This window comes from Impatiens glandulifera, chromosome 4 (assembly GCF_907164915.1).
Source record: "Impatiens glandulifera chromosome 4, dImpGla2.1, whole genome shotgun sequence".
NCBI classification, from domain to species: Eukaryota; Viridiplantae; Streptophyta; class Magnoliopsida; order Ericales; family Balsaminaceae; genus Impatiens; species Impatiens glandulifera.
The window spans coordinates 5,674,023-5,729,885 of NC_061865.1; the positions used below are offsets into that span (position 1 = coordinate 5,674,023).

Consider the following 55,863-nt stretch of genomic DNA (forward strand, 5'->3'; position numbering starts at 1 on the left):
AAGGGACTTGACACAAGCGGCACTGTAGGCATGGTATCCTCAATTTGCCTCCTTCGCCTCATGTATACTCGCAGCTCCCCTTGAGCTTGAGTACCACCGTTATCGGGGTCATCCCCGCCTCGTTCTGGCACCTCCTCACCTGTCGGTGCACAAGGGACATCGCTCACGCCCACCATCCTCCTCTCACTACCACTGCTACTCTCCCCCTCTCGCCTCATACCTCCATTATCAAGCGAGTCTCCAAAGGGTGATGTATCCTGGGAAGAATAGTATGGCTCATGCTCTCGAAACGTGACATCTATACTAACAAAAAACCTCTTCTCCACTGGGCTCCAACATGTGTAGCCTTTTTGAGTAGCCGAGTATCCCACAAAGATACATTTAACCGCTCGCGGATCAAGTTTTCCCACATTTGGTCTGTTGTTCTGCACAAAGCACACACAACCAAATACCTTCAAGGGGAGACTATCACTAATCTCACCTTTCAATAACTCAAGCGGGGACTTCCACTCCAACACACGTGAGGGCATCCTATTGATCAGTCTCGCTGCTGTCAGGACTGCCTGTCCCCACAAGTACTTTGGTACATTCATTGAGATCATCATACTTCTTGCTACCTCAAGGAGATGCCTGTTCTTTCTTTCTGCCACCCCATTCTGTTCTGGTGTGTACGGACACGTGGTCTGATGCAGGATTCCCTGAGAGGATAAGTACTCTCTGAACTCATTGTTTGTGTACTCTGTCCCATTGTCAGACCTCAATACCTTCACTACTGCCCCGTATTGAGTCTGAACCCCTTTGTGAAAATTTTTAAAACAAGCAGACACATCATTCTTGTTTTTCATCAAATACAGCCAAGTAGTACGAGAAAAGCAATCAATGAAAGACACAAAATATCGAAAATCATTAACAGAAGTTGTGGAACAAGGCCCCCACACATCAGAATGTATCAAATCAAAACTACAGGTGCTCCTACTACATGTACTGACATACGAACTCCTAGTGTGCTTGCCAAACTCACAAGCATCACAAACCAGTCTCTCTTTATTAGCTTTTTCAACATAGCTGGATACAAACGACTTAACAGATTAAAAGAAGAATGACCCATTCGCCTATGGTAGAGCAACAACAAGTCTTCCACACTACTCCTCACTACTCCAGATCTCTCCACCACAGATGCGAGGGCTGAGTCCATCTCTTTTCTCTCAAGAAACCACAAGCCATTACGCCATGTGCCAGTCCCAAGCCTCCTGCCTGTTCCCATCTCCTGGAAGATCACCTTGGGAATATCAAAAGTGACAACACATTTCAGTTGGAGGATAATAGCACTAATGGATAAGAGATTTACTGGAAAAGATGGAGCATTCAAAACATTGGACAAAGTCAAGGAATCAGTACATCGCACAGTACCCTTACCCACTACGGGTTGGGCCGTACCATCGGCTGTTCGAATACTCTTAGGGATTTCCAGGTGAGTATAAGAAGAAAATTCTCCAACAGTACCCGTAACATGTCTGGAAGCACCAGAATCAATAATCCATGGTGAACCAACGGTAGATATAGAGGCAAGAGCATGGGTGTCACTAGTACCTGCAACTGAATGAGCATAAGTGGCAATGTTACCCGAGGTAGATGCATTCTCTGCTGCACCTCTTCCCTTTCTCCTAAGAAGTTGGGAGTAGGATCTCAAGAGCTCCTGATCCTCCGCAGAGAGCTCCTCCTCCTGCACACCATCTCCATTATCTTCACCTGCTACCATCAGGTTTGCCCGGTAGCCCCCTCTTCCACCTCCTCTGCGGCCACGGCCACGACCAGGACCGCGCTCACCAGACTGACCACGTCCACCGGAGTTCCTCGCCTTTGGTGACTTGGTGCAAGCCGATATCAAGTGGCCTACCTCTCCACAATTGTAGCACTCCCGGGTCTCACCTCTAAACCTGGAACCACCTGAGTTGGAGACAGCTAGGGCTGACTTCACCCCTGGAAGTCCCCCTGCCCCGGCCTAGAGCTCAATCCGGGTCTCCTCCTATATCATCGCGAGACTGCCTCCTCAAGCGAGGGAATCTTCGGCTGAGCCAATAACATTGCAGTCCTCTGCTCAAAGGTTGGGGCCAGACCTCTGAGAAACCCCATGGTCCTATCCTGCATGCAAGCCTCAGTCTTCCTGCACGTAGGATCAGTGCAACACAATGTCCTCGTGCAGTAGTCATGATCCAGCCACAAGCGCTCTAGCTCTATGGCATACTCCTGAACAGTCCTTTCCCCCTGTACACAAGCAGCGATCTCCCCTTGGACCTGGTAAACCCTCAAGTTGTTCCCCACTCCATCATAAGTCTTCTTCAGCTTCTCCTAGACACACCGCACATCCTCCATACCATCAACATTGGCCGCAATCGGTGTAGTCATCGAGTTTAAGAGCCAGACATACACCAGCATGTGAATGGACCTCCAATCATCCCATGCTGGAGTACCCTCAACCGGCTTAGTAACCGCTCCAGTCAAGTACCCCTCTAATTTCCTCCCTACTAGTGTGTATCGCACTCGACGTGACCAGCGCAGATACGAAGCTGGACCATCGAGTTTCACATCAATCGGGGGAAGCTCCACCCTAGGTGCTGGTGTGGGTGCTGGTGTAGGTGCTGGGGTTGGTTTCGGTGTCGTGTCACTAGAGGCAAAGCTGAATGCTCGTATCAACATTGCGATCTCATCACCACTCAGTTTTTCCAAGGCCTCTTTCATCGCAAGACCCATGTTCGAACCATCACTTGTCATCGATCCGACTCTGATCTACACAAGATTGAGTCAAATCTTCCTTCTTCCCCAAAACCACGATCACACGATCTTTAACCCGTAAGATCTAAAACTCATTATCTCGAACTTCTTCCTCTTCCTTTTAACCCGTTCTTGATCTCAAAACATCAAGGAGACCAGATCCAAACCCTCACTGGCGGGTCAGTTCTCCCCCTAGCAAGGCGGCGGCGCCCCTGGTGGGCGGAGGTCCTGATAGGGGCGGCGGAGGTCTGGTGAGGTCGGCGGCTGTTGCACAGTTTTTAGATACAAAACCCTAGATCTAAACCTAGCTCTGATACCAAGTAGTTTTATATAAAAAGGAAAAAGCTCTCCTTATTAAATGAAAGACTAGAGTTATATAGATGCATAAAAGCACTCTTACAAATAACCCCCAAACTATCCCAAAACTAACATTCCAACAACATCCTTTGACCTTCAAGGAAGATGTTAGAAATGGATCTAAAGATCCATTGTATTGCGATGGTTGTGGCATTGAAATGGGAAGAAGTGGGTTCAGTTGTTGTATAGAAAAATGCAAAGGTTATAATCTTCACGAATTTTGTGCATCTTTACCCGAAGAGATGAAGGACCATCCACAACACCCACAACATCCTTTAATCCTCTTCACAAGTAGAGGTTTCCGTTGTAATGTTTGCAAAGCTGACCACTCGTCATCCGTGTCGACGTCATTCCGCTATCGCTGTGTTGTTTGCAATTTTTATGTTGATCTAAGATGCACATTCATGTCCTTTCTTGTTTGTCCTCGCACTCTGCACAACCACGAATTGACCCCTCGGCTATATCCCGCTTCATTTTTATGTAGTTTTTGTGGTGAGAAACATGTTGGAGAATTAAGTATTTCTTATCAATGCAAAATCTGTTGGTTCTGGATCCACGAGCAATGCTACTCACTGCCTCAAAGTATTGAACATCAAAGTCATGTGCATCCGCTTAAGTTATGTTATGGTCTGTCTACAAGGAGAGGATTTTATCAGCTATCTATGCGGCGTGTGTGAGGAAAATATAAACAGACAAGTGGCTTTCTATGTTTGTAAGAGATGTAAATACATCTCATACAACTGGCTAGCTATTTTCTTACAACAATCTTGTTAGTTTTTACATTTTTATAATCTTCTTCTTATTCTTATATAGGGGGATCCACCAATAATTGAGACATTCGAAGAAGAAGAAGATCAAATAAATGACAAATTGGTTCAATTTCCCTTCGTTTGAAGTAGTACATAACACGCTAGCCCAATTTATTAAAAATATATCTCAATGGAAGGACGAGGAAGAGGAAGATAATATCCTAATTCACGGCAGCCACGATCATCCACTTACCCTTGAGTTTGATTTAAGCAATATTACAAACTTTAGTGACTATCATGAAGTGATCTGCAATGGGTGCATTCTTCCTCTATTTATGAATGATGCACCCTTTTATAGTTGCAACCGGTGCGATTTCTTTTTACACAAATGGTGTGCTAAATTGCCGTGTGAGTTAAAGCCGCACCCGGATACGGATCACACAGACACAGAACACACACTAACCCTACAAGTAAGGATGAAAGAATGCTTTGGCTTCTTTTCATGCAAAGGTTGTCAGAGGGTCGGGAATGGGTTTGCCTACAAATGCAAAGAATGCAAAGGATACTACTTGGACGTTATATGCGCTGCACTTCCTAGACGAGTCAATCACGAGACTCACAAACACCCTCTTCATCTCAAGTATGGGAGAACCATCGGAGGTTGCTTCTCATGTGGTGAAACCAATTTCTTTGATGATAGGATTTATAACCATAGCTCTACCATCTCATCGTGTCCAACCTCCTTCACATTTGGTTGTGATAGATGTCATTTTAGCATTCATCCCAGTTGTTTGCTATTGCCACAAGAAATTGTTCATTGGTATGACGAACATGGATTCAAATTGATAGATCCAGATATTTTCATCAGTAATGATAATCAAGGTGCATCAGAGTATCATTGTGAATTTTGTGAGGAGAAAATAGATCCAAAAAGATTGATGTACCACTGTTTTGAATGTGACCAATGTGTTGATGCTTATTGTGTGAATGGGTTGTTGAGTCAATTTGCAAAACCTGTCAAGTTTGACGGACTCTATGATTCTCAGCTTCATAAAAAACATCCTCTAACCTGCATTTTACCTGGCGAGGAATTTAATTGTAATGGTTGCAAAGAAGAATGGCCAATCATGTGTAGGATGTTTGGAATTGGCTTTGAATTTACAGAATGCCAAATTAGGTTTGGTCTGATATGTTTTATTTCAAAGGGATCTTTGGATCACGAAAAAGAATCGTATGATCAAGATCGGGATTTATTAGTAAAATCTATATGATTATGTTAATTGTACCCATTCCAAAACTTTATGTATTATTTCCAAACTCTCAATCCTTTTAGTATAATTCCTTAGTTAATTTCATTTTTTTCATTTTATAGGTACATAATCAAATAGAAAATTTGTGATCTTCCCAAAAGAGAATGCTTTATATTTATTTATTTATAATATATATATATATATATATATAAATTAATAATAAAGTAGTACTCGTAGTAGATTTATTTTTTTAACTAGTAATCCATAAATCCCCAAAGAACAAATTATTTAAATTTCAATTAAATTGTTGCTCCTTTCTCTAAATAGAAAGATCACATAAATTTATGGATTTAATTTTGTTTTAAATAATTCGAGTTATTTAAAAAATAATTATTTGTGATAATTTCCGGATATGAGATTTATTTTTTTTTTTAAAATATAAATGTTATTATTATATAATGGTAAAATAAAATATAATAATTTTAAATTTAATGAATTTTAATATTTTAATTAATAAATTAAATGAAATGAATGGATGAGAGAAGAACAAAATGATGTTAATTTAATTGTATTATTTAAATAAACTTGAAAGGAGAATAAAATAATGTTGAATTATGATTATTCCAATTAATTATTTAGTTGGTAGTTACTTTACGTTTTTTCGATTTTAGATGTACAATTAATTAACGATTGACGTCTATTTCAAATTCTCAAATTGTCGATTTCGATTTATTTGTTTTTAAAATCAATTTTATTTGTTTTTAAAAATCTCTGTATAATAATAAAAATATACATAAATTTTGTTTTAAACAAATAATTAACATTAATAATAATAATAATAAATTGTATATAAATGGAGATTTATTGTAAAATTTTTAATTTTAAAAATATATATTTCTATATTTAGTTAATATTAGTTTGGTTACAAATATAACTATAATAAACCTAATTTCGTTCTCAATTCAATTTTAATTGTTTGATTGATTCTTGCAAACTTAATTCTACTTATATATTATTTAATTAAAATAGGTCATTCTAACCAATTAAATAATTAACTATTAAATTTAACAGTAACAAGACATTCTTATAAAATTATTTAAATTTAAACAAATTTAAATTTTAAATATCGTAATAAATTATTTAAATAATATCTTTAAAAAACATTATTTATATATATATATATATATATATATATATATATATATATATATATATATATATATATATATATATATATATATATATATATATATATATATATATATATATATATATATATATTTGGCTGATATATACAATTTTCTATATAATATTTAATATAAATTTATTTTAATAAAAATAAATAAATGAGGGAATAGCATTTTTTTTTTTTATAGAAAAACTGCTTATTTTTCATTTTTCATTTTTATTAAAATTCTAAAGGATAGAAAAATCAACCTGAGTTCGTTTCTATCATTTTAGACCAACTCTAAATTTATACTTATGAAAAATAATTAATCCATAAATACACATTAGTAAATGAAAACAACTAAACTTTATGCAAATTTAATTTTGTGATTTTCATGGAACTTAATTTCTCATTCCCAAAAGACATAGCTCCCAATACCTTGGGAGTGGGAGTTAATAAGTTAGACATTGTCAAAATTTCATCCACAACGTAACAGAGCCATTTCATTTATTTTTTATTTCTTAAAATATTTTATCACAACAATATCATTTTAATAATCAATCTTGTAATGGATTAATTAAAACAAAATTATTTTTAAATTTTAAATACACATTTTTTTAATATTATATATATAATATTTGGGATAAATGACAAATTTAGAATTTTGGTTTAGAGTTTTGTCAAATTTAGAATTCTTCAAATTCTTTGTCATTTAAAGAACTCTAGTTACAATAATTTGTTATATTTAAGATTACTCAATAAACACCCCCTTAATTTGTTTAACATTGGTTGCCATGTCATTTTATTTTATTTTTAATTTTTTATTATAAGTTTTTACACGTCATTTAATATCTCTATAAATTAACGGTGTTAGTCGTCTTAAATATAACAAAATTCTATAACCTAGGTTCTTCAAATGATAAAAGTTTAGGAGACTCCTAAATTTGACAAAACTCTTCAACTAAAGTCTTAAATTTGTCATTTATCCCTATAATATTTCATATAATTCAACATAGTTATCTATCCTATATTTTTTATATGAATTTATTTTAAAATATATTAATTATTTCAAATTAAAATATCTTATTCCTCCTTACAATCATGAAATAAAGATTAACTAGAATGCTTTGAATTATGCGTACACAATCGACAGGAAGGACCTTTCCCATGTTAAAATTGGACTCAAATAGTTTTGAAGGTGACATATCTTCCCACACTATATGTGCTCAATGATTGTTCAGTCTATTTCAGTGTCCTATAAAAAAGTGAAGGAAGCTATAAAAAATGTGATTTATTTGATAAGTTACTAACAATTTTCGATAAAATTATTTTACCAAACATGTTTTTATCTAATAATTAAAGTCTCATAGAAACAACATATTTTTGAATTTTGTAGCATGTTTGTTTCTAGCTAGAACTTATTTATGGAGTAATGTATCCTTTTAACAAAAGTTGCAATGTATTTAACATATCTTAAGTTTCATTGGAGCAAAACTTAAATTCTCATATGGTGAATTTTTAGTTCTACCCACAAATTGCAATTCTGGCCAATTTCTTATATGATCTACTTTTTAATTATATTGATTTTTACACATTCTTCCATTACAAACTTGAGTCCATATATTGACAATATGGTAATTGTCTCTAGAGTTTACATGATTTTCAGGTTAAAATGACTATTTTTTTTATATAAAAAATGTTAGTATGAACTCCATCTAAAATTTGTTTTATCTCGTAAGATTTTTTCAGCTTGAACTATTTTAATGTGTTAAGCTAAAATGACTGTCGGTTTAAAAATATTCAAATTATGGCTGATTTGTAAGGAATGGGGCTTAAATGTGATAATCTCTTGGGATTAAATGAAATGTAGACATGAAAGCTGATTTTGTGTAGAATTTTTTCTATTTGCTTGTCTTTTTGTTTTTGACTTATTTAATTGGTTGGATTGAGGTAAGGCGGTTTGGTTGGTTATATTAATTAAAGACATTGTATTAAAAAAATTGACTTAATTCACTAAAAAAAATGTTCTTAATGAAAAACTATTTCAACACATACTTTTAATTTATAAAATAAAATCTAATTGTATAATGCAAATTTTATATTAGTATAATGAAGATTGGATCAATACAAAGTACAAATGGGCATTCAAAGTTGAGTTAAATTTATTTGTCAACGAGTAATCAATATTTTCTACTTCTTTGTTAGTTTGATGATATGATCTACAATTTCGAATTCACCCTAATCACTGACTAAAATAAAAAGTATGAACTATATTATAAAATATATAATATCTGGTTTTTTTTTAAAATAATTATATGTACATGTATATTAAAAATGATAAAAATTGTTTGAGCACAACGACAAAAGCATGACATGAAGAGATAAAAATAAATAATAAAAAAACAAAAAACAAAAAAACAAAAAACGTTATTCTATAGGTTATCGAGCTCGTAAGTACTCGAGAAGAACAATTAACTCACTGACGGACTTTATCGACTTACCCTAATGAATCTCAGAAAATATCGTAATAATAGCATTATAAATGATACGAATCGGACGAATACGATTAATGAACTAATAACTAATAACTGATTTTATTATCGAGTCAAAACTGTTTGAGAATTAAACCGATTTTTTATCACGACTTTTGGTCATAAACCAACACCGGTATTATTCTCATATATTTCATTAGAAGATTCAAAATTATGGAATGTAGACCCATTGATAGATCAGAAATCACATCAAACCTAATATTGTGTTAGAACCATTTAATTTAGGCCCCATAAATTGACCGAATCTATTCACTTGACCGACATACAATTTTCAATTGAATTTATGTTATAAAGAGATAAATAACTCATTTACAAAACATAATACTTTTATAAAAAATAAGAATGATTTTTTCTTTGTCTAAGAGATAAAATTGTTTATATTCAAATTCACACTAAAACAATGAGTTAGAGAAGTGAATCACGTAGATATGGTGCATGCACTAATAATTGAACCAATATATTCAACCAAATTTAAAACGAAAAACATTTAATATATCAAATATGGTAGAATAAAATCAATATTAGTTCCTAAAAGAGTAAAAATCACAGGTTTGATTGGAAGTCATTACTTTGGTTATAATTCTAACAAAAATAAAAATGGCCGAAAATAGTTGATATAATAAAAACAAATAGATTATAAAGTTTGTAAATAATTTTTTATTTTTTATTATTATTATTAATTTTTTAGATATATAACTTAAAATATTAAAGTTTATAAATTCTCTTTTTAATTAATATTTATAAAGTTTAATTGGTTAAATAATAACTTTTTATTATTATATAAAAGGAAGTATGGTATATAATAAAGATTAATTGTTTTAATTATACTTTTTTTTAGTTATTGTATTCTCACGTTTATTTTGTCACAAATAATATTTTAAATAATAATAATTATTATTTATAAATTATATATTTATTCTTTGTTTAAAAAATAATTAAAATTGTTATTATGTTGATTTTTTTACTTAATTTTATTTAATTAATTATTTTGAAATTAATTTACAAATATGTTCTGATTCAATATAATTTCTCCAACAAAAGGTAAAATGTATGGTCAAATTGATTAGTGTCATGAATAAATTCTGAATTTTCAAATAATAATAACAATTATATAGAAGTTAAATTTTAATGTAAAAAAATATATAAAAAAGAAAAAGTTAAATAAACTAAAATAAAAAAATGTCAATGGTTATTTGAGACTCCAATTTCAGTTGTTTTCATCAAACATGTTCAAACTTTCAATTGAGTCATTTAAAATTTTTATTAAATGAACAAAACTACTAGTAAAAATAGGGATTTTACTGAATGAATTTTCCGACAGATATATAAATCTTTCGATATAAATACCAATAGGAAGTAATCCATTGTCAATAAGAACATATACCGACATGTCAACCACATCTGTCGGTATTGTCATGAAATGTCAAAAGATACAGCTTTGGATCATTCCAAAAAATGGACTTTTTCTGAAGGGAAAATGCCGAAAGATTTATACTACATTTGTCAGATTTGGAATCTCCCAAAAATAAAAATAAAAAATCAAGTGTTGAGGTTTTTCTGTTGGGGATATGCCGAAAGACTTATAATAAATCTATAGATTTTGGCCCATTCCAAAAAACAGGAAAAAAAAAATTGAAGTGTTGGTTTTTTTTTAGAGTAGATATACCAAAAGATTTAGACTAAATATGTCGGATTTGACCTTATTTCTTTCCCTTTCTTAAGTGGTTGATTTTACAAGTATAAGTTTGTGTTTAATTATAATTAAGGCCAAAGCCGAAACAAATGAGTAAATCTGTCGGTTTTGGCACCAAATACCGAAAGATTATCTTCAATTCTCTCGGTAATGGTCTTCTTCACTAATTTCTTTTCCCTTTTCTAAGTGCTATTTTATTTTTTAAGTATATTAATCTTGTTTAATTATTTAAGTATATGAATTGTGTGTCAATTTCCAAATATATGGATTATGATTAAATTTACAAATATAGGTTTGTGTTTGATTATAATAGGATGTAAAAAGGTTTATGTTTGATTATAATTAGAATGTGTGTGTATGGTTTGTGTTTGGATGTGTAGATGTTGTGTTTAATTTCTAAGTATATGATAATCAAGCTTAAATCTGAATAATTATATATTAAATTTGAAGGAATTAAATACCGAAAGATTTAATTTAACTTTTTCGTTATTTAAGGTAAAGCCAAAAGAATTACCCAATTCTTTCGGTATTGGCATATTCCCAACATTTTGAGAATTTCTGGGTAATTAAGGGCAAAGTCGAAAGAAATTGGTAAATCTTTCGATTTTGACACCAAATTCCGAAAGATTATCTCCAATTCTCTCGGTAATGGTCTTCTTCACTAATTTCTTTCATAGAGTGAGTAGATACCAGAATCATGCATATCTGATAACTTTAACTTGATTCTACAATTTACGAATAATTTTTGAAATATATATAGGTCGCCCAATTAATAGACGATAGCGATATATCAAGTGACCTTAAGATCTTAGATTTTGGTCCAACTATATACTCATGTAGTTTTGTTTGGTGTAAAATAAACGAATACAAATTCTATATAGAAAAACACGACGAAGGTCCGACCACTCAAAAGAGTTGGATTGTTGTTGTAGGCAACAATGGATCAAATACTCTGTCATACTACGGATTTTTAACGAACATAATCCAAGTACAATACTTTTCTTATAGACGGGTTGTCCACATCAAGTGTAAATGGTTCGATGCATATTTTGGGGAACGTGGAGTGAAAGTTGATAAATATGACTTCGAAAGTATAAATGCCAACCGAATTTTAAAAACTCAAAACTAGGAACCTTATATTTTGGCGAGTCAAGCAAAACAAGTATTTTACGCCGGCATCACGACCCGGTTGGAAGATTGTGACAAAAATAAATTCACGTTTTATAAATATCTAGTTAAGATTTGATTAATATTTTAGCTTAAACTTCATCTCCTATTTCTTATATATTAATAAATATGCTCGTACTATCTTTGTTAATAGGTATCATACCGCCAAGAAAACTCATCAAGACATTCAGGGGGCTGATTGCACAGGTAGGCAACCTTACGACCCGAGGGGGTCTTCAGGGAATCGGGGGAGCCTTCAGGGGACCGAGTGTTCAATTCGATCCCAATATCTTCTACCCTACCAAACCACTATCCACGGGAGGATGAGGCTAAAGATTTCATTGAGAGTATAATACATATCTGGGGCTGAGCAAGAGTAGGAGGATCAGGAGACTAAGCATTAACAGGAACATCATGAGGATCGGGATGACTAGTCCACTCTGGACACTGTTGATATCGGTAAAGTTTTTACTAATATTTATTGTTTATATTGATTTTGACCTAATAATATTAATTTGCTACTTTTGCAGGTTCTTCTTCACGCGGAGACGAGGTCGTAACAAGAAAATATCGAGCTTGCGAGAAGGCCCTAGGGATCGAGGGTGCCACTAAGTTTTGGAGATGTGGATGGGAGGCTAGATGGTGATTCTAGGTGTATGTGGTCTAGGCATGTGGGGTCGATGGTGCGAGACTCCACACTCATCTCGCATCGCTAGCTAAAGTGGAGGGCTTTTGAGTATCAATCAACTACATTCACTATGGCGTGCTATGACGGTGAAAAATTGAACTTGCATTTAATTATATTCAAATGAAGTTTTATAACATTTGCTAGTTTTTATTTTTCAAGATCCATTCGAGAGTATAGATATCCCTATAGATACATTCAGAGAGACTAAGATGGCACACACCAAACAAATATGGGATAGGTGGTGCTCCGATTTGAGTCGGGATTATGTCTGGATTCATAACAGAGATGAGGTGACTATACTTGCGCGTCCCCCATATGTTATGATCCGGTAGATTGAAAGTTCCTCTACAAACACCACTACTTCACCGAGAACTTCAAGGTACATACAATTTCAGAATAGAAATATGTACCGACGACACTAGTTCTAATTTCATTTTTATTTTAAATACAGAAAAAAAAACTCTATTAATATTGGAAACAGAAAGCAAGTGAGGTTTTCGCACCATACGGGCAGTAAACTATTTTCATGAGTAAAAGAAAAATTGGTATGTACATTATTTAATTAAATTTACTATAAATAATGTAACTAATTTACTGATGAACAATTTATTTGAACAGGAGACTGAACTCGGACGTCCACCGACTATTATAGAGAGGTTCAGAAGGACTCAAATCCTGAGAGCCACCAGAGGCAACCCGACCCCAACGTCGGACCAAATATCACAAGAGAATATTGTAAGTTAATAAATAAGTTTAATTAAAAATTTACTAGAACTATATATATAGCTTATACAATGAAATTTTAAAATCTGCAGGTGAAGGTGGAGATAGAGCAAGTGATTAATGAAACATTCGATATCTCCGACTTCAATGTGACTGAGAGAGTGTCGATATCTCCGACTTCAATGTGACTAAGAGAGTGTTCGGGCCCCAACGACATATGACGGTGATGGGTATGGGGTCAGACGTGCGGCCAACGCGTTTTCACGGGAATCGACGGAGGGGAAACAATTCACATCAAGGCAAACAGTCACTATGGGAGGTGAACGAAAAACTTCAGGAGCAGATCGATGAACTCACCAATAATCAAGTGATAATGCTAGTAGAATTAGCGACATATTGCATTTATATTACCACAGTTTCAGAATCAACCATCACCCCAAGTTAGTACGTTTTAGTAGATGTTTTTTTCATGCATTAAATACATTTTGGATTAGTTTATCGTGTTTGGAGTAAGTACATTTTGGATTAGTTCATCATGTTTGTAATAAGTATTGATTGAGAATTTTGGAAATGTAATGAATTTTTTGTTTATGAATCGTATTGTATTTCTTTTGGTTTGCTGATAAAATGTTAAGGTTATGTAAAAAACAGATAGACTATTAAATTTTTATTCAGAGGAAATACCAAAATATTTGATGAAATCTATCGGCATTCCCCTATTTACACTTTGCCGACAAATTTAAACAAATCTTTCGGTAAATCCTGTACCGAAAGATTTCAACAAATCTTTCGATATTTCCCATAGTTATACTTTGCCGAAAGATTTGTTGAAATTTTTCGACAAAGCCAAAATTTTCGGTAAATGATTTGTCGAAAGATTTCAATATATCTTTCAGTACATCAACAAATCTTTATGCTAAACAGGCTATTCGGTTTTTAACTGTTATCATCCAATTCAAAGTTCGATGCCCATTTAGTATAAATTATCCAAATTCAACTCTAAATAAGAATTGAAAAAAAAAAAAAGCAATTCCGTCATCTTTAAATGGCCTAAAATAAATATACAGAGATAGTTGTCGTGTACATGATGATCAAGTCATTAATGGCAGGCCTCCGGCCAATTGGTATTCATTTCCTCAAATATAGAGACAGTTGTATTTGTATACGATACATATTTAGAGAGAGAAAGGCGAGAGAGAGAGAGAAAGAGAAGGAAGAGAAATTTTCTATTTTCACGGTGGAAGGGAATGCACAGGAGTTTCTTTGCATGGTTGAAAAGTTTTGACGACTCTTTCCAGCCTCCGGTCTGCTGTGACAGGCACCGGTTGAAGGTAAACGAAGTTTTTCATATGAAAATTCATCTCGCATAGTTTGATTTCATCAAAAACCTACTTCTCCCGATTGAATCCAATGTTATTCGCTGTTTCTCGTTTTCTCAGTTTAGGAATTGCAATTCTCAAACGTAGAATTGAAATTACAAGTTCTGATAGGTTCTTATTGTTGATCTATGTAGGCTGGTCACGCAACCTGAATATTACTAGCAAATTGTTGACTCTCTATATATGCTTTCCTTTCCCTTCTCATTTCTGCGTTTCAGAAATTTGTGAGAAAAACAAGAAGGGAAAGAAAGTACACAAGTTTTTCAAGGATTATTAGATACTATTTTGTTAGATTGGATTGAAAATGGCTGATATCTCGGGAGTGATCTCGAGGCAAGTTTTACCAGCATGTGGAGGCCTTTGTTTCTTCTGCCCTGGGATGAGGGCGCGATCTAGGCAGCCTGTCAAACGTTATAAGAAGTTGATCTCCGATATCTTCCCTAAATCACAGGTTAGTTTTCATAATCTTGGTTGGATGTCGAATTTACTAGCTAACTTTCTTTCTTTATTTCTGGATTTTAATGGCTAATTGAAGAATGTGTGTTCATATAACCGATTGAATCATTCTTTTTCTTCTGTCTTGTGATTTTGTTGATTTACCTAAATCCTAGTTACAATCTATTATCCTAGGAACAGTTACACGGGCAATTAGATTTACTTTTTTTTGAAAGAAATGCCAACTCTTATATCATAAAAAGTTCACAAGTTACAAATGAGGGAAAGAAAAGAGAGAAATCTCGTGAGATTTCTTAATGGTCTAACCATTGTACTGCATCTTAAGAATGTTGTTAACTCCTAGTAAACACTTTGTAGGCTTAGTCTCATCAGAACCATATAACATTTCAATAAATCATTCTAAATCACCTTTTCCCTTAAAAAAAGGGTTAAAGCTTGTCACAAACTGCCACACATTGTATGGATACAATACTATTTCATTACACACAAGCAACAATCCAATGAGCGGGAGTAAAGGGGAAGGAAGAAAGAAATGATGGAGAATGAAGAGGCTTCGGGCAAAATGCCAGATAACCTCCAATGATGAAGATTACAGTACAATAAAGATAAATGATAAACCAAAAACTATCAAGAAGTAAAACAATATCCAACACCAAGCATCTCAACTTTCACAATAACAACCACAAAATCCTATCCGAGATGCATCAAATCTTAATCCAAACCACAAAGAAAAATCTCCGGACTAGATCCTCGCAATCATTCATCGACATTGAAATTCTAATCTTTTGATATGATAGTAATCTAATCTTTCATTCAGTATTTTTCTTTTCTGGTCGTGTAATCCATGAAACTACCTTGCGTTCATCTCTTTAATATACAAGTTGACCTTTTTCAAAAATAAATAAATTGTCACGCGTTATCTAACTCAATCACACTTTTTATACCAAGTGCAATCAAAGTCACTTTTACTTTTACAATTTTGCGATTGTGACAACATACCATATACCAAAAAGGCTAAATGTTTTCCCACAATGTGTTGTTTGATATTTCATGTGCATTTATATTGCAATTTTTAATTTTCATTCTTCCTCCTCCGTTACAGGACGAAGAACCAAATGATAGAAAGATTGGTAAACTTTGTGAATATGCTGCCAGAAACCCTTTACGGATTCCAAAGGTGCAGTATTTTCATGTACATTCTTTACATATGATAAATTTATTTTCTTTATTCATATTATTGTAGTAAATATGAAGTGGTTTAAATAGTAGGTACTTGAATATATTTGTTATTACGAGTTTTGAAGATTTTCTTTGTCCTTTAAACTATGGAACTTGTTTCAATGCTGTTAGCAATATTTGATCTAGTCTTAAAGTCTCAAACAAAGCAACTGACTTGTGAATTTTCTAGCCTGCTTGTTTCTAGCTGTAGCTCAATTATTAAGTAATGTTTACTTTTAACAACAGTTGCAATGTATTTAACAGATCACAAATACATTGGAGCAAAGGTGCTACAAGGAACTCAGAAATGAGAACTATCGATCCGCAAAAACTGTCTTGTTGATTTATAGGAAGTTATTGAATACTTGCAAGGAGCAACTGTGAGTCCATTCTTACATGCATATCATCTGGATGTCAGTTGAAATTCTACCATCTGTGAAGCTTGCAAATTTCATGAAAAACATTGTTGTAGATTTAGTTTTATAGTATTAAATATTTCTAGATACTTGATTTAATCTATCCTAGGCCATGAGAAGGTTTTCATACTGCACTTCAAAGGACTCTTTATCTTTCAGCTTTCATTCTTCATTTTTAAATGAAATAGAGGTCCACATGCAGTGTTATAACAATGTTCTGAGAGTTTTCCCCAAAAAACAATGATCCGAGATACATATATCTGATTTTACTCTCTGATTTCATTGAACAGACCTCTCTTTGCAAGTAGCTTACTGAGTGTCATACAAACTCTTCTAGAGCAGACAAGCCAGGATGATATGCAAATTACAGGATGCCTGACACTTCTTGATTTTGTGAATTGTCAGGTTAGAATTGTTAAATGACCACTAATTATTACTGAGTTTCCATTGTATCAGAAAATTGTGGTATGCTGGAGATTGATATATGATTTTGTGGACTAGTGGAATATCTTTTCATATTCTTGAGTGGCATTTGCAGAAAGATGCCACATACATGTTTAACTTAGAAGCATTTATTCCAAAACTCTGCCAACTAGCTTTAGAAGTTGGGGATGATGAGAGAGCAATGCAAATTCGTTCTTCTGGACTCCAAGCCATTGCTTCCATGGTAATTATTAAATGTAAAGTTCTCATTTTTTCTTCTTTCTGAAACTGATTCTCATCTGTATTTTCATCACTTCATCTGAACAATGTATTAAGTTTGAAGTTTCTTGTTTCCTTAATCTAGTTTTTCCTCCTATGGGTCATGCAGCTCATCCAACTCGTGAAATAGTGTTTTATGTTTTTGTTATATGTGCTTAGACTGGAAAGAAAATGAAAAAAAAAATAATCTACCAATAAAATCAGCTAATGGTTGGAGTGAGTGAACATTGGTTCTTTGGTCTCATGATACCAGTGCATGCAGTTGAATGTAGAAATTGGATTAAATGAGATAGTGAAGTAAAATGAAACTCTGGTGCATGCATTTTCAAATCTCAATGAAGAATAATTGAAATTAACCTTTGTTTTGAGTGAAGCTTTTGGTTCTTTAAAGATGCTTATATCATGTGGATTTAATGATGTAATTTTTCTGGTGATGCATCAAAATGCTTGCATGTTTACGAAGACCTGCAGTAAAATATCTTTGTCCATTTGTTCCTCCATAATAGCTCTTTATACCATTTATGTCAGTTCTTCTTAACACACAATTTTACTGGTACGCAGGTTTGGTTCATGGGCCAAAACTCTCATGTTTCGGCTGAATTTGATAATGTAAGCAAAAGTTTTCCATGAACCTATTTATTACTTTAGAACTTCTTTTCCTTCAAACATAAGGCTTGTGTTTTGTTTGCTAATGTATGCAATCGTTTTTTTTTGTGGGGTGGAGGGGGAAGACCAGGGACTTATTTTTTTAATAAATGAAAAACATAGTTACTTACAAAATAGGAAGAAGAAAGAAAAGATACCCAACATGCTTCGGTAGCATTAAGCTGTCTCTTTAAAATATAACGAATTTTCTTACGTGTTAATTATTCGTTGTTTAAGGTCAACGACAAAATCATTTACATAAACCCAAATAAAAAGCAATAAACTTAACATATATGAATAGAAAAATGCTAAATAGGCCTAGGCTAAAGATTATAAGAAAGGCAACACCCAGGAATCTTCTCATAATATCCCAAACAACACTTGTGAACTTGGATTATGTAGGGCCGATAAGTCTTAAGTCAGTCTCCATACTCCATTCTTTGCACAAAAAAAGCCAATTAGTATGATTGAATGTGTATTTTCTCCAGCTTCTACCTTGTAAATGGAAGCATGTTACAATCAATTTCTACATTTGTTCTTCCGCTTTTCTTGCTCTTCCGAACATTCTTTCATTTCCTTCAGTCCATATTTTGTAGACAATTGCAGCAAAATAAAAATTTAGATGCTGGAATATAAACTATTAGCTTTGGAAATGTTTTATGCATTTCAGATCAACAAATTCTGACAATAGCAGTTTTTTTGTGGATCAGATTGTTTCTACAATATTGGAAAATTATGGGGGATCTGGTAAAGACTCAAAGGTTTCAGAAAATGCCAATCAGAGCAATTGGGTAGATGAAGTTCAGAAGATTGAGGGTTATGTTTCTCCTTCACCAGAGATAGGGAGAGTTCCTTCATGGGATATGATATTGAATGAGAAAGGCGAAATAAATATGACAGTGTAATAACTCAAAGAAGTGCCATCTGGATTATTGGACTTACTTAGACTTAGAACTATTTTTTCTTAGCTTACATGTTAGTTTCAATTCATTTACACAGGGAATATGCACATAACCCGCTCTTTTGGTCGAGGGTATGCCTGCATAACATGGCCAAGCTGGCCAAGGAGGCAACGATTATGCGACGTGTGCTTGAATCAGTTTTCCGCTACTTTGACAATGGAAATTTATGGCCTCTTAAGAATGGTCTTGCTTTTCCCGTTCTTAAGGACTTGCAGTTTTTAATGGATGATTCTGGTATTTATTCAGTTTCTTAAGATTATTTGCATTCTATTATACTTAATGCTGACATTTGTTTGTTTGGTCTTCTGCAGGGGAAAGTGCACATTTTCTGATATCAATTTTGGTCAAGCATCTTGACCACAAAAATGTTCTAAAACAACCAGATATGCAGCTCGACATAATTGAAGTCTCCACAGCTCTTGCTCGACAAACCACTATTCATTCTACAGTAGCCATGATAAGTGCAATAACCGACCTAATGCGGCATTTACGGAAAAGCGTACACTGCTCTCTTGATGATGCAAATTTAGGATCTGATGTAATCAAATGGAACAGGAAATTTAGGGAACTGGTGGATGAGTGTCTTGTAGAAATATCTCACAAGGTAAAATTTATTTTCCTTATTCCTGCTATTTGAAAGTTGAAACCCATGTTTCACACTTATGAGCTTCTGACTGCATTGGTAGTATAATAATTAGTTGCCAATGGATAATACTATGTAATTTTGACACGATGAAAAAGTAAATTGCCATTAATAAGCAGGTTGGAGATGCAGGGCCTGTCATTGATACCATGGCTGTCATGTTGGAGAACATCTCAACCATTACAGTCATTTCAAGGACAACTATTTCTGCTGTTTATCGAACTGCTCAAATTGTAGCTGCCATGCCAAATTTATCTTATAAGAACAAGGCATGCAAGCAGATGTTTTTTGTACTAAATCTTGCATTACTTTAATTTTCTCTGTTTCTTCTGAACTCATTGGATCACATATCTGTCCTACCTAGGCATTTCCTGAGGCTTTGTATTACCAGTTGCTCACTGCAATGGTCCATCCAGATCATGAAACGCGTATAGGAGCACACCGCATTTTCTCTGTAGTTCTTGTACCTGCTTCATTTCATCCTAGGACAGGCTCAGCAAATGTTGAATCCAAGAATGCTTCTGATCTAGCAAGAACACTCTCTAGAACGGTCTCTGTCTTCTCTTCATCTGCAGCTCTTTTCAGGAAGCTAAGAAATGACAGGTCTTCATCCAGGGGAGGTGGTAGTCTGGACAACAATGATAAAGTTGCAAGGGAGGAACACCAAAATAACAACAGTGGTGTTCTTAACAGGATCAAATCCACATACAGTCGGGTTTATACTTCCAAAAATGCATCTGCACCTCTAAATGATGAGGGAGATTGTGCAGATGATTCTTCAAATAAAGAATCGGTAGGTTTTTCAATAGCTCTGCCACTTCTATTACCTCATCTAATTTAATCCAAGGAATCTATAGTTCAAGACTCCAGGAAATATCTCATCTAATTTAATCCACATTACCTTTGTCATCTTAAGATATACTTGTGATGTTATATTGATATTTTTGTGGGACATATTGCCTTCTCTAATTGTTTAGTTCACTTGTATCTGAATTTGTTTTTTGTTACTTCTGAAGCAAGCTTGTGCTAGTTTTGTTTTTTTGTTGTTGTTTTGATAACAGGAAATTTCTTCTCTTAGGCTAAGTAGTCGCCAGATCAGCCTCCTGCTTTCATCAATGTGGGCCCAATCCATCTCACCTACGAATGTACCTGAAAATTTTGAAGCAATTGCTCATACATACAGCTTAGTATTGCTCTTCTCTCGATCCAAGGTAATAATATGTTATTATTAGATAAAAGTCTTTCTATGTCTGAGATAATCAAATGAGTTTTTTTTATGGCTGTCTCACGTCTACTTATATTGTTTCTTGACTGGAAAAGATATTTTTTATGGGTATCTGACATCTTCATCGGGAACTGTTTGTATAACAGAATTATTTAGCTTCTTTGTACATTCTTCTGGTTAAGCTCGGGACCTTTTTGTTCTATGAATTTGTTTGAATTCAGTTATAGGAATCTGTAATGGTAGTACTAATAGTAGTATAAGGATAATATGGGTATTTAGTAGAGTAAGTTAGTCTGTTAATGAGTTAATAGCTTATAAATAGTGGAGTATGTAATATTTGGAGTAATGAATGAAATAGTTATTGAATCTGGTTTATCTCTCTGGATTAGGCCATTCTTAGTCTCACCTACATTTCTTCTAAAAATCCTAGATCTCTAGGTGGTACGCAACAAAATCTTGTCCTAATTCTATTTTTTGTGTCATACTACAAGCCATCAAGGTTTATAGGTAAAGTAGTTGAACCTTTATTCCAGTGCAAGACTCAATTTCTTGAAGTTTTCCAAAAAGTAAATAAAAAATTGGCAGTCTCTTCCCAATCTTCTCTCAAACTCCAGTTAACGCGAGCATGCAGATCATAATATATTGGACATTGAGTTTTCGAGGCCGAACATAATAGCTAATGGGATCATGAGTAGGTATTTGTAGGTGTTAATTAGAGAAGGTATGGATAACTCGAAAAAGGTTTTGGAGGGAAGATAATGACTCACATGATGCCCCCTTTTTTTGTTGCCCTTTTGATGTATAGTCAGTTAGATTATAGTGCTTTCTCTTGTGATATACTCGGACTGTTAGGATTTCAGTTTCTGTCATTTCGTAAGTACTGCTAGGCTTTTCTTAAATTATATTTTTAGTTAATGTAATGTTCTATTTGACCTTGAAATTCTCTTTTCGCCTTACCAAGTTAAGTCCTCTTTGCAGCATTCCAGCCAAAAAAACCTAGTTAGAAGCTTCCAGTTAGCATTTTCGCTGTGGAACATTTCTCTCTCAGAAGGAGGTTGGTTGGCATCTTATTTTCTTATTGTTATTGTTCTTTTTGTAATATAGATGGAATTTATCTGGCTTTTTCCTGCTTGTATTTTATTCTTCCCTGATTGATTGTTGAAGATACCAATAGAAAAGTGTTAGTCTCTATTATCATCTTATGAACAATTCATATATCAAAGTATGAAAAATAGAAATTTGATGAATTTAACTTGTCTACTTATGATCTAAGATGCTGATATTGTAATAGAGCAATAGCTAAGAAGTTCTTCCTTGGTCCCATTTTGAAATACGAAATGTGTTTTGCACACTGTAAGAAAAAAAGTAAAGAAAAGGAATCTTCAAATGTTATGAAGAAGATTTCCCAAAATATTTTAACCCCTCCCTACCTTTACATGATAAACTCCAATTTGCAAAAGGGTAAATGATATCTATGTCAAGTAAAATGGGACATCATAAAAAGTAGTAAATATCATATAGAATGGGACTTTTGAGAAAACTAGCCTATGTAAGCTTTCTTTCTTGTTGATCTAAATATCACACAAATGTTCTAATAGAAATGGAGATCAATATTGACAATTTTTTTTTTTTACTTTTTCTTGTTTTGTCAGGAACACTACCACCATCACGTCGCAAATCCCTCTATACCTTGGCAACATCTTTGATCATCTTTTCATCAAAAGCATTCAATATTGCACCTCTTGTTCAATGTGCGAAAACAGCACTTTCAGATAAAGTGGTAGGATACTTCCATTTTCATTTCTCCTTGTTTGTCTTATGTGAATTTTCCTTCGTGCTGTATCAAATACCATTTCATATTTTCCTTATTATGTATTATGTTTGTTTCTCAGGTGGATCCGTTTCTGCAATTGGTTGATGAATGCAAGTTACAAGCAGTTAAAGGGCCTGAACAACCTAGGATCCTTTATGGATCCAAAGAGGATGATATTTGTGCTTCAAAAGTTCTTCTTGAAATAAAAGCCACTGCCAGTCAGAGAAGAGAGACCTTTGTGTCTATGATTTTAAACAATTTGGTTAGTTCTTCTAAAGTATACCTTTATATCGGAGGTTGCTTAATGTAGGTTTTTTTATTTTTATATAATCCGTATTTTTTTAAGAAAAAATACCTTGTTTGATGAAAAAGTGGATTATTTTTGTTAAATTAAGTATTTAATATTGTAAAATGTTATAGAGTAAAGTTATAGTATTTTAGTTGATGACTTGAATTATTTGATTGATGATGTGAGATAATCCGTCATCAAACAAGGCCTTGATTATTCAAGCTGCGACTCTCTGATTAAACAATAGCCATTGTCCAAAAGCTTTGCAATGACATGAAAGTTTTTGTTTTGCAGTCTCAGTCTTCACTCACAAGGGAAGAGTTGCTAACAGAATTCTTACCCGATGAAGGGTGCCCACTAGGAACACAGTTCATGGAACCTCCACGAAGAGTACAATTTAATTTAGATGATAATAGATCTATGGAGGTACATTTTCTTTTTGGTGACTAATAACTTATTCCTTATCCTGTGAATTTGAGTATTTGTTTTTCGAAACAAGATAGAGATGATATATGATTGTTGTTTCACTTTGCAGAGCAATGCAACATTTACAAACGATGATGATGGAATTCCAGATTCATTTGCAAATCAATCCAAGAACAAGTTACATCTATCCACTTCGACAACCAATCTTTTGAGTGTCAATCAACTTCTTGAATCAGTATGTTAGCCAAGTGTTCAATTTCCAAGCTTCCATCACTTCAATGAGTACTGGAGAAAGCATAAATTAAGATCACGAGGAATTAAGAGTCTTGAACTTAGAGATTGAGGTCCACCTTGATTCAAAGGGATCGGGAAAATCCTGTGGTCTAAAAAAAGGGAAAAAAAGATCGGGATCCAGAAACAAAAAATTAATTGTTTTCAAATGTGCCATTTTTTTTTCTTTCTAGTTTTTCTTGTCAATTTTAGAGTTTCTTATAGATTTCTGGTGTTGTGTTTGCAATTCAATGCAAGACTAACCCGTTTATGTATTAGGTTTTGGAGACTGCACATCAAGTTGGCAGAATTTCGGTCTCAAACTCAGGTGACGTGTCTTACAAGGAGATGGCGGGTCATTGTGAGGCCCTTCTGATGGGAAAACAACAGAAAATGTCCTATTTGATGAACAACCAACAAAGGCAGGAAACAATGTGGACGGAAAACTTAAAAGTTATTGAAGAAGAAACGAATCTCCCCCATGCTCATATAGCCGGGCCTTTCCAAGAGGTATATACTTCCATTATATATAGCAGCTGAGACAACTAATGTGTCTTAGATAGATATGCTGCATGAAATGACTTGAAAAACTAAAATATCTTTTAACCTAGACCTACTAATATTAAGCCAATTCAGATTCATGCCCATTGTGAATCCATCTTAGTTTTGATTCTGAATTACCATAATGTTTCACATAACTTGTTTGATCTTGGGTTATTTGGAGAAAATCGAGTTATGAATTAAAAATCCTGTTCGATGAAAAGATGGATTATTTCGGTTAAAATACTAACTTTATTTGAAATTTGTAGATTTTTATTTTGTCAAGAAGCATTCATTATTTAATTTCTTTCTCATTTGACTAATCTCACTCTTATGAACTATGCTGGAATTTACTGACATTGTGAAAACACAGGAAAAACACGCAGACAATCCTTTCTTATATCAAGATCCAAGCTTGGGCATAAATAAACCGACAAATCTTCCAATGATGCCATTGATGTGCAGAGCAGAGTACAATCATCATCCTACATTTACGCTACCAGTGTCGAGCCCATTCGATAACTTCTTGAAAGCTGCTGGCTGTTAAATTTCAAAGGAAGTCCCTTAATCTAGCTGAAGAGGTTTTTTAGCAATCGACGCTCGAGAAGAAAATGGTTATAATTGTCAAGAACAACATCTGCTTCCATAATAGGATTTGATTGAAAATAGATCTTGTCAAATCGATTATTTGATTTATTTATTATGTTTCCTTACTTTATAAAACATATTCTTTTCGTTTTGGAAACTTACTGCTTGTACTAAAGATGAAGTAAAATCGCATGAGTTTATATAACATTATTGTCGCGATTGAGGCATGGAATAAGGTTTGAAGAGTGGTTTCCTTTTCGGGTTTATTAACATATTTTATGTAGATATTGATTAGGTGTATTGTAGAACTTTAGGATCCTCATGATGTATACATCAGTTTTTCCTTTTTTGTTTGTGTTCTTTTTTTATATATATTTGCTTCATTTGTTAACACCTTAGTCAAGTTAGACATGTATATGTATAAAGATCATTTGAAAACTGAATTATTTAGAAGGTACCTAAAAATATAAACATTTATCTGAGAAAGCTAAGCAATTATTTATATGTATTTTATTTTAATTAGAATTTATTCTATTCAGAAAGCTAAACAATTATAAGTTAATATCTCTCAATTTCTCATTATAAAAAGTTCATAATGAATTATAATAAATAATTTTCCAATAATTAAATTAATTTTATTTAGAGGTATTAGTTCGATTGAAATGTATAACAAAATTAATTGTTAGTTTTGATTTCGTCGATTAGAAAATTAATTTTATTTGTTTCACAAAAATTATTATGAAATAATATGAAGTTACCATTTAACTAGATATTGTTTCATTAATTTATCGTAACAAAAAAATCAACAACTCAAAATAATAAGTAACATAAAATATAACAATAATAAAATTTATATAAATTGATTTAATATAATTTTTTTTTTTAAACTTATACTATTATTATATATTTTTAAATATTTTAGTTAAATGGTAAGAGAACTTAATTATTAAGATAAATATTTAATCTTATTACAATCACTAAACGAATAGTTTTAAAAATCTTTGTTCATTTAGTTTGGTCAATTAATTTTGAACTTAAACAGATTCCTATCGATTTTGCTGATTCTATTGGATCTCACGAACCTTTATGTTTATTGTCATTTAATTTATATAGATATATTTAGCCAATAAAATAATAATTTTCTTTTGAGGATTGTATTTATTTTAGGAAGTAATTAAATAAGAAATATGATTAGTGTCTAAAAATTAGAGCTTAGTTGATGTTGGTTTATTTAGGATCTTGATTGTCTTTGGAAAAATATTGTTTGATTAAAAAAAAGGTATTTTGATTTTTAGTTAGTTAAATTATTTTAATATTTAAATTTTATGAAAATATGTTCATTAATGAATTAAATAATTAGAAAAAAAAAAGATATGAAACATGCATAGTTAAAGTATTGGAAAACTAAAATTCAATTGGATCATCCTCCATTATTTGAATACATCTTATATTCTTTTTTTTTATTTGACTTTAAAAAAAATAATTATATTAACTTGCATTTTTCATGTCTAACTCATCTTGATAGATCATTAAATGATGGTTGACTCTTATATATATTTAAAATATTATAAAGTATAAATAAAATATATTTGATGGTGGAATTGATTTATTTATTTATTTTTTGTTTAGATTGAGATAGGACGCAAATCGCCATCGCAATCGCAATCGCGAATATGAATATTCGGTGAATGTTTGAGTTACAAGAAAAGTATTAATAAAAGACGATACATCCCAAAGTACGAGCCCTCTCCTGAACCAGTCAACCACTTCCTTCTTCTTCTTCTTCGTCATTTGATAAGCAAGCGCAAAATCAGAGCAATCCGACTGAAGAAAATGGTAGCAAAGATGGAAGACGAGGTTCTACATACGATCGTTAAGCCTCGCACCGATACCAGGCAGTACAAACGGATCGTTCTATCCAACTCTCTAGAAGTTCTTCTCATCAGTGATCCTGAAACCGATAAGGTCTATATCTCTATCTCTATCTCTATCTCTATCTCTATCTCTATCTCTATCGCACATACATAGAAATCATCTCTCAATTGATTTCATCGTTGATAAGACCTTTTAAATTGTTTTCGGAAATCATCGATATCGATTTATTGATTGATTGATATAACGTTTTTCAATCATTTATTCTTCAGTGTGCTGCTTCCATGGGCGTTGGCGTCGGTTCGTTCTGCGATCCTGACGGTTTAGAAGGCCTTGCTCATTTTCTCGGTACGATTGATCCATTTTCTGTCATTTCTGGTTCTTATCTCAGTTTTTGACTGGATTTTTGCTGGTTGCAGAACATATGTTGTTCTACGCTAGCGAAAAGTATCCTGTGGAGGATAGTTACTCAACCTACATTACTGAGGTGCTTGTTTTATTTCAATTACATTGTAAAATAATTAGCTACATGAAGAATCTGAATGAAGAAGATATACTTATCATTCAACTTATGTATTAAAAACTATAGATAAAAAGATGCATTAATTACGAATAATTCTATCTGTTCTATATGTTAGATGATACTGTAAGACCCCATGGATTTTATTTTTGCTTTTTGGAATCAAAATGACATAATTCTCGTATACAGCATGGAGGTAGTACAAATGCTTTTACCGCTTCAGAGCAAACCAACTATCATTTTGATGTTATCGCTGACTGTTTTGAAGAGGCATTGGACAGGTATTTTATTTTTAATCTCTCTTTTTAGTTCCCAATCCTATCTGTTGTCAGTTGGCACTACTCATGTATTATTTGTTATTCAGATTTGCGCAGTTCTTTATCAAACCATTGATGTCTGCTGATGCTACTACGAGGGAAATTAAAGCTGTTGATTCTGGTTAGTTTTTCTATTTCAGCTTGGAATATGCTCTTTTTCTTTTTTTGTATGTGTGTCATTCTGTACCTAACTCTCCCTTTTTCTGTCATTTTATTCAGAAAATCAAAAGAATCTACTTTCTGATGGTTGGAGAATGAATCAGGTAATAAACTGGTTATCTTTTTACCATCTATGTTTTGTTTCATTTGATCACTTTTCTAGTTTTATTTCTTTGCATGAAGTGGGTACTCACGGGGTTGTAGGTGTAATTCTGGATTGTTATTTAATACCATTTGAGGTGAAAAGAACACAAACTATTTAAGTTAATCTTATGTCTTCTCTCAAACAACTTTGACTTTTATGTGAGTTGGTAACCTAGTGATGTAGACACCTAACCAAAGTGTATTTTCTTGCCCATTCTAATATATTTGTCTCTTTTAAGTATTTGCTAAATATGATTTATTTTATAGTATCTATAATTTTAACTTTACAAGGTTTGCATATTAACATCATAAAATGGTGTAGTAAAAGATTCTTGCCCATTCTCATTTTTTTTTGGATAATTTGACTTAATATCAAGAGATTTTGGACTTGAATGTGTTCACAGGCTCTTCACAATACTGAGAAGAGTGCTTTATTGGCACCGACAAATTTTTCTTCAGGCACTCAACTATCTGGATGCATCTAACGCGATTTCTGGGTCAAGAAAATTGTTTATCATTGAAGCATGGATATGATTTTCTGAACAAAAAGACACTATTGATTTTGCACAAAAAATTCTCATAACTAATGTAGCAGATAAAAAATATTATATGTTTTAGGAGAGAAATCTTATAAGAATGATCTCATGTAGTATTTATCTCTTGTTTGATATAAAAAGTGGTTTATAATTTGTGTAAAATCACCAAAGATATCAATAGTATTTAACATTTTAAAATGTTATAAAGAATAAAATAAATGTAGTTGGGTATTTTGTTGATGATGTGATTGAGAAAGTGAAGGTTGATAGAGTGGTGGTTTATTTTGAAATAACCCCAAGTAATCCACGTCAAACAAGCTCTAAGATGACACTTTTGTATGTACTGTTCGCAAACAATTGAAAGTTTGAGCAGTTACATTTTTGTATCTTTTCACTCTTTATTGTCAATAGAAACCTAGATATGCTACAAATTTTTGGGTAATTTTTGTGCTAGAGTATTATAGTTTGAGTAAATAATTCCATTTCCTTATATATGGTCTGGATAATTACATTCTCTCTTATTTGTGTATAATTACAGTTTACCATATAATCTTTGTATGGGTTGTATTTCTATCTCAGTTTCATGTTTTACATCTCTGCAGCTTCAGAAACATCTCAGTTCAGAAAGTCATCCATACCACAAGTTCAGCACAGGTTGGCATTTTCTAGTGTTATATCTTCAAATGTAATTGGATTTGAGCTTAAGAAACTTAGTTGACAATTACAGTTGGTAATGACCATATGATCGTAGTTTTCCTAGACTAAACAATAAATGACAAGAAAATTGCCTTCTATTTTTTTTTTGGGGGGTGGGTAAACAGTCCTCAAATGCTATATTAATGTGTAGGAAATTGGGAAACTTTGGAGGTTAAGCCAAAAGAAAGAGGTGTGGATACAAGGCAAGAGCTTCTCAAATTCTATGAGGAGAATTATTCAGCTAATCTTATGTATCTTGTTGTATATGGAAAAGGTAAGTGTGTAGTATTTCTTTATTTTTGAAGTTGATTGGGATTATTAATTATAAAAATAATTATATTTCTCAGATGACCTTGATAAGTTATGCTCTCTAGTGGAGAGCAAATTCCAGCAAATTCAGAATATTAATAGAAGTAAACCCACTTTTACTGGTCAGCCTTGCACTTCTGATCATCTTCAGGTACCTACAAAAGAGCTAGTACTATTGCAATTATTCTATGTATCGTATAAGACTATTTGGATGAAGCTTGGCTTAGCCATCATAGGAAATGAAGACTGGGAGAAGAAGTGGTTTCATGCTGCAATGGAATGATCTCAATCTTTGAACCTTGTCTTCACATTAAATTCCTCCTTTAAGGCCTTAAACAAACAACATAATTGGAAATTCATCTCTAACCAAAAACATCCAAAGAGATTTCAAACTTTAATGCATGGAATGTGTGATGTCTTTCTGGATAAAGGGTGCTAACAAATTGTGGAAAAGGAGTCTTAAAACCATTAATTTTAGTGGTTACGAGTTCTAGCTGTTCTATAGGGAACAAAAATGTGTTCACCCCATGCTCCTTTTCTTTTTTTATTAAAAGCTAATGATTTTGAAAGAAATGAAGATAGATTAAGAATAATTCATAAGAGCAATAAGAAAAAGTGATCCATTTTCTGTGGCCAAGCGTCATGAAGTAGTGTACTTGTTAGATGATTAAAAGGGCTATGACTTGCAGCTGTTCTTGTAAATCTTTTCATTTTCAACATACTTGAGTAATGTTATCAGTTAGATGTTACAATAAATAATCACTTTGTCTCTCCTCTTTGTACTTTATAATTTTTTTATATTTCTTATTCAGGTTCTTGTGAAAACCGTCCCTATCAAACAAAGTCACAAATTGAAAATTGTATGGCCAATAACTCCTGGTATTCAACATTACAAGGAAGGGCCAAGCAGGTATCTTAGTCACTTGATTGGCCATGAAGGAGAAGGATCTGTTTTCTTTGTCTTGAAAAGTTTGGGTGCGTTCTCAATATCTTTCTCATGATAATCAGTGATAAGTATGCATCTAATAAGTCAGAAAGTCAATGTGAATAGTGAACCCAAGTTGGGAGAGAAATGGATAAAGACCATTCAAGCCTCAACCTGCTTACTACATCTTACATGAACATAAACTGAAAAAAAAAATTACAACTTGAATCCTCCTAGATTAAAATAGATAAGCTTGCTAATCTAGATAGGGTTTGAGGTAACTCAAAACTTGTTAAGTGGTAGGTTTGCCAAGGAAAATACTATGGTGATATTTGATTACTGGATCACATGGGGTCTTAATTCCATAAGTTATGTGTGGGGACCAAGCTATCTAACACTGATAAAATTGAAGCTTGGAATGAATATTGTTTTGTTATCTTATACTAGAAGATGGGATAACTTATCTTGTGACAAGAAGTTGTAGTAATAACTGATAAGACATTGTTTGCTCTTAACTAGTGATCCATTATTCATCCTTACTGTTTTTATGATAAAAGCCAAATTTGTACATATTGTTTTTCATTAGGGGCAAAAGAACCCAAAATGATGGTAGTTCCATTACAAGAGAAATGTTGCTTCGACCACATCAGATGTTAAGTCAGGTTTGTATTTGTTAGGGTTGTGTTACCTAGGGCTTGTTTGAAATCGAGTTATTTGAATAGCCATGGGTTATTAATAAATAATCTTGTTTGACTTGGGTTATTGGAAAGTGGGTTATTTGGGTAAAAATACTTTATGCTGATTCGGGAAAAGTGGTAGTTTTAATTGGCAGTTATTAGCAACATATTTTCCTTAGTTAAGCTCTTAGTTAGAGGTAATATTTATGCTGCATATTTTGTCATTGTTATCTCATCTATCAAAGTCTTTATCTTTTATCATCTCCTTAAATTCTACCCTAGTTCGTATCAGTATTATAATCCTGTTTAGTGCAGAAAGGAATGATTGAGGAATTTCGAGAAGGTCCCAATTTACCCTAGCTAATTAAGTTCAATGATCAAACTTGATGTGACATTTTGAGCTGAATATGGCTTTCTGTTTTATTATGTTCACATGATCATACTAGGTGAAAACAGAACATTTATCCCATGCTCAAGTTTCAAATAGTGTTTGAAATAAGAAGGCTAATTGCTTTTTCAAGTTGAAAGTATGATTTGTGATTACTAAATTCTTTTGGTGTGTTATTGTTCTCTTGATTTTGCAGGTTGGGCTTCAAGTTTGTCTGCGGGTGAATCTGACTGTACTTTTGAGTACTCTTTCTTCAAAGTGACTATTGGATTGACTGATGCAGGCCACGGTTAGCTTTTCACTTTTTTCTCTCTTGAGGTTGAGTGAAGTTGATTTTTATTTTATTTTTCTTAGAAAAAGAGTGAAGTATATTTATGATCATCAATCTTTACATTTTAGGTTCATTTTCTATGTGGATCCCATCAAATATCACTTTTTCAATCCCATCAAACTTACTTTAATTTTTTGTAACATTTTAAATTATTAAACTTTTTTTACGTTATGGTTTATTCCCTTGAGAAGAAGCAAGCACAACATCCAACCGACATGACTAATTACTTCATGAAAAAAAAGAACCACTTTTACATTAAACTAAGCTTTTTTTCTTCCAAATAATCCAAGATCAAACAAGCTATTGGTATATGATTTCCAAATAACCCACTTTTACATTAAACACATTTTTATTTTTCCAAATAATCCAAAATCAAACAAGCTGTTGGTATATGATTTCCCATGTTTGCTGAAAATAATTTGGTTCATGAACTGTGTACAGAACATGTCAACGAAATTATAGCGTTGGTGTTCAAATACATTCAACTCTTGCAACAGTCTGGTCCCTGCAAATGGATATATGATGAGGTATGTTGTTCTTTGTTTTGACCTGTTAGGTTCACTGCAAAAATCTTCAACTGATGTCAAGTGATTCATGCAAAATTTACTTTCAAGTTTATTATAATTTAAAACATATCCTTATTAAAGTTAGAATTACAAGCTAACTAAAGAACTAATAATTATAAGTTACTATTATATTTCTAATGGGTTGAACACGAAGGGTGCTTTCATCTAAAAAAGCACGTCTCATCCTATGGAAATCCCTCATTTCTTAAGTGAGGCAAATTTGTTAAACGTAGAATCTCTTTATCATCTTGCTCCTAAATTGCTTTCCTTGGACCGTTCTTCTGTTGTGCTCTTTCCATCTATGTGTACCGACCAATCCATAGGTTCGAGTTGTCCCAACTGCAAAGAGAGGTTATATCAACATTGTAGATTTAGGAAGGATGATTCTTTTTGTAATCTTTCTATATCTGAAACATTTTTTAAGCAATTAAAACCACTCTTATAAACAACATACCCACCACAAATTTCGCAATATTCGTAACAAGTACATGAAAGTACAGTAAGAAGCTTTGAGCTTGTTTGATGCAAAAATGGATTATTTGGTTTAAATGACTAAAATATCATTTGTATATATATGGTATTTTAAAATGTAAAAAAAAAAATTGAGAGTATTTTAGTTAAACCATAAATGGTTGTTTGGACCTTCATCAAACAAGGACTTTATTATTCGATTTCTCTCAAATCTTTCTATCTGATTCTTTTACTGTTTTCTGGCATTTATTGAATGAAGCTTTCAGCTATCTCCGAGACAGCCTTCCATTACCAGGACAAAATCCAGCCAATTCACTATGTGGTCAATATCGCAATGAACATGCAGGTAAAACTACTTATTTCCTTCTAATGTTTCGTAGAGTATATAGCTTTATAGTATTACTTTCATTTTGCTTGCCAATGATTTTATGAACATTTTGACTTATTATTTCAGCTGTATCCTCCAAACGATTGGTTAGTTGGATCATCCTTGCCCTCGATTTTTTGTCCAGATTTTATTAAGTCAACATTGAATGAGCTTACTCCAAACAATGTGAGGTGAGTCTTGCTGCTTTAATGAAAAGTATAACTCTTTTCTTGTAGAGAATGCCCGGTATTACCTTATCAATGGAAGCATTCATATAATAAATATGTAACATTAGTGAGTTATTTTTTATATGTAAGTTATTCCAGATAAATTTAAAAAATAGGTTTATTCTAGTATGTAAATCAATGATAATTAATTAATTATCTTGTTAATCTTAATCTATTAAGTTAAAAGATAATTATCTTAGAAGTAATTATCCCATTATTCTAGAAAGGATAACAATTAAACACTCTTATATATTAGAGCCTCAATTTTGAGAAACCCTAAAATAATCTTGTTATCCCGTTATTCTAGGGAAAACCATTTTTGTTATCTTTAAATGCATTTTGAATTTTTCGAAATCTTTGTTGAACAGAATCTTCTGGGAGTCGACAAACTTTGATGGAAAAACCGATACAACCGAGCCATGGTATGGAACTGCATATTCTGTTGAGAAAATAACTGGTGATATGATTAAGGTTAGTTCCTTTTTCTCCCATGGTTTTGGTTCCTCCGAAAGACATCCACGATTTCATATAGAGAGATTTTGGAAATCAGAAACTGGTATTTTGTCACAATCACGATAATTTTTTTATTCTTTTTCCGTTTGGTATAATGAGTTAGATTATAGTGTGATTTTTTGTTTCATTTGGTCTAAAGATTAATTTCTAGATCATAAGATGTGATAAGAAAACGGCTATATTCATAAATGATCTTCTCTTATTTCAGCAATGGACGGAATCAGCTCCAATGGGACAGTTACTTCTACCAAACCCCAACATATTCATTCCTACTGACCTCTCTCTTATAAATGTTGCAGAGAAAGTAAGATTTTATGACTGAATCAAATTTTTAATACGGTTTTATCATTTTCTTTAATGATTTTGAATTTTATTTTTTTGAGCAGCCACAGGTCCCTTTGCTTTTGAGGAAATCATCCTATTCAAGGTTGTGGTACAAGCCCGATACATTATTTTCAACTCCAAAGGCGTATGTGAAAATAGATTTTAACTGTCCCCATGCCGGCAACTCACCTGAAGCAATTGTTCTAACAGACATTTTCACCCGTTTATTGATGGATTACTTGAATGATTATGGTTAGTTATCTCATATCTGTGTCTCCGTTTTTATTGTGTATTTATTTCTTTACCTTCTTCCAACATTTGATGTCCCCTTTGCTGATATTTTTTTGTATCTAATATTCTTAAAACTTAGTCTTTTGTTTATTTCCAAATTTCAGCTTACGATGCTCAGGTTGCTGGTCTCCATTATGGAATTAATCACACAGACAACGGTTTTCAGGTTACTTCTTCTGCCTTTTGTTATACGCTTATGTCGTTGCCAATATCTAATTTAAAAACTTCTTTGATAGCTGGTATTCAATTACTATACATAAATATCGTCTTTCTCTTATTTTTTAAGCCAGTTATGACAACGGGTGAGCAAATGGGTAATCCCGACCCATATTCAACCTAAACTAAATGTATCCAAACCCATTACACAAAAATATATTAATATAATCATTTTTCTAAAATTCTTTTGCTACAATTAATTTGTTTTGGCATCTCTAGTCACTTGTTCATCATTCTATATGGCTGGATCACATTTTTTAAATTTGAGACGGATAATTATTAATATAAAAATGGCCATTGAACAACCGATAAAGACAATGTACAAATATTTGAAATGCTTGTTTTGTGGTCGGGATTGGCTTAGATTCCCGATTAAAGACCTAGACATTGTTCGGGTAAAATAAAACTTTTTCGAGTAGTTTTTGACTAAACCACCCAAAAAATATTCGGGTAAAATAAAAACCAGTGTTCTAAATGGCGGTCGAGGCGGCCGCCTATACATGAGGCGGTCAGATTATTTAATTATTTATTATTTATAATTAATTTATTACTAATATTAATATATATATATATATATTCAATAAATAAAACTCTTTATCACCCACTATTTATTTAAATTTTGAAATGACTCTTTATATTCCAATTCATTTATCTTCTTCTTTTTGGTTTCTTATCTCATTCACCTCACCTCCTTGATCATCTAGATCTTCTTCGATTATCTAATCATCTATCTCTTCTTCAGCTCGTCTATATACTTATTTTTGTTAAATGTTACTATGTTAGAGAATATTAATTTGACTTTTTAGTAAAATAATAATTATAGAACATCTTTATTATATTTATATTGAACCGCTTAGGCACCGCCTAGGCAGTAGGCAGTCACTTATCGCTCCGCCACCGCCTACCGCCGTTTAGAACACTGATAAAAACTTTCTCAAACACACTAGAATTAGATAGAGGGCAAGGGAAAGTTCACAAAATATGAGGTGGTAATACAATATTCTGATTATGATGTAAATTTATAGTATATCAAGTTCATATTTGTTTCTTTACAATGCTATATGGCTAATATATAAAAAAAACTTGACTTCTCGAAAAAGAGCTTTTTTCGGGATTGGCTTAGACGTCAAGCTTTTTTTGTGCTTGAACTATACGATTATTTTGTAGATAGATCTTCATCCACTATTAAGATAATTTTAGTTCTACACTTGAACCATTAAAGCTTGTTTATATCTTCTGCTTATATATATATATATTTTCTTTTGTCACAGGTGACTGTAGTCGGATATAATCACAAACTAAGGATCTTACTGGAAACAGTGATTGAGAAGATTGCTAAATTTGAAGTGAAGCTAGATAGATTTGCTGTAATAAAGGTGATTAAAATATACTTCTTGTCTGATATCATATTCGACAATATGCAACAATTTTCTCTATTAAAGAATTTAAAATATTATTTAAATATCATGGTTAGTCCCACACTCTCTGCAAAAAGATTAATTATTTTTCTTTCTCTAATATACTTAGAAACTAGCTCTTAAGTTATGTTTCTGAAGTTAAATGCAGCCAATTTACTTCTGCTGAGGTAAAAGTAAATTGATATGGTAATTACGAGAATTCTTCTGCTTCATTTTGGAGGATACTTTATAAATGGAATGGAACTTTCATTGTTATGCACTGAAAGGAGTTTTATGTCTTCATTGTGTTGTTGTAATTATCTGTTCAATGTCGCTTAAGATTGAGATCACACATATTTAACCATTATACCTTTTTGTAACAAAGAAATAATTTTAAAATTTTTTGAATTCCTCCTAATCTATGTCTGATTGTTATTAACTCAGTAGGCTGTTTGCACTTATAGTCCGTCCCTTTTAAGTTATTCTTTATAGATTCTTATCCATGCCTTATAGCGTTGACTAGTCTTATGCATTTTCTATCTTGTAACTTTATCGTAACTTAAATGGACCACTTTTTATATCAAACAATATAAGTATTGTTTTTTTTCAAAATAACCCTACATCAAACAAGCCCTAAGGATCCTTGGAGTTTATTAATTATGTTGCAATAGAATATTGTTCTTAGAATTGAAGGTAAGTTTATATAACCCTTAACCTCTACTTATAGTACGACTTAAAAGGGTTTAGGGTTTGTAATAGAAATGAGATAGACTCACAGAAAAAATATGAGAATCAAGACAAAATATCGATTGACTGGTTTTTCTATACTCATAGATATGCCACATGTCATGTTAGTTTTATATAACAAACTAATGAATCCTAATTTAAAGACAATAAAGTATTTCTTCTAGATTGGTTTCTCCAATGTCGGATTGGTTTCACCCTTGATCCCAACCCTATGTTGTTGTCATTTAGAACACAATCTAATATGATTTTTTTTATATATTATGTTTAATTCACTAATATTTTTATTTGAAATAATTCTGACAGGAAATTGTAACAAAAGAGTACCAAAATTTCAAGTTTCAACAACCATATCAGCAGGCAATGTATTACTGCTCGTTAATATTACAGGATCAATCTATTCCATGGACCGAACAACTTGAAGTTCTTCCTTCTGTTGATGCTGATAAGCTTACAAAATTCACTCCTCTTATGCTATCAAGCACATTCTTAGAGTGTTATGTTGCAGGTTCTTAATCCCGAGATATATTTTCTCTCTCGTTTTCTTACATCTGACTAATCGCTCTCTAACAAGCTGCACATTTGTTAATTAATTAATGTAGGAAACATCCAACCGAACGAAGCGGAGTCGATTAGTCAGCATTTAGAAGATGTTTTCTTTAAGGGCTCTTCGCCTATATCTAATGCTTTATATCCATCACAGCATCTAACAAATAGGGTTGTTAAACTTGAGAAATCAAAAAATTATTTGTATCCTGCAAAAGGCTTGAATCCAAGTGATGAGAACTCTTCACTTATTCATTACATACAGGTAATAAATTATTTATTGTTATTTTTACCAGTTATCATATACCATATTATGATGTTCTTACAAGACGGTTTCCTAATTCGTAGGTTCATCAAGATGAATTTTTGATGAATGTAAAGCTCCAGCTTTTCGCTTTGGTTGCAAAACAACCAGCTTTTCATCAACTTAGATCAGTTGAGCAACTTGGATACATCACTGTTCTTATGCAAAGGTTGGAAAAAAAATAAATTCTGCCATTCAATTTTATTTTATTTTTTTAGCATAACACTTAACTGAAAGGCTTTTTGCTGGTCCATTTATTATGTAGAAATGATACTGGTGTTCGTGGACTACAATTTATCATTCAATCCACTGTTAAGGTATAAAACAGTTTTTTTATTGATATGTTATTTCCAAATACCCTTTATTTAAAATATATATATTTATACCCCTAATATATTTTTACTCCAATAACCCCCAAATAACCTGGTTTTTCATAATCTACATTAAACGACGGGGGATTATTTGAAAACGATATTTGAGTGAGATAAGCAACTTATAAGTTTACGCATTGGATAAAACAAGGCCTTAATGTGGTATCTAAGATATCAACCTGTTATGCCTACAGGGACCTAGACATATTCAATCAAGAGTAGAGTCGTTTCTTAAAATGTTGGAGGCCAAGCTCTATTCAATGTCTCCCGAGGAATTCCAGGTGAGTTTGCAATATATTTAGTTTTCTTACAGTTTCTTTATTTCCTTTAATAGGACAGATATATTTTGAAGTATGTATAAATATATATTTACTAAGGGGCAAAATTTCACCTGTTAAATTAAATTAGATTTATTATTAGTGTAGAAAAATATCTATGTTACCACCCATTATTCATGTTAATAAATTTCATTTGATTTAAGAGTGGCTGATTGGCATCTTATTAATAAGTTCAGGTATAATTTGCTCTTTTATTAGTACATTTTTTTACGATTAAGGAAAAAAACCTGTATAAGTTTGTCCATTTTCCTGTGAAAATAATGTGTTAAAAGTATGCATGAAATCCTTTTTGCCTTGCTATAAATAGATACATGAATATTAAAATTCTATTTTCGGTTCTAACTAGATTCTTTTAGACTGGCTTGGATGGATTTAATGTAGTATAAACGCTTTGCAAGTAAGATTTTAGACAATGATACCTTAAAAATTTGAATTCTTAGATGAAAAATCATTACAATTTTTTTTATTCATGGTTAGTGTAGTAATGTGTTTTCAATTTATAAAGCCCTTGTTCTCTCCATAATCTATTTTTTTTTTTTTTATTATCAAATTAGACTGTTTTTGAAACTGGTAGCCCCATAATACTCTAATTATACTGTTTTTCATTTTCATTTAATATTTTATTAACATATTTCAATAACAATATTATCACTTCAGGTTATAACACTAGTACTAAAAATATTTAATATCATGTTATAAGATTATATAATGCCTAACCACCTCATAATTTGTGGAACAGAATAATGTGAATGCACTGATAGACTTGAAGCTTGAAAAACACAAGAACCTAAGTGAAGAATCTAGGTTTTACTGGAGAGAAGTTACAGACGGAACCCTCAAATTTGATCGCAGGGACCGTGAGGTACACTATATATTTTCATTATTTTGAATGGCATTCTCATTATTTACGTTATATTATAATTAACTAAATGTTTTATTGGGAATATGAACAGGTAGCGGCTTTGAGGCAGTTAACCTTAAAGGACTTGATAGATTTCTTTGACACTTACGTAAAAATGGATGCACCTTACAAAAAGACATTAAGCATCCAGGTTTACGGTAGCTCACACTCATCTGAGTTTGAGACCGACAAGAATGAACAAACAGCACCTGCTATTGTTCCGATTGATGATATTTTCTTGTTCAGGAGATCACAACCTCTATATGGATCTTTCAAAGGTGGCTTTGGGCATATGAAGCTGTGACTGTAAAATGGTTATACTCTGGTGATTGTGAAAGCTGTTGTTCTATTTGAGGACCATTTATTTGGTGGAAAAATCACAAAATTATTTTAGACATGTTTTGTATAAAGACCTAGATGTTTCTGTTTTGATCTCATTGTCTTGTGTTGTTTAAAAATGATTTTAAAGAGTATCTTTTTTGGTCATGCAAATTTATATTTTCAATATTATGGTTTTTTTTTGCAAGTACTCCAGATCTTAATAATAGAGGGGAAAGCTTAGAAAATAGATTGTGAAGTAATACATACAGAGTTTTTTCCAGATGATTGCAGTTAATTTTCTTTAGTCAAAAGCTGCTGCATTCCCATTTTGCAATAATGTAGCATAAACTTGAACTCCTCTTTGCCACCTTTTTATACTAACTGCATAAACAAATGATTAAACAGACCAAATTAGTTTAATCATTTTCAAACATTTTTTTTTGGAAAAAAACAAAGTAAGAAATATACGTAGAAGGTAATCTGCCTTTGGTGGAAGCATGAGATTGCAAATATGAATTTATGTTTTAGACAATTTTCAAAAAAATAAATTATTAGCTTTGAAATCATATTTTATAATTTCAAAATTTTTGTATAGGATTTTATCATTTTTTCTGCTATTGTAAATAAAATCTGTTTTGCTTTCTCCAAAAAGAAATATGTATTATATTTGTAATTTTCTTTTTAAATTTATAATAATCTTTAATATAATACAATATGGATCATATCTATTAAATAATCTATATCATACAGTGTACTGATCTCTCAAATAATTTACAAAATTATATTTTAACATTTTAACTTTGTAAAGAATTTTTTATATTCTTTCAATTTTTTAATATATATATATATATATATATATATATATATATATATATATATATATATATATATATAGCCTGGGTCGATTTTATCATTGAGACTCGAATTTTGAATTGTGCAGACTCATTTGTTTAATTTAATTAAAATATCACTTCATTGATATATATTATCAAAAATAAATTATGGCTTTACGATTCAACTGGGTTATTCTATTCCACCATTATAATTATAAAAGAATTTAAATCAAAATAATTTCAATCCAAGATTTAATAGTAGGATCATTCTCTACCTTTACAAAGTCCTTTATTGTTGTGATAGAAATGAATAAAAACAAATAAGGTTTAACTAAGGTGATAAAGGTACTAATTATTGTACCAAAGACCTTATTTCCTTTATTTATTTCAAAAAGCCCGATGAATATCAATGATCCCGATTTCTTAGTATATTCTATTTCTATCCTCCGCTATGGGTTTGAATCTATAAAAAAATTTAGAGGATGAAGTAAAACTTGTAGGGATAAAATTATGATAGGTCGAGGTCATACAACACAATTCAAAATCGAGTCTCATTTGATAAAAATCGATCCAAGTTTAAGCATATATTAATTCTAATAATCTATAAAATAATATGATTTGGGGTCTAATCTATGATAAAATTTTCATGAGGGAATATTTTGTTATACTTAAGTGATAATAATGTCAGTTTCCCTAAACTAATGTGTATCATATCTAACAAATTCACACATTGTAATTTGAAACATGATCTCTAAGATTTTAGTTATAACTTTAGAGATATGCAATGTGATGATTGTAGTAAAATAGCAGAAAGTAATCATGAAAGTGATGACTTACAGTATAGATATATGGATCACCACGACCTCCAGCTCCTGACCTACTTATCTTATCTAGCTTCAATAACCTACCAAGAAACATATCATCAAATGCATAAATTCAACAAAGAAGATCATAAAAATCGCCAGTAAAATCCAATAAAACTCCATTGAAATAGAGAGAAAGAGATTTACATACATTCTCAAAGCTTTACTAGTATCAGGACTATCACCAAGAAGTTGTCGTATCCTTACTTCAGAAGTAGCAGATAGACTGATTAGACGCATAATGGATTCAGCTCTTTGACGCATAAGAGACGAATTAGCTGTTTGTTTCGTCTTCTTCGAATCACCACGAATGTCGCCGCTCGAACTGCTTGACAAGCATGATGAAACCTCTGTCATTGATTTAGAGATTGATTGAACAGAAATGGCGGAATCTGAACCGAGGAAGATTGTTTTCTCGCTATGTGTCTTAGATCGAGATCTTTTCACTACCTGACAGATTTAAAACAAGTTTCATATGATTGAACTTAACTTGAATGGATCAGTTGAATGATCTTCTAGTTCTATAACAAAATACAGTAGATCTAATGAATTGAATATCGATATACTGAAGAACAAAATCAAAAGGAATCTACAGAATCTCTGAGGTACAATAGATCGATTCAGTAAGTAAATCAGGATCTCGGAAGCATGATTAAATTGAATTTCAATAGATCGATTCAGTAAGTAAATGATGATTAAACTGAATTTGAATCACCTTAAAGTTGGCTCCATGAAGAGGATGTTTCTGAATCTCAGCAGAGGAGAAGCATTCGTCACTGATAACCGATGAAGAACATGATCTCGGACTGCTTAGCTCAAATCGCAAGTAGCTAGGAAACGAATAGTTGTTCTTAGATCTAGAATCAGAATTTCAGGAATGAGAAACACGAAGTTACGATAAATGAGAAATGTAAATACGTACGTCGGAGTAGAGAGCGATGGAGCAGAGGTGGAGAGGAGGAGAAGAGCAGCGGCAACTGTTCGTTCGAGAGGATTTGGAAATGCTTCTTCCATCTTCATCTTCTTCTTCTTCCTTGAGAAATAGTTTTCTCTCACCTTTGGCTTACAATGGAGGATTTCTTCAAAATTGAAACTAACTAAAGTTTTGTAATGTAGGTAGTTTGATCTGTTAAGGTCCTCAGTTTGAATTTGGCGGGAATATTCTTCTTTGAAATAAACAAGTCATCCCATGTGTTCTCTCTAATATTTAAAATTAATAATGTTTATTTTATTTTTTCCACTATTTAAAATATATTTAAAACGTTTAATTAAATGAATTATCTCGATCTTTTGATGAATTATTTGGTTTGAAAAGAATAATAGGACTAGTGGTCGCAGTCGACCAATTCGCTTATTATATTTTTCTATTATGATCAACTTCACACCTCAAAATCCTTTTTGCGAGAATTGAGTCAAGATGACGAGGAAAATGTGTTGCGAAGCAAAAGTTAGAATGTCATTAATTTGGAAAAGAATTTAGTTTATCATGGCAAGACGAAACATATGCATGTTCGTTATCATTTCATCTGATCAACTTTAAAAGATGGAGTGTTAACTTTTGAGAAGATTCTCGAGTCTCGAGAGTGAGAATCCAACTGATATGCTGACGAAAGTTATGACAAATGAGAAAATAAAGTTGTATGCAACTTCAATTGATTTTTTTCATTAAGACATTGGATGGAGAGCCACTACCGATCGAGAGATGACGAAATTAGTCTCAGAGTGAGAGATTGTTGAGTTGTGAAATCTACACTTATAATTCATTCTACAAAAATTAATTATAGTTTATTGGGTTTGTGTTCGAGTTTAGGCTTGAGTCTGGCCAATAATTATTACCTTAAAATTTACCTTATAAAAATATGTTGTAATTATTTTATAAAGTAAGAGAATTCTAAAAAGATAAAGTGTGAGTCAAAAAACTATGTATTCATTTCTTAATAGTGATATCTGTTGAATTAATAAAAACTAGCATGAATTTCGTGCATTTGCACGGAATATATATAAAATATTATTTATCTATAAATATTTTAAGAAAAATTAATATTATTCAAATCTAATTAATTTAAATTTTTTTTAGTTTATAAAAATTAAGTTTAATCTAAGCTTAATTTTAACATATATTTTATTCACTCAGCACCCACTTTAACCCTTAATTGACCCTTATCTTGTGACTCACACTTGATTAAAGGGTTGTACTTGTTTCGTTAGGTTGCAAGTTCGAAACATACATATAAAAATTTTAATTTTATTTTTAACCGTTTTAAGTTTATAGGCGGTCAACCCACAATTTGACACAAGTATTCATTTACTCTCACATATATATCCAAATTAATCACAGCTTTTGACCCAACAATCCGGACACTTTGAAAATTAAGTATAATTATATATATATATATATATATATATATATATTAGTTAGTTAAAAAGTTGAACTTATATTAATAAAATGTCTCACGTTTATCAAATTTGGTATTGAATTTAAAATATAAAGTTTTGCTAGCCTAGTTGGTTAAAAGGTACTAGGTTAAAAGGTTGTACTTTTTTTTGTTAGGTTGCAAGTTCGAAACATACATATAGTACTATTTTTTAATTTATTTTTAGCCATTTTAAAATTTTGGGTAGGTCAACTCACAATCCGACCTAAGTATCCATTTACTCTCACATATATATATCTAAATTAACCACCATTTTTCACCCGATAATCGGGACACTTTGAAAATTAAGAATCATATTATATTATATTATATTATATTATATTATATTATATTATATTATATTATATTATATTATATATAATGCATATTAATTGGTTGGACCCGACAATCGTATTTTATTTTATTTTTAATTTAATTATTATGTTTTAATATAAATAAACCATTTAAAATATATATATATTCTATTTGGAGAGAAACACAAATTTACTATTTAATTATCTCAAATAAAATAAAATAAAAAAGATGAAATTAACATTATATTAAAAGGATTGAAAGTTTGAAAATTATAATATATATAACATTAACATATAATTTTATAATAAAATTATTCCTTTAATAAAGCACATTTCACAAAACATAATTTCGCATTCTATACATTTAAAGCCAATTCCAAATACTAATGTTATATTGCAACAATTACACAAAAAAACATTGTCAGTCATAATGTAGGTTAGGGGATGTTCTTTATGACGTGGAGAATCATAGAGTCCGCCAAACTTGATAGGATTTGGAAATAGACCGAACAACTCTCGCACACAATCAGCATCAACACACTGGTCACATTCAAAACAGTGGTACATCCATCTTTCTGGATCTATTTTCTTTTCACAAAATTCACAATGATATTCTGATGCACCTTGATTATCATTACTAATGAAAACATCAGTTGGATCTGTCAATTTGAATACATGTTCGTCGTACCAATGAACAACTTCTTGTGGAGATATCAAACAACTGGGATGAATGCTAAAATTACAAGCATCACAACCAAATGTGAAGGAGGTCGGACACGATGATAGGGTAGAGATATTCATACTTTTGTAGTTTTCAAAGAAATTGCTATCACCACATAAGAAGCAGCCTCCGATGGATCTCCCATACCTAAGAAGGAGAGTGTGTTCGTGAGTCTCGTGATTGACTAGTCTGGGAAGTGCAGCGCATCTAACGTCCAAGTAGTAGCTTTCACATTCATTGCATTTGTAGGCAAACCCTTTCCCTATAATCTGACAACCTTTGCAGCAAAAGAAGCCAATGCATTCATCCAGTATTAGTGTGTGTCCCGTGTCTGAGTGAGCCGGGTGCTTTAACTCACGCGGCAATTTAGCACACCATTTGTGTAAAACGAAATTGCATGTCGACAGGTTGCAGCTATAATATGGTGCATCATTCAATAGAGGAAGCATGCATCCATTGCAGACTTCATAGTCATATCTACTAATTGTACTAAAGTTTGTAATCTTGCTTAAATCAAACTCAAGGGTAAGTGGATGATCATGGCTGGGGTGATTTAGGATATTATCTTCCTCTTCCTCTTCCTCTTCCTCTTCCTTCCATTGACATATATTTTTAATAAATTGGGCTAGTGTGTTATGTACTACCTCAATCGATGGCAACGGAAATTGAATCAATTTGTCATTTATTTGATCTTCTTCGAATGTCTCAATTATTGGAGGATCCCTACATAATAAAAAGAAGATTATAAAACACAAATCAAATGTAAAAACTAACAATATTGTACATAAGAAAATAGTTGTATGAGATGTACCATTTCTTAGTTGAGCAATTGATGTGAAGATAGTATTTACAACTCTTACAAACATAGAAACCCAATTGGTTGCTTATATTTTCCTCACAAACTCCGCATAGACACTTGGGTAAATCTTCTCCCTGTAGATGACATAACTTAAGCGGATGCACATGACTGTCATGTTCAATACTTTGAGACAGTGAATAGCATTGGTCGTTGATCCAGAACCAACAAATTTTGCAGTGATAGGACATACCTAATTCTTCATGTTTCTCACCACAAAAACTACATAAAAATGATGCGGGGTGTAGGTGAGCGGTCAATTCGTGGTGGTGCAGAGTGCGAGGACAAACAAGAAAGGACATGGATGCGCATCTTAGATCCACATCAAAATTGCAAACCTCACAGTGATAACAAAATGGCTCCACTAACCAGGAGCCATTTTTGCAAACACCACATCGGAAACTAGAGCTGGGATAAGGTGAGTTTGTGCAGAGGATCAAAGGATGTTGTGGGTGTTGTGGATGGTCCTTCATCTCTTTGGGTAAAGATGCACAAAGTTCGTGAAGATTATAACCAATGCATGTTTCTATACAACATATGAACCCACTTCTTCCAATTTCAATGGCACAACCATTGCAACACATTACATCTTCATCTTCAAATCCATTTCTAACATCTTCCATGAACCACGTCAAGGGATGTTCATGTCCAAAATGCTTAATACCTTTCTTTCTTGCTTCTTCTATTAGTGGTAAATGAGGCACAAGAAAAGATCCTGAACTTGGAGGATGATAAACTTCGTCTCCATCATTCAACATCAGATTTGATTATAAGCAAGAAGATATGATCAAAAGACAGTTTGTAAAGACAAACTTTCTTAGATCTACAACATACCACAAAGTCTTTGAATTAGTTGAATTGATAATTACAACAGCTGTTTAGTTAAGAAAAATAATAATAATAAAGACTTTTAAGTCTTTGAGGGAAAAGTCGTAGGTATTTCTTAGATCTACTTCACCATTGTTTAATTAATTATTAGTTAGCATTCATTGTTAGTATGTATTTCTTATAGTTAGTGGCTAAATTAATATAAATGATGGTTAATTCCCTATTTAATTAATACTAATCGGTTGCCTATAAGAACATCATAATTTATAATTTTGGGGTGGTTGTTTGATCATTTATTTAATTTTTTTTTTTTTTTACTTTGAGATATTTAATTATTTAATTGTTTTAAGCAATAAATTATATATAATTTAGGTTTAAAATTATAATTAAATAATTTCAACTCTTTTTTTAGTTTAATTAGGTAAAATAAATACAATATTTTAACTTCAAATTATTTTTAGTTTTCATTTAATTTTTATAATTAGGTTTAATTATCACAATAATTAATCTTAACTTACTCTTATTCCTCATTTTTTTTATTATTTTGAATATAAAAATTCAAAATATTATTTTAATATTATTATAAATTTGGGTATGTCAAACTATCATTCTTATATTTATCCTGACTAATTATAGTAAAAAAAACTTTCAAAAGTTTTGAATTAAGGAGTTTACTTTATAAATATTAGTTTTGATTTATATTAAAATTACAATTTAAAATTGAAAGTCACATAATATAACATGTACAACGTTTTTTTTAATCTACTAAATAACTTACTTAAATTTCATTAAAATAACAAGTTCTCAAAACTAAACTATTGAAATGTAATTTCTATAGGCCTATTTAAATTAAAGAGTAAATAGTAATGTGCAAAATAAATTGCAAAGTTATATTAGAAAAATACTTTACATGACCGTCTAAATATATATATATATATGATATTTTTTTTTATCATATTTTAAGGAGACATCCTAACCCACCAGCCATTTTGCTTAACACAACCTTGAGAATCAATTAGAGCTTGTTTGAATGAATTGTTGAAATTATTTTTATTTATTCAATTTAATCCTTCAAAATCAAAATGTCAAATTATATTCGCTGCATTTTAAAATACTAATTACAAAGATACTTAAATAAAGAATCAGATATTCTGCTATCGAATCATCTATTCTCCTATTTTGGACTAATCATAATGCAGTATTATTATTTTATTATTAAATTAAGTTTTGTGTTGTAATGAAGGGAGAGACCCAAATCCGGATATAATTATGAGTACACTTAATTCATGTAAAATCAAGTTTGAGAAGCACATAAAAAAAATGAAAAAAAATATTTCATATCAGGAGGAAGCTCTATTCGGTGAACCTTGCTTTACTTCACTCCACTACTCACTAATACTTTAATTTACATGTAAATTCCCTTACTTATTCATGTAAAATAAAAACTTACAAAATAATATAAAATAAAATATATTAATTATTTTACTGTCTATATAATTATATATTATATAAATATATAAATAACAATATATTTATAAAGTTATTTGTGATATATTTAAATTAATTTGTATGAATTATTTTATAATTTATATAATTATATATTAAATATATATATATAAGCAATTAAAAAAATTGTGTAAGATATTTAAATAAATTTGTAAAATAAAATATTTTAAAATTTATATGTAAGATATTTAAATGAATTTATTTTAATTATTTTATATTTTATATAATTATATATTAAATATATATATATAAAATAACATGTTTAAAATTTTCTGTGATATATTTAAATAAATTTGTAAAACAAAATATTTTAAAATTGATTTGTAAGATATTTAAAAAATATATTTATATTATTTTATATTTTATATAATTATATATTAAATATATATAAATGTTCATTAAAACCATTAACACATTTATGTAAAAATATTTATACGTTACGTTCATGTAAAAATATTTATACATTTATGTAAAAACATTTATATACTTTCATGTAAGTCTGCATGATAATAAAAAAATTAACAAGCGTTACCTGGTGAAGCATGCTTCACCAGGTATTTACAACGCTCAAAGGAGTGAAACAGACACTACATGATAATGCTTGTTTCACTAAGTATTTGCAGCACTGATAGGAGTGAAACAAACTTCACTAGGTATTTACATTTTAAAAATATTTAAATAAATTTACTTTAATTATTTTAAATTTTAAATGATTATATATTAAATATATATATATATATAATAACATGTTGAAAAAAAATTTAATGTATTTAAATAAATTTGTAAAACGAAATATTTTAAAATTTATTTTTAAGTTATTTAAAAAAAATTATTTAAATTATTTTATATTTATATAATTATATATTAAATACATATAAATGTTCATGTAAAACCACTAACACATTTATGTAAAAACATTTATACTTTCATGTAAGTCTGCAAGAGAATAAAAAAAATGAAACAAGAGCTACTTGGTGAAGCTTACTTCACTAGGAATTTACAGCGCTCAAAGGAGTGAAACAAGCACTACCTAATGATGTTTGCTTCACTCCTATCAGCGCTGCAAATACATAATGAAACAAGTATTTGCAGCGCTGATAGAAGTGAAGCAAACTTCACCAAATAGCGTTTGTTTCATTTTTTTTATTCTCTTGCAGACTTAATGAAAGCATAAATGTTTCTACATGAACTTTTATGCTTTTACATAAATGTGTTAGTGATTTTATATGAACATTTATATATATTTAATATATAATTATATAAAATATAAAATAATTTAAATAATTTTTAAATATCTTACAAATAAATTTTAAAAAAATTTATTAAAATATATTACAGAAATTTTTGAACACGGTATAGGTATATATATATATATATATATATATATATATATATATATATATATATATATATATATATATATATATATATATATATATATATATATATATATATATATATTTAATATATAATATATATATATATATATATATATATTTAATATAATATATATATATATATTTAATATAATATATATATATATATATTTAATATATAATATATATATATATATATTTAATATATAATATATATATATATATATATTTAATATATAATATATATATATATATATATTTAATATATAATATATATATATATATATATATATTTAATATATAATATATATATATATATTTAATATATAATATATATATATATTTAATATATAATATACATATATATATTTAATATATAATATACATATATATTTAATATATAATATACATATATTTAATATATAATCATATAAAATAGTTAAAATAAATTCATTTAAATATCTTAATACTTAGTGATGTTTGCTTCACTCATATCAGTGTTGCAAATACTTAGTGAAGCAAGCATCATCGATAGTATTTGTTTTATTTCTTTAAGCGTTGTAAATACATTGTGAAACAAGTTTCACCAAGTAGCGCTTGTTTTATTTTTTTTATTATTTTGCAGACTTACATAAAAGCATAAATTATTTTACATGATTAACGTATAAATGTTTTTACAAAAATATGTTAGTGGTTTTACATGAACATTTATATATATTTAATATATAATTATATAAAATATAAAATAATTTAAATATTTTATTTTACAAATTTATTTAAATATATTACACAAATTTTTGAACATGTTGTTATATAAATATATATATATATATATAAATATATATATATATATATATAAATATATATATATATATAAATATATATATATATATATTATAACATATAAAATAATTAAATAAATTCATTTAAATATCTTACAAATATAAATACAAGGCCGACCTTGAGGATTGGGGGCTCAATGCAATTTTACATTTTGTGGCCCCTAATATTATAAATAATTTTTTTTAAAATATTTTTAATTAATAATTATAAATATTTTAATTAACAAAATATATATATTTGAATTAAATATATAACAACAATATCTTATATATAAAACATTTCATAATAAATATGAAAAGCATTAATATAATAAGTTTTAAATAAAAAAAAAGCTATAATAATAATTAACTATGAAAACACACATATTGATCTAAAAGAACAAACAAACTATGAAAACATACTTATCCTTGACTTAAAGGTAGAGAACGTTGATTTTTAGCATTGAACAATTTCGAAATCGAACTCACTAATGATTCGGTCATTGTCTCCTGTCGTTTCTTGATATTTCTTTTAGAAGCACCAGACTCATATTTCCGAAATCTTATTCGATATTTATCATTTATAGTCTTCTTCGTCATTTTAACCTAAAATATTTAAACTAATTTTTAGTAAAGTATTTAACTAGATCTGACTTCAAAAATGGGAAAAAAAAATACGGGTGATATGTTTTTTTGTAATAGCCGATTTGAGATAATATTGATGATATGATATCAGTACTCTATAATAAGAAAAAATATAATAATTGATATTTTAATTTTTAAAGTAATAAAGATTAAAGATAAACAATAAGAAAAAGAAAAAATTAAACAAATAACTGAATAATTAACATCATTACCTCAAAAGATGATTGTTGATTTGTTGTTAGAATTTGTAAACTTGAAAAAATAGAAAATGACCAGCAACTTAGTAGGAATTTATGATTAGAAAATTAAGAATCATAAGATATGAAATAGAAAATGACGGTTGAGATTTATTAGGGTTAGACTTATAAACTTAGAATATAAAATGATGGTGGCCTATTAGGTTAGGATTTAGGGTTAGACTTAGAAACTTAGAATATAAAATGATGGCCGCTTAAACGATTAGATTAAAAAATTACTATTAATATTAGATATTAGGTTAGAAAAGAGCGGCCCGCTTATCCGTTAAAAAATTATGATTAGTATTACTAATATTAATTAGATATTATGTTAGAAAAGCGGCCCAAATAATAGCGTTTAATATAATTAATATTTATATGTAATATAAAATGAAATTAGATATAAACAAGTAAATAACATAGAAAGTGGAAAAAAAATTATAAATATATTAATATGAAAAGAGAAAAAAAAGGAAAAAAATATTAATAATATAATATAACTATTTTATAAAAAATTGGGGGCCTATAAAATTATAAAATTGGGGCCCTATACAACTGCATATGTTGCCTTACCCTAGGGCCGACCCTGTATAAATACCTAGTGAAATTTGTTTCACTCCTATCAATGCTGCAAATATTTAGTGAAGCAAAATAGTGTTTGTTTCACTCCTTTAAGCGCTGTAAATAACTTGTGAAACATGTTTCATCAGGTAGCAACGTTTGTTTCATTTGTTTTATTCTTTTATAGACTTAAATGAAAACATAAATATTTTTTACATGAACTATAAATGTTTTTACATAAATATGTTAGTAGTTTTACATGAACATTTATATATATTTAATATATATAATTATATAAAATATAAAATAATTTAAATATTTTTTTTTAAATATTTTATAAATAAATTTTAAAATATTTTATTTTACAAATTTATTTAAATATATTATAGAAAAAATTTTAAAATATTTTATTTTACAAAATTTTGAATATATATATATATATATATATATATATATAAATTATAAACTAATTAAAATAAATTTATTTAAATATCTTACAAATAAATTTTAAAATATTTTATTTAAAATTTTATTTAAATATCTTACACAATTTTAGTATATATATAATATATATGTATATATTTAATATATAATTATATAAATTATAAAATAATTCATACAAATTAATTTAAATATATCACAAATAACTTTATAAATAATATATATATTTATATAATATATAATTATATAGATAGTAAAATAATTAATATATTTTATTTTATATTGTTTTGTAGGTTTTGGTTTTACATGAGTGAGTGGATTTACATGTAAATTAAAGACATTAGTGATTAGTGGAGTGAAGTGAAACAAGGTTTATATCGCTTCTTGATATGAAATACTATTAATCAAGTGGACCCATAATTATATCATTCGGGTCTCTCTTCATTTCAACATAAAGCTTAATTTAATAATAAAATAATAATGTTGCATTATGATTGGTCTGAAACAGAGGAATAGAGAATTCAGTAGCAGAAGATCTGATTTGTTTAAATAATTTTACCCAAATAATCTGAATAATATCAATCTTACATAAATTCATATTTTTTTTGTTTGGAATAGGTCATTTGAAAACGTTTTGAATTTAAGTGAGGGACATGAATGTGAAGTGTCCTGCTAATTCTCCATAATTCAAAAAATAAATAAAATCATGTTTCTTTAAAAAATAATAATAATAATAATAAATAAAAACAATTTTTTTCCTCAATAACCACACAAACACAACCAATTTTTTTAATTATTTAATGATAGAGATTAAATAAATAAGTATTTTCTCAGCAAAAATAAATAAATTTAGTCATTGTTTGTTTAAGGAAGTTGGAACATAACAATGTCATTAATTACAAGTCTCGTCTTAATCAAATTATTAAGTAAAGTATAAAATAATTTTCTTTTAATATTTTTATAGTATTTTAAATTATTAAATAGTACAATTATTTGAGTTATTTGACCCAAATAATCAATTATTTTATTTAATAAATTTTATTTTATTTTCAAATAACTTTTAATTGAGGATTTTATTGAGAACAAAAATATGAAGCTGAGAAATATTCACCAATATATACTAGTGTAGATTCCTATTATGTACTATTTAGCTAGAAATATGGACAAGATAATTATAGTCAATACATACTTTAATTTATTGTTGGTCATTGTATATGATTCTCTAGAAGAAAACTGATGTTTTACATTTTCAACTTATACAAAATAGGTTTAAGTTTGTAATATATATATATATATATAGAATGATGCTTAATTTTTAAAGTGTTCGGATTGTCGGGTCGAGAGATGTGGTTAATTTGAATATTTGGGTCGGATTGTGGGTTGACCCACCTTTAAATTTAAAACGGTTAAAAATAAAATTAAAAATGCTAGAGGTATGTTTCGAACTTGCAACCTAACAAAACAAGTACAACTTTTTAATCAACTAGGCTATTAAGACTTTATATTTTAAATTCAACATCAAATTTGATAAACGCGGGATGTTTTAATATTAATATAAGTTCAATTTTTTAACTAACTAATATATAATGATGTTGAGTAAATTATACTTGGGTCGGATTGTGGGAAGAAAAAAGAAGGCATTAAGAGACCCTCATGGCCCCGCCCTAGACACTCTAAGATCTTTTTTCAGACCCACCCATAAACTTAAAACGGTTAAAAATAAAATTAAAAATGTTATCCGTAATTTTTTTTCACGGTTTTTTATATTATTACTCGTGCAAATGCACGGGCTAAATGCTAGTTTGTTTAATTATAATAATATATTTTTTATTTAAAATTTAAATTGTATAAAGATAAAGTAAGAGTAATAATAATAATAAAATATTTGATAGTACGTAATACAGAAATAATTTATGAAAAAGATCTTAAAAAACTCATATCAAATTTATTAGATCAGTTCAGAATTGTTTTTTTTTTTAATTAATACTACAGTCTCCCTGCTTCTACCTAACCTCATCTATTTTATGTTTTAATATCAATTTTAAATTCATGTTATAAATTTAGGTAAGTTAATCGTCTAATCAGAAATTAAATGTCACATATTCAAATTTTACTAAAAATGAATTCAATTAAGTGAAAAATTATGACTTGAGGTGTATGCTATTTTTTTTAATAATTTTTATTCTTTGTTATTTTTTTATCTCTATCATTTTGTACATTTTTCAATTTGTTCAATAATCTTTATAGATTCCAATGTTAAACAATTCATTCTCTATCTTTATAAAAACTTGATGAATCATAATAATGAAATTTTTATGTAAAGAAAGCGTATAATTCAGTGTTAAAATGCAAATTTCATCGCAATGAATTTGAGTCTTTATAGTTATTTTTATAAATAATAATAGTATTTTTATCACATTCCTAAAGACACATCCTAACCCACAAATCATTTTGCTTAACAAAAGGTTATACAACTATGATAATCAATTAGAGCTTGTTTGAGTGGATTGTTTGGAATTAATTTCAGATAATTCATCCCATCAAATATCACTTACTCAATTTCACTATGTAAATTATGAATCAAAATCTCAAAATATATTGACTACATTTAAAATACTAATTAAGAAGTTATTTTTGGTAAATTTATCTAAATAAATCACTTTTACATCAAAACTTTTGTTTTTCCATAAAAGATTTATTTTCACCCAAATAATCCACATCAAACAAGCTCTAGTTAGGTAGTTAGCTAGTCCAATTCAATTCCACAACAAAATGTAATTATGTAATGATAGAGTTGTGGTCCTCTATCCTTTTCAATATTAGTTATTTAAATAGTTGTTGATTTTACATATTCTTCTTTGTTAATTTAATCAATCTATCAATTAAAATATTAAAATATTTTTTTTTATCAAATATTAATATCAACTAATATGTTACTAAATAATCCATTTTTTCTTAATTAAAAACAATTATGCTAGTTCTTGTATGTACAAGGGAACTGGACTAACAATTTCATTATAATTCTCATTTTAATCAAATTTATATATATATATATATATATATAATGATGCTTAATTTTTAAAATGTTCGGATTGTCGGGTCGATAACTGTGGTTAATTTGGATATATGTGAGAGTAAATAGATACTTGGGTCGGATTGTGGGTTGACCCGCCCATAAACTTAAAACGGTTAAAAATAAAATTAAAAATGCTATAGATATGGTTTGAACTTGCAACCTAACAAAACAAGTATAACATTTTAACCAACTAGACTAATAATACTTTATATTTTAAATTCAACCCAAAATTTGATAAACGCGTGACATTTTAACAATATAAGTTTAACTTTTTAACTAACTAATCTCTCTATATATAATGATGCTTAATTTTTAAAGTGTCCGGGTCGAGAGTTGTGGTTAATTTGGATATATGTGAGAGTAAATGAATATTTGGGTCGGATTGTGGGTTGACCCGCCCATAAACTTAAAACGGTTAAAAATAAAATTAAAAATGCTATAGATATGATTCGAATTTGCAACTTAACAAAACAAGTACAACCTTTTAACCAACTAGTCATAAAAATTTTACCGTAATATTTTTTTTACGATTTTTTATATTATTACTCGTACAAATGCACGAGATACATGCTAGTTATTAAGTAATTTAGTAAAGTAATTTATTTTATCATTCTGGACGTGTATTTGCCTAATTAGAATTTAGGACATTTTTTTCTAACTTAACTTTGTAATTAGGGTATTTATGTCAATAATTTAACTACTAAACTTAGTAATTAAATGAGTAATGTGAATCTCTTATTTATTTATTTATTTATAAATACCACGTAAATAATAAGTCAACACATTTAAAATCGTTAATAAATTTTTTATTAACTTAATCATAAAAATTTAAAATTGTGATATTTAGATAGAGAGGTATGAAATTTCAATTAATCACTAAAAAAAATAATTAAATTTGACCATTGACCCG

The 55,863-nt window shown here is 30.2% G+C and overlaps 5 protein-coding genes across 6 annotated transcripts; 3 read left to right on the forward strand and 2 right to left on the reverse strand.

Annotated features, from left to right (window-relative positions):
• Positions 1-3,904: 3,904 nt before the first annotated feature.
• Positions 3,905-5,149, forward strand: LOC124934537. The gene has a single exon (XM_047475069.1). It carries the CDS (start codon positions 3,992-3,994, stop codon positions 5,147-5,149), a length of 1,158 nt encoding a protein of 385 aa, XP_047331025.1. The 5' UTR covers positions 3,905-3,991.
• A 9,098-nt stretch (positions 5,150-14,247) lies between these two features.
• On the forward strand, positions 14,248-24,957 carry LOC124933646 (protein SEMI-ROLLED LEAF 2-like). Of its 2 annotated transcripts, none has more exons than XM_047474080.1 (20): positions 14,248-14,450; positions 14,633-14,949; positions 16,057-16,131; positions 16,437-16,552; positions 16,879-16,993; positions 17,127-17,255; positions 17,852-17,899; positions 18,646-18,836; positions 18,935-19,131; positions 19,209-19,501; positions 19,660-19,809; positions 19,905-20,333; positions 20,602-20,751; positions 21,744-21,819; positions 22,418-22,545; positions 22,658-22,840; positions 23,168-23,293; positions 23,403-23,528; positions 23,843-24,073; positions 24,477-24,957. In XM_047474080.1, exons 2-20 carry the CDS (start codon positions 14,803-14,805, stop codon positions 24,648-24,650), a joined length of 3,084 nt encoding a protein of 1,027 aa, XP_047330036.1. In that variant the 5' UTR covers positions 14,248-14,450; positions 14,633-14,802; the 3' UTR covers positions 24,651-24,957. The 2 variants fall into 2 exon arrangements, with proteins under 2 accessions (XP_047330036.1, XP_047330035.1); XM_047474079.1 differs by having other exon boundaries at positions 14,249-14,450; positions 23,162-23,293.
• Positions 24,958-26,428: 1,471 nt separating this feature from the next.
• LOC124933596 (insulin-degrading enzyme-like 1, peroxisomal) lies at positions 26,429-39,646 on the forward strand. The gene is made up of 26 exons (XM_047474019.1): positions 26,429-26,656; positions 26,836-26,911; positions 26,983-27,050; positions 27,273-27,364; positions 27,448-27,521; positions 27,620-27,663; positions 28,842-28,893; positions 29,087-29,209; positions 29,283-29,395; positions 30,057-30,219; positions 31,431-31,523; positions 32,007-32,092; positions 32,862-32,948; positions 33,057-33,160; positions 33,565-33,667; positions 33,918-34,013; positions 34,096-34,285; positions 34,429-34,490; positions 35,812-35,916; positions 36,988-37,189; positions 37,284-37,492; positions 37,576-37,700; positions 37,797-37,848; positions 38,097-38,183; positions 38,980-39,102; positions 39,194-39,646. The coding sequence occupies exons 1-26, from the start codon at positions 26,525-26,527 to the stop codon at positions 39,443-39,445; spliced, it is 2,913 nt and encodes a 970-aa protein (XP_047329975.1). The 5' UTR covers positions 26,429-26,524; the 3' UTR covers positions 39,446-39,646.
• A 1,357-nt stretch (positions 39,647-41,003) lies between these two features.
• Positions 41,004-42,172, reverse strand: LOC124934538. The gene is made up of 5 exons (XM_047475070.1): positions 42,081-42,172; positions 41,874-42,015; positions 41,310-41,608; positions 41,133-41,199; positions 41,004-41,009 (listed from the first exon to the last, which is right to left on the reverse strand). Exons 1-5 carry the CDS (start codon positions 42,170-42,172, stop codon positions 41,004-41,006), a joined length of 606 nt encoding a protein of 201 aa, XP_047331026.1.
• Positions 42,173-44,186: 2,014 nt separating this feature from the next.
• Positions 44,187-46,234, reverse strand: LOC124934539. The gene is made up of 2 exons (XM_047475071.1): positions 45,419-46,234; positions 44,187-45,330 (listed from the first exon to the last, which is right to left on the reverse strand). The coding sequence occupies exons 1-2, from the start codon at positions 46,219-46,221 to the stop codon at positions 44,187-44,189; spliced, it is 1,947 nt and encodes a 648-aa protein (XP_047331027.1). The 5' UTR covers positions 46,222-46,234.
• Positions 46,235-55,863: the final 9,629 nt, after the last annotated feature.

Excerpts from the sequence above, each read along its gene's own strand:
- LOC124934537 (XM_047475069.1), top strand. The coding sequence starts at position 3,992 with ATGACAAATTGGTTCAATTTCCCTTCGTTTGAAGTAGTACATAACACG.
- LOC124933646 (XM_047474079.1), top strand. The coding sequence starts at position 14,803 with ATGGCTGATATCTCGGGAGTGATCTCGAGGCAAGTTTTACCAGCATGT. Across the intron at positions 16,994-17,126 it reads TTGATTTTGTGAATTGTCAG|AAAGATGCCACATACATGTT; the intron begins GTTAGAATTGTT and ends TGGCATTTGCAG. Across the intron at positions 21,820-22,417 it reads CATTTCTCTCTCAGAAGGAG|GAACACTACCACCATCACGT; the intron begins GTTGGTTGGCAT and ends TTGTTTTGTCAG.
- LOC124933596 (XM_047474019.1), top strand. The coding sequence starts at position 26,525 with ATGGTAGCAAAGATGGAAGACGAGGTTCTACATACGATCGTTAAGCCT. Across the intron at positions 31,524-32,006 it reads ATTGACTGATGCAGGCCACG|AACATGTCAACGAAATTATA; the intron begins GTTAGCTTTTCA and ends AACTGTGTACAG. Across the intron at positions 34,286-34,428 it reads GGATTACTTGAATGATTATG|CTTACGATGCTCAGGTTGCT; the intron begins GTTAGTTATCTC and ends TCCAAATTTCAG.
- LOC124934538 (XM_047475070.1), bottom strand. The coding sequence starts at position 42,172 with ATGGAAGAAGCATTTCCAAATCCTCTCGAACGAACAGTTGCCGCTGCT. Across the intron at positions 41,609-41,873 it reads TTCATGGAGCCAACTTTAAG|GTAGTGAAAAGATCTCGATC; the intron begins GTGATTCAAATT and ends TAAATCTGTCAG. Across the intron at positions 41,200-41,309 it reads ACTAGTAAAGCTTTGAGAAT|GTTATTGAAGCTAGATAAGA; the intron begins GTATGTAAATCT and ends GTTTCTTGGTAG.
- LOC124934539 (XM_047475071.1), bottom strand. The coding sequence starts at position 46,221 with ATGTTGAATGATGGAGACGAAGTTTATCATCCTCCAAGTTCAGGATCT. Across the intron at positions 45,331-45,418 it reads AATTGCTCAACTAAGAAATG|GGATCCTCCAATAATTGAGA; the intron begins GTACATCTCATA and ends TTTATTATGTAG.